Raw genomic sequence first — 72,089 nt, 5'->3', positions numbered from 1 at the left:
GTGCTTTCCTCTTCTGAACATTAATTGTACGGCCAAAGAATGTGCTAATTTGCAAAATCAGGGGAAAAAACACATTGACTTGAGCACATTATGTGCAGATGTTAATAGGAAACCTGAACGCTATTTAACAAGTGACTTCCCCCACTTTTCATTAGAGCCCCTTGTCACCATCCAATCTTGATTTCAGAAATTAAAGCTAACAGCCAGATTGAAAGAATCAGGGGAAGGACAGCATGGGGCCACATCGCAAAACCAAAACGAACAGCATGAGGCGGAGAGAACCTCAAGCTATTGCAGCTCTCAGAGAAAGAAAGGGGGAGGGTATTGGAGGAAGCATTTGTAGGGAAACTCAATTATAGCAAGACTCGGCTATCATAAAGTACTTCTCTGTGTTGACACAAGGCATCTTTCCTTCCCCTGCTTAATGTTTTAATTAAATACCTTGAAGCCAACTATGCTCCTCAGTCAGTGTCAGAGATGGTGCTTCTCTGTGGATAAATGTTTACAGCTGAAGCTCTGGTGAGGGCTTCAGCAAACAAGTCTCAGAGAACTGTGAAGGCTTTCAGCCGAGGCACTTGAGATCAAGAAAGCATGAGTGATTAGGAACTAGCAGTACAATAACAGGATGGTTTAATCCACCCCAAATGTCAGTCTCTGGTTTACAAGTTGGCAATCCCATCTTCATCTGCAGACAAAAGGGCATTGGTTAGTCATCTGTTTAATTCTCTCGCTGCAGCATGTCATTTGGATGTTGAAGGAAAATCCCTTGATTCAGGCTGCCATTTCTGACAGTCTCCCTCTAGACCACATTAATAAGCCTTTTTAGAGAGTTGAATGCAGACTCAGCAGCAGGGAACACACATTCAAAATGGAGACGGAATAAGGCAGCCAGAAATGCTTTTCCTTTGTAAGAATGCTGTGCCATTCTCCTTTCTTTCTTACTTTTTTTTTTTTTGAGGTGACCCTTTAACTGCAAAGCAAACGTTCTGAACTGAGACTTCTCCTTGAATGTATAACAGAATAAAAACATTTTAAGTATCCAAATGGCTTTGTAGCTTTAAACCGTAATGCTCTGCAATGAGAGGGAGAGGGAGAGATCAAGTGCGTTTGAGTTACCTTTATGAAGCGTACTAACAAAGGGGGGAGATAGATCGGAAATCTGCTTGGTGTTCAACATTACCTGGGGAATATCCCTCAGAAAACAAATGCACTATTCTTTATACACAGGCTGACATCTCATTGTAATATCACCAGAGACACAGTTCGGCTTTGTAACTCTGTTGCCAGGAGGCAGGTAAGTGCTGTGATACAGACAGTCCTGCTAAGATGGTGCATGATTTTAATGTCTTTTGAAAGCCTATTATTTGTTAGACAAGGGGGTCTTGTGGCTGCTATTTCCTGCTTCGACTCTATTAATAATGCCTTGCTAGTATATTGCGGCAGTGGATAGTTTGCTTAACCCCTTGCATACTGATGGATGAACATGATGGCTGCTTGCTGTCCTTGACGGCCACTTAAAGGCAATATGCGATGCCAGGGAAATGGTCCCAGCTTCTTTTGCTGCTGCTGTTTCAAAAAGGAGGCAAAAGCATCCCGGTTCAGGTTTGCTTCATCTGTAGGGGGAGTTGCTGAGTGCCTTTGGAAACCGAGAGGAAATGCAAAGGGTTAAGGAAGGGGAAGGAAAGAATGTAATCCTGCATGATGGGAAAAGATGTTGGTAAGACTGGGGAGGATTTTGTCAAGCAGAAAATTGACAAAATCTGCTATTAATTATTGTGCTGATGCTATCAGAGCCATTACCATATTCAAAGAGAGAGGAGTAAGCACAGTTTCATGAAATGCTGAGTAACTTTAGAACTAAATCCCTTTATTTTCAGGAGAGATTTAGAACATATAACTGAGTATTGAAGGCAAATCATGAGCTGTGGCAGGGAAGACTGGTTTAATTTTTCTGAACACCTTGAGATCTTCTGGGCTAGAGGCTTGCTGTTTGTGGTATGTGCATGCATTACAGGAAAAAAAGGTCGACTCTTAATTTAAGACTAGCACACAGAGTTAGGGTGGACCAAATGCCATCAGGTATTACTAAACAGAAATATGCATTTAAATGCAAATTAATTACAAGCTGGACCCAGTCACCTATAATACTTTGATCATGTTATCTGGGAAGACAGATATTATGTGCAGAGTCCCATGACTGTAGTCTTGCTCCTCAAACCTGTAATTCAGAATTACTGTGTAAACACCTGCAGGAGGACCATTTTCTTTAAGAAATTCCTGTCCGTTACCTCCATGTTTTGCATTTTTCTAATAACAATAGAAAGAAAAAAATGTGAACTCTCATGATAGTAACTGTGGCTGTTTTCAGTTCTGTATGTTCAATTCATAGGCTAGGGCAGTATCCACAGTCATTGTCTTGAATTGAATTGCACATGTGCTGTTCTACCAAAACAATTGGTGCTGCTCAAGCACTGACAAGATGCACAGGCAAAGCGTGTGCAAGCAGCAATGAGAGACACAGCTAGAACTGGTGTAAGCAGTGAACAAATGAAACATGATGCACTAATGGAGCACACTGTCATGCAAAGCTGTGCTAGTAGAGATTGTGCAAACAAAGCAGAGATCCATCCATCGGGAGGGTGGCTGTGCAAGCATAGCTTGAGCTGGATTTTCCCTTAGTGCATAGCTGTGAGCCTAGGTTCCGTTAGCACATTATCACTTGCACCACTGGATCCAGCTAATGTTGCATGAGCGCTGGCAGGATGCTGTTCACTACAGTTTAGGAAATTGAGTAAATTTGATAATGTAAACCTTGGAGGAATCATAAATAGATTAGATGACAGACAGAGCATTTGGAAACATCTGAATATAGTGATGTGCATTTGATGTAATAGAGAAAAGAAAAGGAAACTGACTCTCTTCAGTACATAAAATTAACTAGGCTTTATGACTAGTCAATAAATGGGCGATGATGATGATGGTGATGGTGATGATGGTGATGATGCATCCTATGGCAGCTTACATAGCCCCATTTTATCTTCCAACAACAACCCTGTGAGGTTGGTTATGCTGAGCAAGTGGCTGACACGCAGTCACCCAGTGAGCTGCATGGCCAAGTGGGGGAGAGAGCTGTCTTCTCCCAGGACTCCAGCTCGAAATCCTAACCAGCAGGCCACACAGGCAATCGGCTGAACACAGAGATGCATCCACTGCTGAAGGAAGCCTTCCTTCCTTGCAGGATCAGCTCCCACCAGTGCAGGAAGCTCCCTTCTGGAAGAAGCTCTTCTGCATCCATGCTGGATGCACATTCTTTTTCTGCAGTGTATCAGAAAAATCATGTATGTTGGAAGAATGTTAAAAAGAAAAGAATGTAATTTAATGCTATGAGGAAGTTTTGGTGAAGGTAGGGGAAAAATAAACTCTTCCCATCTGCACTATTGTACTGGCATTCTCACTTTTTATTTCTATTTTGTAGAATGGGCAGTGATGGAGAGAGTGATACTCTCTCTCATAAAGAGAGTAGGAATAACAAAAGTAATCATTGGTATCATCATCATCATCATCATCATCATCATCATCATCTATTAATTAATAATAATAACAGCAGCAATAGTTATGGTTCCCAAATAAAATGTAACCTCTGTACTATCCAATAACCCAAGCTTTCTGGGTCGTTTTCAGGAATACATAAAATAACGTAGTTCAACAAAACACCATAAAACTATCAAACTACCAATTAAAAACATTTTAAAAACTAAAATAATATATAATGCAGACTAGAGTTGATATGGATACACCATTTTTTAATTAAATGTCTTTAAATGGCTCCTCTTAGGGGGCTGTCCTAACATGGTGCCAATAGGATGACAAAGTTGGAGTCTGGCAGGACTCAGTAGAGAGGTCATTCCACAGTTGAGGGGCAGCCACCGAGAAGTTCCTCTTCCTTGTTGCCACTGTCCAAGTCTCAGCAGTTTTTTTTTTTTTTTTTTTTGGAGACGCTCTCTTTTGCTTGGTAATTCCATGTTCCCTCTGCAGAGCCTGCCTAGAGAATATCCAGATGTTATTTCATACCAAAACTTTCATCCAACTGGAATGTTGCTATTGTAGGTCTCACCCATTTATTTGGAATGACTGTGTGAGAGAGATTTGCAGCTGTCATGTCCTGCCTGGAGGAGGATTCCTCAGACAAGGAAAGCCAGAGTTGTGATACCCAGCCACAATCAGCCACAAGGATCATGGCTGCAGATGGCTGCCCCCCCGCCCCCACATTAGAAAAAGAGGAACCAGGGCCTTTAGGGGCAGCCCTGTGGTTGCCCATGAGTAGGAGACAGAGGGAACACATTCTGTGGAAAGAAAAAGGAGCGCACAACTTCTGCTTCCACAAAAATCCAAGCACTCTAAAAGGGGAGTTGTCCACGAAACAGCATGCTGACTTAATTAGCCGATGGTGCAGAGTTACTGCTGACTATAAATTTGTTCAGGCAGGGCTGGTCTGTGTTGCAGGCAACAAGTAGCATTATCTATGTTGCTAGACTTTGTTAACACTAACCAGCATCTAGAGTTCTAGCCTGTTTATGGAGCATTCTGTTGGACACCCCCACCAAACTTGAAGCTTTGGATACACAATCACCGTATGGCCTTGACTCCAGGACTGAAACAGATGATTAGTAAAAAGGTAACATGGAGACTGGGGTGTGTGGACTCAGGGCAGGCCAGCTTATCTGCAACCCATAATTCTCTCCCCTGCTCCTCATTCACTGACAGGATGTAGGGTTTGATGCGAGAAAACCAAATGCTTAGAGATCAGGTGGAACAGCTTCTTGCTGCACGAAAAACCTACAGACTCAATTAATCCAAATACAGACTCCATCCCACCCCCCGCCCTTCCTGCTGCTGCCCCTAAACAAAAGCATCCAGTGGCACCCCTAGAAAAGTTGGATGGAAAACCAGACCAGTTCCCCATTTTTTGCCACAGTGCCAGTTTTATATGCTGAGATCTTGTATAATAGGATGGCATACAAAAGCTTTTAATAAATAAATATGCAACTTCGCCCCGAGGATTTTTCAACTGATCAGGTAAAAGTGGCTTTTGTTGTCAGCTTCCTGCTTCCTGGGTTAGCAGCCAAGTGAGCCATGACCCTGGCTGACCACTGCATCTGACCCATCGCCCTGGCTTACCTTGCCTGAGGAATCCTCCTCCAGGTAGGACAGAACAGTAACCCAAGAATCACATTGAGAATTTTCATTGAAAGAGGAGTAATTCCACTGAAGTGAAAACTTAGTTCATTGTACATCCCAGAGAAATCACCCAGGACTATAAAACTGAATATTATGTTTGCCATGCCACACTATGCTAATCTCCTCTTCTGATTAGACCGGAGAAGCACTCTCTTCTCCTGCGACGCTTATCTTTTTCTTTATGTACCAGAATTAAATCAGACAAAATTCTCTCCTGAAATGAAACACAACACTTTTTCTGACTCTTTGTTGCAGCTTATATTGAATATTGCTTCTAGAATTAATGTTTGATAAACTGCTGTGACTATGGAATGGAGGAGAGTCTTACACAAATGGAATATGAAGTACATCAGGCTATGTGTTCATTTCAGAATTAGTCTTAGACCGTTTAGTTAGACAGGTCTACTCAATTGCAAGTTCTATTATGCTTAATGGGGTTTACTCCTACATAAGTGGATATACAATTGCAGCCAAAGGCTGCAAGGAAGTCCATTGAACTCAATTACTTATGAGTAGACATGTAGAAGAATGTACTGCTATACTGTACTTGCCTCAGTTTTATTACTGCTCTTAGAGGCATGATATCTATGCCATTTCTATGCCAGTATGCCAATAGGCCAAACCCTACTCATCAACATAAACTATGGCCCTTCTCCTACATCAACCTTGCTGTGTATCAAAGCCTGTCTCATGGGCCCTGCTTTCCTTAGCACTGGAGATAAGGCAAGCAGTGACCTGAATTAGATGGGTCCTTCTTTGTGGTGGCACCCTGGCCATGAAACTTTGTCCCCATGCACATTCATTGGGGATGCAGTTTGCTTTTTTTCAGGCTAGCTGATTTTTAAATTATTTCCCTAGGCTTTTAAATTGGTTACTGCTGGGTTTACTGTTTATGCTGTTCGCTATGCTATGACTTTATTGTTATTCATCTGTATTCTGAACAACTTTGAGAATCCCTGTGTTGAAGAGAAGGGCATCAAATGCTTCATATAAAAGAAAACAAATTACATTCACTGAATGGAAAAGTACATCACATGGCATGTTCAGCTAGTTGAATATAGTGCATTAGACACTGCAAAATATATATGGAATTGATACCTTTTCCAATATGTAAACAATTCAATTATAAGAAACATGCATGGGTAAAATACCCTGCAGGAGCTGGAACACACAGAAGTTGAAGAGGAAAGTTTTGGAAGAGATCACACAGCTGCCAATACCATTTTATTCCATTGATCTCGTCTTAATTGCTCATCCACATGTACATAAATACCTAGTGAGGGGAATGGAGGAAAGTTGCTCATTAAAAACCCAAACAAACCTAGCTACATACTGCTCGACTAATGAAACTAATGTACTGAGAACCATTCATGAAGATATAAGCATCCATGCAGATGGCGAAGTCTTCCAGGGGCTTCTCCTGCTGGCCCAACAAAGGAAGGGTTCCTTCAAAACTTAGCATGGATAAATACTAACAGAAATGTAAAAGTTTACTAGCATAACACCGATATTTATGATTCCGGGCTAGACACATGAGGTAAGGTTTCCATCCACATTGGACCTATGGAAGCAACTAAGAACAATGTGGGTTGTAGGAGTGGAAAGGTTTTGTTATCAGTCTTCTAATTCAGGGCACATTCTGGTGAGAATATTGTAATGATCTTAATGTAAGAGCCACTTCCTGGAGCCACCTGCACATAATAGCCCTTGGCCTATTTCTGTAACTGCAGCTATTCCCTCATTTCATGGAGACCTTAGTTGTCTTCACAAATCATGCCCATGGATAGGGCTCAATCAGCAGATTAGGTGTAACATTGATTCATCGAAAGTCAAGAAACCTGCAAATGATGATGGCTCTGTGGGTCCTTTTAAGTTCTAGCCAAACAAACAGAAAAGTCTTGGGAACCATGACTATATGTGTGTGAACCATTCAGGATCTTTCCTCACACCAGGTCCCAATGCCAATGCCCCAGGAACCTCCCTTTTGTCTTAGAGGTATCTTCAGGTGTTCACCAAGGTTTCATTCCCCAGGAGCCCTTCCCACACTGACCACATGCTAACAGTTACCCTTGCTGCCCATTTAAATGACCCCTTCTCATACTAGATGCTGATCACCTGCCAAAGTTCTCAAGACAGAATAGGTGATGATAGGGTGGATGAGCTCTCTGTGCCAATCTGGTGGTTGAGCAAAGCATTCCTATGTGGTCCACTATGACCAGGAAAGCCCCATGGCTTCTGCTTAAAACGCAGAATGATGCTTTAAGCATCATTAATGATGCCTACTCCTGGCCCCCATCTTCCAATGCAATATGCCCGCACTGTTGTACAGTTGCAAAGTCCTGTCTCACTCTTTGCAACCCCATGGACAACATTCCTCCAGGCCTTCCTGTCCTCCACCATCCATCGGAGTCCACCTAAGCTCACGCCGACTGCTTCAGTGACTCCATCTAGCCACCTCATTCTCTGCCGTCCCCTTCTTTTTTTCCATTCAATTGTTTGCAGCATCAGGGTCTTTTCCAATGAGTCCTTCCTTCTCATTAGGTGGCCCAAGTATTTGAGCTTCAATTTCAGTATCTGACCTTCTAAAGAACAGTCAGGGTTGATTTCTTTTAGGATTGACCAATTTGATCTCAGGAGTCTTCTCTAACACCACAATTCAAAGCGTCAGTTCTTCAGCACTCTGGCTTCCTTAAGGTTAAGTCACAGTCATACATTACAACTGAGAAAGCCATAACTTTGACCATATGAACCTTTGTCGGCAAGGTGATGTCTCTGCTTTTTAGTATGCTGTATAGATTTGCCATAGCTTTCCTCCCAAGGAGGAAAGGAGCAAATGTCTTTTAGTTTCATGCCAGCACTGTAGTGGGCCTTAAACTTTATAGCCAGATTTCTGTTCTGATGTGGTCTGAGAGGGCTTGGCCACATTCAGCCCGAGGAATTTCAGAATCAGTGTGACCTTATCTCTGTCAGATAAGCTCATAGAAAAGCAGGCAGGAATTATGTTACTCCCATCCAGCTGTTAGTTTTTAGCTTTGGCAGAGAAAGAATCTGACAAACTCTCTGTGAGAACCTAACAGAAGGGGGAGAGATTATTTTCAGAGATGCTACACAAGTTGAAGCATTGTGTAAGGAGAGCCAAAGGGAGATGCCCTGTTTGTATGATGATGGGCTAAAAAACTTGTCAGCTAATTGTTCACATTCAGGGCTATCACAGTGGCACCCTCACTTTTAAGCTGATGTCCAGGTCAGAAGTCTTGGCTAGGAACTTTGTCATTGTAGGCACTAGGTCCACTTTTCCCAAAATGCAGCAGTCCAAGGCTGTCAGCTCAGATGGGAAGAAGACTGTTCCAAGTGGCCATATACTGTAGTCAGCTGTCCCATGCGCACATACTAGGTTCCTTCTGTGAGATAAAGAGCACTGCTGGTGGAAGCTCCATCCACCGGAATTTGGGCTATAACATACCCCACAGTTCATTCCATTCAGCAACATCTCCTAACTTCTTATGTAATTGTTTTCCCAACAACAACCCAAACTTTGCCATGGGAAGGAGGTATCAGGAAATTTCATTTCCATCAGTACAGTCAATCTAACTTACACCTGATTCCATCCAATTTAATCCTTGTACAGACTCACTCTCTGACTCCCTCCTGCACACACACACACACACACACGCACAGGCACAGGCACAGGGAGGTGAGATCATCAGTATATACACTATAAAAAGTACAGAGAATCCATGATGTAGTAGCTGTAACAAATGTCTGTGTTATTACCCCATGTTCAGAATGCCATAAAATGCTCTTGATGAAGCCCGTATTTCCACTCTCCTTATGTCAGTTATGAAAGTGATATGCACACAGACTTTTAATATAAACTACCCTTTACATTTCAAAATGAGTACCATATGGGATGAGTGGCTGTTTGGCTTGATAGCTGAAGATTAAAATGCATATGAGGAGGAATGGTTTTGATCTAACTTTCCCATAGCATAACACAATGTAGATGGATAGTTGCAGATTACAAATTAATTCTGGATGCAAATGCACCATTTCCTGATGCTCTGTTTCCTAGGTCAAGTATGGTAGGTGCTGTATCCAGTGTTGGCAACTACATAGCAACACACCAACCAACAAGCAAGCCCAAGAGGAATGAAGAAGCTTTTAGCTGCTGGATCCATGAGGAACATTCGATAGCAAAGGAAATTTTAATTGCTCTGAAGAATCTGAACAAATGTTCATTGTGTTTGGCTGATCTAGCAACATTTGTTTTTGGCACAATTTTCAGTGATACAGGAAGCTTCCTTAGAGTGAACCAGGCTGTTGGTCTATCTAGCCCAGTACTGTCAGCACAGACTGGCAGTTGTGACCCTCCAAGTTTCAGGCATCAGTTCTATCTAGCCTTCCCTGGAGACTGAGCAAAGGACCGTCTGCGTGCCAAGCAGGGCCTCAATGACAGAGCCAGTTGCCCACTGTGAGAATACAGGCAATTAACTGATCAAAGAAAGAAAACAGATGAAGTGTGAATTTCTATTCTCATTGTTTGAGCTTTTCTCCTTAGGTGCCGTTTTGCCAAGGTGACGTTTGACATCAAAACACCAATGAATTACACTAGTAAATACAAAGCCTGATAGACAAATAGACTGATATTGTTCAATGAAGAAACTGATATTTCTTTCATCTTATTACAGATGTGGGTATATTTTGTTAGTGATTGAAATGTGCACTGCAATCATATTGTACTGGATTTAAATTCGTTTCTGCAGATGTTTGGTTTCATTTGTGTGTGCGCCCATGTGTTTATGTGTGCGTGTGTGTATATCTGCACATGCATGCACACACTCCCATGACGACATGTAGGACAAATGACAACATTAAAGTCTAAGAACAAGCCTGTTGGGCCAAATGGAAGGCATGTGGGACCAGAACAAACAGTTGTGGAAAAAGCATGAGCACGGCATATGTGAACCAGGCATATGTGGACTATCTCCCACTTGTAGTTTTTCATCAGTTGGCATCCAGAGGCATACTGCATACTGACCGTTGATGTCCTTATCCAACATGAATGTCTCTAATCCCTTTTAACGTTCCCCAGATCTAGAATTACAATTCCAGATCTGGGAGCACCTTCAAACTACTAACCTCGTCCTTTAGGGGGAATGGAACTCTGTCTAGAGCAGGTTGAATATCTCCCAGCTAGACAAACAATCCACCCATGAACTGCCCTTTATCTTCCACCAGTCATCTTTGTACAACATGGGCTTTGATAGACATTTGGAACTCCATCATGTAGTCTGCTTCCACAGTCGCATCAACACAAGAGGCAGGAAAGGGCATGAAATACAAAACTTTCCTCCAGTGATGTGGCATTGAAGTGAGTTGGGCAGAGTGTATTAAAATGCCATAGTACGATGCTTAACATGAAGGAGTGCTTAATACCAGTGTATGGATGGCAAAACTGGTGAAGGCATTTCACTGAATATGCCCCATCATGGTGGGGGACAGCATTCTCTAACTGTTAAAAAAGTAAAGTTCCTTGAGAGATATTCTGGTGCAATATATATTAAATAAAAGGATAAATAAAGGGCATTGGTGAATGAAATAAACATTGAGTGAAAAGAAGAGGGCAAGGAAGGATACAATCTAAGCCCAATGTTGCTTCCTTCAATAATACTGCTATAAAAGGAAAGAATATTAACACTGATCCATTGTTGTTGTTGTTAGTCACGAAGTCATGTCTGACCCATCATGACCCCATGGACAACTTTCCTCCAGGCTCTCCTGTCCACCATCCCCTGGAGTCCACGTAAGCTCACGCCGACTGCTTCAGTGACTCCATCCAGCCACCTCATTCTCTGCCGTCCCCTTCTTCTTTTGCCGTCAATTGTTCCCAGCATTAGGCTCTTCTCCAGTGAGTCCTTCCTTCTCATTAGGTGGCCAAAGCATTTGAGTTTCATCTTCAGTATCTGGCCTTCTAAAGAGCAGTCAGGGTTGATCTCCTCTAGGACTGACTGGCTTGATCATAGTTGAATCTAAAAATCTCCATCCTATTTGTAGGTGGAGACATTGTGAGGCATCTTGCCAAATATTTTAGGGAGTGTACTGAAATCCTCCAAAAGTCTGAAGTGGTGGGGAAGCTCTCAAAGCAAGCAAACAAAAATGCATCTGAGAAATTTCGATGGAGCTCCAATTTTGATCCAGTTAAACATGCTATGCAATCACCCTCCCTCCGTTTAATGGCTATGGGAGTCCAGGTGCCAGCAGAGGGCAGGTGCAATAAGAAATAACTGAAATGGTTGAGGTTCAAAAAAATGATGAAGCAGCACCTGTGTCTAGCAGTTATGCCTTTTAATGCTTACTCTAAATAGATAGAGGTGGCTGATCAGGCCCCTAGCAAAGGTGTAGGGGGGCATCACATTCTGGATTGGCCCCTTTCACCTATTCTAGATCAAAAATGAAAACAAACAGATCAAACAAAACAAAAGCATAGTTGCTAGACATAGCAGCGCCCGTTTTGGTCCTCGGGTGCAGTTCAACAACTTAGCTCTCAGGGTTCACCATGATCTTTCGCATGACTCAGATTCTGAATCTGATTCAAATCAGAGGAATCCCATGGAAAAGAGCACCCCAGATTATACCTCAAGTTCCCTTAAAATGTACATATGTTTGTTAGCAAAATAAATTTGAATGTTGCCTATCATCTGTTTTTAACTTTAAATATCACATAAATCAGCATGGAGCAGTGTGGACAATTGGTTATTCTTATTGGTTAAAGCTGTATACTCAAATATAATACTCGAGTCCACCCAAAAGATTATACACCAGCCTCACAGAATGTAAATCTAAGTTGCCAATTGGCACATTTTTTCATATTCTGTCCTCTTCCTTTTCCTCTTTCTTCTTCTTTTAATAGTTCTGTATCTGAATTAAAAGATATTTCCCCATTCAGTGGAAGGGAGACATGTATGTGCCTGTATTAATTTATGCAGATTACACATTTCTGCTGTCTTGCAAATGTCTGGATCTGAGATTACTTCTGAAAATATTTGGCCTGTACTCTGAAAGGGAATTTCTTAAAAAGAAATCAGTTGGAAAGTACCTAGTTGTAAGTGGCAGCTTAATGGTCAAGAGCTTGATTGTGAAGACTTTTTAGAGATAGCTAGGCTTGTGCTTTGAAATCACAAAGAATGAAGTACCCATTCTAATATATAGCAAGAACATGGGCCTAAAGTCTATGTCAGTCAAATTGAGATTTTCAACAATCAGAAGTGGAAAATACAATACTTCCAGCATTAAAAAGTCTTTGGTGCTGAGATATGAGAGTAAAAAATATATATACTATGTTGAAGTTTGGACTTTGGGCTGAATGGAGAAATTGGAAGAAGTCTAAATTCATTTCTCAGGGCTTTCTGTACATTTCCCCCAATGTGATGCATTTCATCTCAGAATAATAAAAAAAAAATAGCGCATACTAAATGGATCACCAGAAAAGGGAAGATCCATCACCACAAAAGTAGGCAAAAAGGAGTCCACTAATTTGCATCAAATTATATATGCTAATATATATATACATATAGGTAAATGCAGACATCATTAGAAAATATACCAGATCTCACCATAGTGCAGAAGACTGACCAGTTTACCTGAATGTCTGCATGTTCTGTCTGCTGCCCCAGGTGCTAACTCTTGATGGACTATGGTTCTTATGGCCTTTTAGCTTCAAACCGGAACTGAACAGGCCAAGTTTTCAATCTGAGGATGTCTTCAAATAAAGAGCCATCCTATAGCCACCTTCAAACAGAGCCTGTCCTGTGTAAAAGAGTACATCTGGCTACCCTAGCAGAATGACCCTTCCACTGACCACGGAAGTTTGTATCAGGGTCATCCGATACTGGGCACTAATAAGACAACTAGATTTGTCAAAGATCTGTCTTTGAAACAAAATCGTAGGTCCAACTTACTACAGAAAATGCCTTGACATTTTAACATCACTAATACTATCAATCATTATGGATTTTCCAAGATTTATTTAACTCAGTTGGGTTCTGAAGAAGCCAGATCTCAGATTAATAATAGGGTGACTGAGATAAATGCTCAACAGGATGTGGCAGAAGTGTTTTATCCAAGGTTTTCTCCCTCACTTAAGGACTGTAAATCCAGTTACATTCTGAATTGTCATTTACTGAATAAGATACACTCAGCCTTATGAAGATCTTCCACCCCTCTGGGCTTTCAAGTTGTGGGAAAAGGGGACTTGTAGGGTTGCTGTGCATCCAGAATTAATGGGGAGACAATGTGTGCCTGAAAATGGAGGAGCAATAATAGTGATAGCATTACTGTTTTGGGGTTTGTTGTGTTGTCTGGACCCATTTCCAGAGTTCCTATGTGACAGTATTAGTTATCTGAAGCCACAAAAAGACTCAATAGTCTGTTCCAAGGTTTGCATTTTCCACTAGTTGCCTGGACCTGGGATTGCCATTTTTCTATTTTGCCATTATTGGTATGAGGTCACCATGCAGTCCTGTATTCTCATGAGCATGTGATATGGAGCCAAAGGAGGTTGAAAACACAGAATAGGTACAGCAATATAGGAAATGAAAGGGAGAAATGTTTTCTCAGATTTTCAGAGGCATAACCACAGCAAGCATAAGCTTGCTAATCGACAGTACATCTCTACTCAGAATTAAGTTCCATGGTGATCAATGGAACTAACTTCCAGCTAAGTGCATATAGGACTTCAGCCTTTCAGAAACTGTGTTTTTGTAGTTATTTGGTATTTTAATTTTGTGCTTCTAAAATTCTAGAGCAAGTTGTCAGACACAAGATATAATCCATTACTTAGATAAATGCAACACTCAAATATTGTGAAAGGCTATATATCACACACTTTGTTTAGTAGCAGGTATCGCAGGAAATGGCAACAACAGCAGCATACACACACACGCGCACACAGACATAACTGAAAAGCCCCAAATGAACTGCAACTGCTTTTATAAGGACATGCTTGAATACCAGTTTTCCATTATCCTGATTTGGCACTGAACTGCGTAGCCGAGGACTGAGCTTATGCCCCTGAGCAAAGCATGGACAATGATTTTCCATAGCTCATATTGTTAAAATGGGAAGAAAGTAGGGATTGGCTCATTCAGTTTTCTGAACAGATGGAAGATACCAATCTGCGGGGGATTGTATGCTCCCCGAAGGGGTAGGTCAATAGCTCAGGGGTTCTTCTGGATTTATTTATGACACTTGAGGATCAGCTGGCCTCAATGACATAGAATGCTTTTTACAAGCTTTGACTGGCAGCCTTGCTACATCCGTATCTACACAGGGAAAACTTACTTTTTGAAGTCTGTGACCTGGTAACCCTCAAGTTAAATTACTGCCATGTGCACTATGTTTGGCTATTTTGGCTGTTTAATTTGTTTTTGAGATTTTATATCATATTTTTATTATTTTGTGTGGTGATGTGCAATTTTGTGAACCTTTCAATGTAGCTATGATGATGAAGATGAAAATTTAAAGTGAATAGAAATTTAATATAATTTTATTCATGTATACATTATGTTTATATTCTGGATTTTTTCTTGCAAGGAACCCAGGGAAGCTTGTATTATTCTTTCCTACTTCAGTTTATCTTGATAACAATCCCTTGAGGTTGGCTAGGATGAAAGTCAGCGACTGGGGCAGTCTCCTGAATCACACTCTAGCACTCTAACTACTATACCACACTGCTCCTACAGTAATTTAATCTTTCTTTTATATTGAAAAATGCAGGTGTAAAAACCAATCAATTCTTGTTTATTGTGTGGTCACAGAGCCATAAAAACGGTACAAACAAGACATTAAAGCATCCATAATCTTTAAAACATGCATATGATTAAAATACATTTTAAAGAAGCATAACAATTGCAGTGGAAATAAAAGAGTAATCTCATAATTTAATTATTACAAAAAAGAAAACTTAACCATACTTAGGCATTAACTTTGTATCTGGCTGAATCATGTTGGTCAGAAAACATTCCAAATACAATGTCAGTGACCTTCCAAGGCATTTGCTGTACACTACAGAGAGAGGGGAGGAGAGGGAGAGGGAGAGATGGAGGGAAGGAGAACATGCCCCAAAGATTCATCAGCATGAGTATAAAGTTGATGTTAATATGGACCACCCTCATACCCATGAAAGAATTGCAGAGAAGAGACAAATCATTCTGGCTCTGGAAAAAGCATGGTGCTACCTGGGGACAGGCAAATTGACATGTGCAGAAACAAAAATAATTACTGATGCAACTAAGGGTATTTAATTGTCTAAAACTTGAGGTGTGTGATATCAGGGGGGCAGGTGGAGGAGAGGTAGAATAATACCTGAACATGTATTGTCTGTTTGGTCGGACAATACTGAACATCAAGAACAAAAGATTAGAAGTTCTTCCCTGCATTTTAATTGACTCTAAAATGGGGAGCTTTGCTCAAATCTTGTAGACCCAATGCCCTGGGTAGACCCTGGTGGAAGAATGGTTGTCCATCTCATGTCAACTAGCTGGAAAACACCAATGTTGCACGCAACAGGAAAAGATGGAGTCCCACTGAAATCAATGGGGAGATGAAAAAGGAGGCAGTGAGAGTGAAGAAATGCTATTATTTATTGAGTATATATTTATGCTGCCCAACAAGAAAAGGTCAGCAATTATGGGAGTTGTCATCCAAAATATCAGGAATGCACTGGATTGCCCTCCTCTGAATTAGGGATTTGTCTGCTTGTCTCAGAGAGCCATTGCTTTGTTCATGGTACAGAATGCTTATGCTCAATCTGGAGCAACTTCATCCTTCTCCTTTGCACACAGCAATAATATCCTTAATTAGGTGCTTCAAAAGTTTTTCTTCTGACTCAAACCGTCGTATGTACAGGGCTTTGTGATTCCTCAGTGGTCAAGCAGCTCTGTAGAGTCTAGCAGAGAACTGGAGAACAGTAAAGACTAGAAGAGAAGGAACTGCCAATCACATTTGGGATATACCTTTTATTTTGTTTTATTGTCTCTTGTTGCCCTCGCTATCTCTTTTCAAACATATGAGCCAAACTTGATTCATTAAAAAAAAAAAAAAACATTTCTTTCCTTAAAAGGTTGTTTGAACTTGAATCTCAAGCATTGTTGGTATTCATACTGTACCTATTCTGCACATTATTTGGGGCCAGGCTTTGAAGTTTTCTATATCTCCTGGGTATTCCAGCTGATTCAATTCACTGTGGGAAGAGAGCACAGAAAAGGCGTGTGTGTGTGTGTGTGTGTGTGTGTGGTGGTGGGGCGGGGGGGGGCTTAGCATCATCATATAAGTTAGCTAAGGTTTAAAGAATGAGCAACTTCATGCTTTTTCATTTTAACAAAGGAAATTCCTCTGATTGCAAGTGAGACTGTGGGAGGTGAGGAAAGACATTGCTGATCACAACTGCCCCTTTCCTTTCCTTTCCTTTCCTTTCCTTTCCTTTCCTTTCCTTTCCTTTCCCAAATTTTGCCATATACCACTCATGCATTTGTGTGGAGCTAACATGGGCATTGTATCCCTCTTGCAAAGATCACTAGAGCCATCTAGAGCTAGTCTGAACATTAACCCTTTGCAGCAGAGAGATATTAAGACTAAGATTAATAAAAAGAGGGATTTTCCCCTTCATGCTGTTAGAGATAACAGGGCATGTGCCTGTGCCTGTGCATCACTTTCTTGGGACATGCTCATTTAACAAGTGACACAGTGCTTCTAGCCCATGGGACTAATCTGGCCTACAAAAGTTCCACATATGGCCAATGATTCTTTCTTGGGTTCCTCCCAGACCCATTTCTTAGACTGGAAAGCTGGATAGGCTGTGGACACTTGACTGGTGGCTGAATGAGTGAACCACTGGGGTTGGGAGAGAAGTCACTAATCCTGGTGCTGGCTGAATTCTTCCACATGCTGCAGAGCACCTTCTGGAGAATGGTGCATGTTGCAAGAAGCCAGAGACTCAGATACCCCTGGGAAGAGTTGCTGCTACTCTAGGTCCTCTCTGAATCTCCTTCTCCATGACTGTCCCAGCTCAAAGTCCAATGGCTGGGTCAAGATTTCATTGGGTATGGCTGCACCATTGGATTTTATCTGCCCTGTAAAGGACTTGGTGGGTGGACAATTATGTCCCAATAAAATTCTACATCTCTAATTTAGCTTGGTGAAATACAACTGTGTTGCCATTTTGCACTCACTGTGAGTGCTAACCAAGTAATGCAGTCCCTAACTGGTCTTGCATATTTCATGCTAGAACATAGTATGAGGACAGCGAGGTGCAATTGAGCTATGCCCTTCTTTTTGCATAGCTTGTGCAACCTTGCGCACCAATAGAAGCAAAGAGATCCTGTGGAATGCAGGTTCTCCTGAGGGCTCATGTGATAGGCTCACATCCTTGGGCAATGTTGGACTTCTTAACCACCTATTCCAAATCTTGCAGGGCCAGGGCCATGAAAAAACAATGAACCTTTGGATACATTCATTCAAGGTAGAGTTGCTTAACCATCTAATCAGCAGGAAACATTATCTTCCATCTCTTAATTGAGAGATGGGGCACTTTCACAGTTAAAAAGTTATATAGCAATGAGTAAGATCATGGTCTTATTTTAATCCACTCTGGCCTAGCATGCCTTCATCCTGAGTGTAGGGACAGACAAAAAGGAAAGGAATGATTTTAATGTTACTGTTACGGTTAGATGCCAACTTATTCTTTATGTGAATACTGAAGGGAAGCAATAGCTAGAACATCTATTTCTTAAGAAATGGTCTTCTGAAGTACCATGATTGCATTAGTAGTCATGAGCCCCAGATTTTTAAGCTCTGGTCCGAATGGTCTTGCTAGGGGGAGAGGTCTCTTTAGATGCTAATGATTCCCTCACTTCAAACCGTAGTTCATCTGGGCACATCCTGCCTTTTTTGCTGAGTGGAGCCAAAGTCCACCTTGATGGTACCACTAGATTCTCATGTATTTATGTATGTCTCATGTATGACAATACTCACCCCTCCTTCATAGTTTCTTAACCAATGAACAGTGGGATTCACATCTCAACTTTGCAAAATTGCAGTGTGTCTGTGCTTCTCTGTGTATGTGCCGGCTGGTCAGACTAGATGGCCTGGGAGTCCCCTTCTGACTCGCTCTGTTTCTATGTTCTATGTTTCTAGTTCGGTTTATTAAACCATGCATAGAACTTAAAGCAGTATATGAATGGAAAAACCATCTCCCGTCAGATGGAATTGCCACTCACTAGCTGTTTTTTTTTTTTGTTAAGGAAATCTGAAAGTTTTCTAGGTAATTATATTGTGCAGCACTGCATTTGCTGCCAAGCAACACAATTTTAAAGTAAACCTATGTTATTTCCTTCAGTTCAAGTGTCAGACCTTGGAATATTTGTTGCTGTTTTCTTTGGTCTCCCCTAAAGAGGCGGGATGATATAGGAAGCACTTGCATTAGTGTTTCATGCTGAAATCCCACATCTGAGCTATCAAGACCATGCAGTGGGCTTCAGGGTGGTGGATGCTGCTGTTTGGTATTATTATTAGCTAATATATTCTGATATTGCACTTTGAGGCACTTCATTTGTGTCATGATAAGTCTGACATCTGCCATAATGGCAGTGGCTGCTGTGGAGTGAGACAAGTGAAGACATAAATCATGAATATTTCCTGGATTCTGGCTTGAAACTTGAAGGTATCAACAATGCTTCATTGACTTGAATATTTCAGCCAGACAGGTTCATGCTAAACCAAGAAATATTCTGTTACGATTCCATAAAATGTTAGATTTAAAAATAAAATGAAAGACATAACACTGTATATGTGACGGCACACATGTATGTCATTTCAAAACAAGCCACAAGGGTGTTAGAATTATGAACAGAAAATCAATTTTAATAAGTATCTCTGGCTGTAAATACATGGAGAGACCAAGAGCCATGAGATATATTACAAAACATGAGATAGTGGGAGAATTCTGGGCTGCACCACTTCGCACAACAGGAGGCTAGGCTCCTATTTTTGAATATTTCCCAAAATAATAATGAAAAAGCTCTTTTTCTCTCTGCATGCTGTAAACTAGCACTCCAGAGAGAATGATGCAAACCCGTGCCCATGATGTGTTTGATTGTTATACAAATGATGCTCTTTATGTGGAAATGCATCTGAAAATATAATCTCACACCTGCAGCCTCACACCTGGTGGTGCAGTCCAAAATTCTACCAGCTCAGCATGCATCAATGTAGTGGGTTGTAGCCAGTGTTAGATTAAGTGGGAGTAGACCCAGTGAAGTGATTGGTAGTTAAATCAGGCTAACATAGAATAAAATCCATTGGATAAAACCTTTGTACATGCAGGATAAGGGGTCATTTTGAAGTAAAGCTTTGCAACTTCTTGCAAGAATATCTCTAAGATATTGGAGAAATAACATCATGACTGGCCAATTTCCTGAAAAGCTTGGGGTTTTTTACATGTAGGAAGGTCAATTTTTAGTTTGCATCTAGTTGTTGTTGTTGTTAGTTGCAAAGTCACGTCATGTCTGACCCATCATGACCCCATGGACCACATTCCTCCAGGCCTTCCTGTCCTCCACCATCCCCGGGAGTCCACCTAAGCTCACGCTGACTGCTTCAGTGACTCCATCTAGCCACCTCATCCTCTGCCACCCCCTTCTTCTTTTGCCATCAATTGTTCCCAGCAGGCTCTTCTCCAGTGAGTCCTTCCTTCTCATTAGGTGGCCATAGTATTTGAGTTTCATCTTCAGTATCTGGCCTTCTAAAGAACAGTCAGGGTTAATCTCCTCTAAGATTGACTGGTTTGATCACCTTGCATTTAAGGGAAGCATTCAAAATGTTACAGCGCACACATTCATGCCATAGGAACTGGTATAGTCCAGTCCATTCTGGCACCTTTGGAGGACTCTGTCACTCATTCTGTTGCTTGTATGGTCCAGACATCTAAGGCAGGAAGAATCATGAATGGAGAAAGAACAGCAAGAAGGAAAAGTTACAGCAACAGCAAAAAATCCATTTTCAGTGGGCATAAGCAAGATGCCAGGGAGAGTTTAATTATTTGTACAAACTGTTTACATGCAAATGGCACCTGTATTTCTACCCCTGCACCACTTTGGGAAGCACCCACATACTCACAGTGAGAGATCCTTCATGTTATCGGCAATCTATTTTAATTATCTATCCCATCTAATGGTTGAGGAAAAATACTTTGGATATTTGAACAAAAGACATCTTGGTGATTCAGAGGTGCTAAGCTCATATACCAAAACAGTTGTTTCCTTCATCAAGCAATCAAATGTGGATTATGGTACGACTCATACTGTTTTTAATTTTAGCTTATTTGCCTAATTGTCTTGTCTCAGCACATTTCATTAACTCGGGTCTCTCCTAATGATGGGCTACCCTCCAAAGGTTTGGAGGTTTCTTCTAGCACTCCTGGATTCTGATTTCAGCACTGCCGTTGCAATCTGATTTGACCTTGCAAACCGTTAAAGGCCAGATTTCCACAGTCCTATTTATATTTTCCTCCTCAGAAATCAAGAGCAGTTAATATTTAACAAAAAGAGTAATTAAGCCTGCAGCAATCAGAATAGAAGTTACATCTTCCAAATGGAAAGACATTATTATTATTATTATTATTATTATTATTATTATTATTATTATTACTACTACTACTACTACTACTACTGGTACTAATAATATTATTTCTATACTGTCCGATTGCCAAAGCTCTCTGGGTGGTTTACAACAGCACATAAAATGTAATAAGATACAATATAAATTACAGATAATGATAAAACTGCAATACAAAATTTAAAAGCCTAAATTTTATTTTATTTTATTTTATTTTATTTTATTTTATTTTATTTTATTTAGGGGACTTCTATGCCGCCCCATTCGCCGAAGCCTCGGGACAGCTCACAAACAATAAATAAATAGAATACAATAAAACTATATAAATTAACAATATAAATTAAGTCGCCCTGGCCAAAGAATAAAATGAATAAATAATATTAACAATTAAAATAACATTTGAATAAAAAGGTCTTCACCTAGAGCCGAAAAACAAATAACGACGGCGCCAGGCAGACCTCTCTGGGAAGCGCATTCCATAGATTTTAAATCAAATCTTAAAAGTATAATAACATACACAAATTAAATCATAAAGCCTGTTAAGCAACTGACACAATGCCCTAATATAACATTAAAAGTAATTCAATGCTGCATCATAAAACACAGTCTTAACCTGGCATGAAAAAGATGCTAGAGCCGGTGCCAGGTAGACCTTGAGGGGAGCGTGTTGCTTAACTTGGGTGCCACCACTGACAAGGCCCTCCTCCTTGTTGCTACCAACTGAGATACAGCAAGAGGCAGAAGTCAAAAGCAGGGGCCAGCTCTTAAGTGACATGCCTGTGTGCATCGTACTCGCACTGAGGACCCTGATGATGGGAGTCCCTGGTCTGCCCAGAGAAGATAGCCCACATTATTAGTACAACACCACCACTTTTTCTCTGAAACGGAACAGGAGAAACTGAGAGGGGAAGGAACAGGAGATAGGAACAGTAGAAGCTGAGAGGGGAAGTTTGCATTCAGACAGATTTGGCCCAGGAGGCTACAGTTACTAACCTCTATGCTTCATAACTGAATAAAAGACAGTGTGGTAGAGGGCCACAGTAATCAGTGGTTGGTGGATCCAATGTCCACCATCACCGTGCTTGTCAGTCTGACCTGCAAAGGAGCTATCCGTGGTGCTGAACCCACTTTAGGAGTAAGGTTCATCACCATCAGTATCCCCTTAAAGTTCAGCCTGAAATCTGGAGTGGATACACTGCTCACCAGCATTGGAGCCATCATCCTCTACATGCCACAGGGAGACCAGGGAGTTCTGTACTGGGATCTCTGCACAGCCACGGAGCTCACTGGGTGTCCTGGGCTACCCCCAATCACTCTGCCAGCAGGGAAAGAGCCATGTAGGCAGCTTTGTGCTCTCTGTCAGAAGAGAAGTTTCAAAAAGAAAGATGTAAAATGAGTGTCATTCTTTGCCTTAAAATTTCATCTAGTTCTGCCACTAAATTGGCAGTTGTGTTAAAACAAGTTGCATTAAAATTTACTTTCAGAGTAAGCCTTCATTTTCTCCAAAGTAATCCTGCCTGCAGTTTTCATGCAATTCTGCCAAAGAGCAAAAAGTGTGTCCGTGTGAGGAACTGATTTCGACATGAGTTGAATTGAATGGCTTCAGAGTACTCCAAGCCCAATTATGTTGTTTTCTGGGTGGCAGAAACGTACTGGAGTGGTTGGTGCATAGCTCCAGTTTATCCAATACATTTTAAAAAGTATAAATACATTGTGTCCCATTGAGAAGTAAAACAGTCTGAAAAAGGAGTTCCAAATAAATGCCATGCACATCTTTCCTTCCCCACATCCAAATATGAAAATGTTTAATCCAATTCAAAGTTTTTCTATGTCCTTCCCAAATTTGCAAGTAAGATTGGCTTGATAATCCAGCCATGTTTTATGATTTCATGGTGGCTGATAGAAGTGAGATGCCTTTATCCCCAGGAAATGTCCATGTATTAAACAGCTTTGAAGAACTATGTACATTTCTTCTCTTTAAGAAATCTTATGCTAGTTCACAGCTTTCTGCTGGTGAAATGATAGCATAAAGCAGCACTTAATGTTCAATGAGAAATACAAAGGAATTCAAATGATGTGCCATATAGGAAAATTCTGACAATATCCCTGTGCTATTGATGTGTAAGTAGGCTTCATGACATTTCCATTTGTTAAGACAAGCTGTAGTAGAGATATACTTTGTCATTTTGTCCCTTTGGATCGGAAGCAAAATGCTCACTTATTTAAAAGGAAATGAATTAAGGATAAGGAAATATCTGCAGGGGGTCAAAACTGATACAATCCTGACTGCCACCACATTTGAGCTTCACAGCCACTTGCAAATATTTATTTAACCATGAGTTTGATCAGAAACTGTAAATTTGGGGAAATTTGATGGCTTCTCTCCTCCTTTTGTTCTTCCTTCTCCCTAAAACATCTATCTCCAGAAGTCTTTGCAAGTCTGGTTTATCTACAGTTCAGAAGAAGAAAACATATAATGTTCTAAGGAGTGATGGGAGGACAAGTGATGTCCAAGATTGCTAGGATTCTCCAAACGTCATTTCACACCATTTCCATGCCAGATTCCCATTCAAATCTGCAACTGCTGCTCACTTTGCACAAAGGGGAAACTCATGCAACCTGAGCAGTGATTGAGAAGTGGGACACATGCCCAAATTTCTCCAAATTTGTGCAAATCTCCTGAAAATTTTCAAGTTTTCTCCATAAATCGAAAAGGTTTTGATTCAGAGGACATTTGAACAAAATAGGGAACTTGTGCAAATTGAACTGGGAATCAGTAACAGGACAAATGCAAGCATGTGCTCAACATTCTGTTCCGTTTTTCTCATGCGCCAGGTGCTTGCATTTGTGCTGACATTCAGCTTTCAAAGGGTGCATGTTTCCAACATTTGTGAGCAAAAATAAAATTTGCATGTATCTATAGCTCTAAGCCTTTTTGGTTTAATCTGGTAATTACTCAAGTAATTAATTAATGCTGTTTGTAAAACTGTTATTTAAAGATTGTGGACTTTGAAGGCCCCGTGTGAAGGTGGGCAGGTGAATGGAAATGGCTGTTTCTACTACAGCAGTCCAGGCCTGTGGTGGAAGACCTATTCCAAAATAATTGTCATCTAATACTAAACTCAGATGGTCAAGTGCAGAATATGAACATTTTGTTATGGGGGGAGGGTGTTGGTGGTGGGTGCAAGTGAGGAATGGAGTACCCTGAAAGAGGGTAAGGATGGTTGGCTGTAGCAATGAATGGGATAACCTCATATTAAAGGATTTCATCTTGAATTGTGCTGGTATTATAGTAATTGGGTTGAGTGATCTGCTTATATGGCAGTGAAATTCTAAATCCAATTTAAAGTGCTGCTTTTAATTTTAAAATCCTTAAATGGATTGAGTCCAGGTTACTTGAATTGCTCCCTCCTCTTACATCAACCAGCCTGTGTTTCAAGGTCATCAGCAGAGATCCTTCTAATTTCAAGGGCAATTAGGCTGTCAAGTACATGGAAGAAGCCTTTTTCATTGGTGGCCTCATACCTTGAGAATCTGCTTTCCAGACTCTGTCTTCAAAGGTCTTTAGCAAAGCTGTGAAGACCCAGCTGTTGGCCTTTTCACAATCTGCAGGCTGCTACTTTCATTGGTACCTCTGTTTTAACAGCACTTTAAAACATTTAGTTCAATTTTCTATAGTGTTTTTCTCCTCCACCTTGAGGGCAGCCAGACACACACATACACATATCCTTTAGAATTATTAATCTTAGTACAGCTAACACAGTGTTTCCAACCCATCTCTTGGCATGATTTTACCAATATTTGCATTCCTGCATGAACTTTATTTAAAAAGAAATAATCTCAAAATAATGATTAATTATTCATTTACATCTTCACTTTTCCTCAAAATACTTTCTTTAACTGGACAATTTAATATCGCTAAGAACTTCCTTGCATCATTTGGAGAAGTGTTAAATCTGTCTAATAGCTTAGTTCCAATCCACATTTTGGTCTCAGGTGAGATTCAGGATGTTTCATACAGGAATCTGTAAATATTGAATTCTTGAAACTTCTCGATTTAACATAAATACTGCAACAAGCACAAGGATAGGTATTTAAAATTTCATTGCTACTTGATGGTATGAAAGTCATCCTGCATCTGACCTACAAACCAACTTCTCTCACCTGCTCCTCTTTCTTAAATGCAAACAGAGGTATACATCTGCATTGCCGGATATTTTCCAGAATAAGCCAATATCCAGTACTGTGGCATACATATCACATTTTTAAACCAGATGTTATTAAGCCATGTTCTTGCTATTTCCTCAGGGCAAAACATTTTCAGAAACCCTCATATCATGTCTTTATTAGCTTGTTCATTAAAATCATTCTTTCTTATAGTTTCTGCATAACCTAATCAATTGATTATACATTTGATTGATTTGTTGACAGCTATCCTGTATCAATTAAACTTAGCAGGTTCCTTGATATCATCTGTAATCCACTTGCCATCCCCAATTCTTAAATCAACATCCAATAGGAAAATGATGATCTTATACAGAGAGTTAAGCAAAATTGCATATATTTTCAGGGGATCCTCTGTTTCCTCCCATAATAAACTGAACAATTTAAGCATTGCTTATACATAGATAATTACATTCCCTATGGCTTTATAAAATTATTTTTCTACTACATACCTTTGCAGATTTGTCCATAAATAATTTAGCGAGTTCAGCTATTTGGTTGACCAATGAACAAATCAAACAGTCTCATAGTCATATGGAGTTCCCAAATATCTGACAAACCAGAACACGGTTATATGCTCATATGGAACATTTTGCAATGCAGTATACAAATAATGCATATGCTAAAATGCATTTTTACATACAACTGCAGAAAACACATCGGTTAGGGGAAAGTCCATGCTAAAAATGCTTTACTTTAGGGAAATATCACTTAAGGAAATGAAAATGTGTACAAATGTGTACAAATGTATGCATATTTTGCGAAATGCACACAAATATTTGTACACATTTGTACACATACATACTTTCATATATATAAAGTAATGCAAAAATGGGATAGAATGAACATAAGACTGAAAAGAGAGAAATTGAGGAAAAACAAGCTTGAAAGATTTATCAGTATTATATCTTATTGAAATAAATAGAACCAATAATACAATGGGGAGTTTTCAGTTACAACTCACACAGTGCAGTGCTAGAACACCTATATGGCCAGAGGATTTTTTCGATTCCCAGCTGCAAGCCTAGAAAATTACTCCCACCTTGTAGCTAGGGATCTGTCCTCAGAGGAACCGTGCCTCTCTTGTCGCTGGTACAGAAAGGACTGCACCAGCTGTATTTCCAGGAATGCATGAGTGACCTCAGTGAGGGACTATAGAGGCTGGATGGAAAGTGGGAAAAGTTACCTGCCAGTACCTGATCATTCTTGCCTTCTACTCCAAAATGCTACATGCAGATGTATGATCAACTAACCTCTTTGCAGAATAATTTAAGTTTTGCATTTCTTCTGCCCTCCGTAGTGTTCCCATAAACATTCAGGTTCAGAGGGCTACAGGTATTCCCATAGGATTGCAAGCTTGGCAGCTTAGTAAGCTACTGAGACATGATTTTATCCAAATTATTTGTTGGAAATGATAAACAAGCAGCCTTTTTGTACTGCTGAAGCACTGTTTCAGAGCAAGGAATGGAATCAAAAACTAATTCTATTGTATAATGCAAGGATCTATAATATTTAACATGCTTGCTCTTCTTTTTCACTTCAGGCTAGTACAGCCCAAGTAGCTACAAAATTAGAATCTTAAAAGTAATGAAACCAATTTTACTGGTGAATCAAGAGTGCTCTCTCTTACTCAGTATGGAACTGCTGTCACCTGAATCTATTCAAAAGTGCCATTTTCACTTATGATTATGATTTTACTCAGGAGAATTGAGGACTAAATTTCAACTTTTCATGTTTTATAAATCATCATAATATCCTCTACTATTTTAACCTTTTCATTATGCCTTTGCTTGATTGGCTGCTTTGGCTACATATTCCATATCCCTTCCTTTTTTATAGCCTCTCTAACCTATAGGAGAAGTGAATGGAAATGAGCCACCAATGGAGATGAAAGAGGCTGTAAAGGTTAAAAGACTAATATTTTCTCAAAATATTTCACAAAATGCATGGTATGACAATTCTGACAGCAAATATTTATAATGAATTTCCTTGAATAAGAGGGCATTGTGAAGACTTCATTCAGTGCCTGCCCAAGGCAAATACTAAAATCACGGGTCACACACCAGCCAAATGAAGCACTTATGACTCCTATTGATTTCAATGGGAGAGTTCAACATGTGCTTCAATCCAATGGTTGAAATCAATGAGACTGAACATTGCTTAAGGGTGCAATCTTATGAAGAAAAAGTCCTATGCCTTGGTGTTGGTAATTGGAGCTCTGACACCCCAAAGGAAGCAGGAAGCATGGAAAAAACATATGGGTTTTCTCCAAGGGTGGGAAAGTGACCTTGAAGAGGGTAAAAAGGAGAATTTTGATGGATGAAGGGGCAGGGAGACTGGAAAAGTCTGCATATGAGATATCCTGAAGCAGATTGTGCCTTATTCCTGCCCTTCTAAGATGTTCCAACTAGACAGTTAAAAAAGACCATCTAGCAAAAATGCCAGTTGTGTGAACAACTATCCCTAATTGGGGGCTATGCTATCCGAGAGTGAGTAGTTGTAGAATTCTTAAGTAAAGCCCCACATGGGTTTAAGTTGTGGACTTTGCTTTATGATTAAATTAAGAAATTGTGGTCTTAGTTTATCTGTTCTGTAGATTGTCTGTGTTTGTGCAATAGTTAATATGAGTATGTGCTTGCATGAAACAATCTTAAAGAATTTAAATTTTAGAACTGGCTTAGGCATGAGTTTAAGGGCATACATTTTGATCTAGAAGTTGCGATGGTGTCCCTTTGAATGTAACACCTTTACTGTTCCATTTGCTGCTTTTACGAGATGCTAAATATATGTGAATAAGCATAACTTTATAATTAGGTGGATTGTTATGCCTGCAATCTATATAATAGATGCCGTTTTCCAGGTTGTGGTGCCCTTTTAATTCTCTGCATGATATTCTGGTCTGAAAGGCACTAATAGAGATGTTCCAGTGCTGAAAAGAAAAGTGATGGAAATCAGCATCTAAAACTTGGTAAAGTCCTCCTGGGTAGTAAAAGGTTTTTGTTCTGCAGATTGTTTTCCCACAGAGAGCCCGGATTTCTTCTAGCCTTTGCCGTCGATTCTCATGCTGCTGAAATATTATAATCAAAAGCTCTTTACCACCTTGTGTTGAATCCACTGCAGTCAAAATCTTTATATATATATATATATATTATTTAGCATGAAACTCTTGCTATCCAAAATTAGAGATGAAAGTATTCCAAATGTCAAATGAACATTCTGCAGTGTGTGTGTTTTTCCCCTTTCTCTCTTATCATTACGACAGTGGAGGGAACTGTGGACTCAATGATTAAAGAGGAACAGAGAAAATGGTGTCTGCTCTCTGTGAGTTATTTGAGGATGCATCATATGCTATCAAGGATTTCTGATCATTTTGTTCGCATCCCTACCTCTGTATGCAGATTGCTGCTGTAGGTCTTTTTTAAAGTACAGGTTTGTATAACTGGAGAATACAAAATCACGAGAATATCAGAAATCATTGGTTTCATTTTTTTAAAATTGAGATTTAGGCTTTCAGCCTGTTGTAGACTCAGTGATATGGCCAGGACCTAAACTTATATAGGCACACTGAATGACTGGGCATGCTCCATGGGATATTTAGACTTCCTCTCTTGAACTGCAAACTCCCTGCATCCCCCTTTCCATGTCTCCTCAGGCTATGTGTGATAAGGGATGTGTGTGTATAATAGCATGTGCTGCATGTACAAGTGTGCATCTGTGTTGTGTGTGTATGTTTATGAACACACAAGAGTTGGTGGGGCTTAGCTTTGACGCCACATGCTTCTTTTATACACCCGTCCACCTCTGGCATGTGCTCCCAGGAAGTTCTTTGAACAGAGTGTGTCTCCAGGCGACAACAGACCTCCCAGACTACCCTGATGCTAGAGATGGGAGAGAGAAGCAATGACTGCAGCTGAAGTGCTTCAAATAGCAGCTTTCTGCATCCTGCAAATGTTTTTAATCAATAAGAGAGGCCAAAGAATATGTATTCCACATCTGGCGTCTATTCGTCAGTGCACCACCAACATCCTCTTCCTTTCATCTCTAAAAAGCTGTGACGTTCAGAGCCAGGTTCGAGGTGCCACATAAAATTAAAGACTTCTCAGAGGAGTCTGCCTTTGAAGTGGCAGACACTAAATGGTTCTTATCAAGCACAAGTGTGTGAGTGTCATTGCTTTCATAGCTTTGGTGTGTCTCTCGTTAGGATCCCTTACTTCTGCATGCCAATTCTATTTAGCAGGGTGTAATCCGTCAGAGTTTTGACAGCAGAGAAGTTCACCACCCATCACTGATGGATCATGGTGACTTTACTATGGAAGAATAAAATATCATTCAGTTCTGGGAGGACAATATGTCCCCTTTTAAGTCTGCCGGTTTTCTGCATTATGGATTGGTATTTGTATTTTAATTATCTGTGTGCTGTGCTCTGTAATGTAAGTAGTGATTTCAGTGACCTGTCTCAGATTGATGTGATTCAAAAAGGGGTCCATTCCATTAACATTTATTTCTCAGAATAAAACTATTCTTTGAATGGATAATGACTTCAGACATTTTAGCACCTTTTGGAAAGTATATTTTTCCACACTAGTGCAATTAGTTTATAAATGGTGACAAAAACAGGTTGCCCCCTTTTTAACACTTTTTTTCTCATTATGGTCTCTTTCTCTCATTCATACATGCATGGATGCATGTGCATGCATGCACGCGCACACACACACACACACACACTTTTACATTACTAGCAAATATTTTATGTATTGTTATTCAGCACGCATGATACTTAGCTCTGTTTGTAAGTAGTAGCAACTTCCTTTTGCCATATCTCAGGTCAAGTAGTCTTTCAGGGGTTTTTTTCTAAAGGTTTTCTTCTTCGGACCATCCATAAAATAAATCACACTTCTAAGGACCACCTGTCTCCTTGTCATGCTTTGATTCCTTGTGAACCCAGACCAACCCTGTCTTTGCATGGTCATTGTTTTGTTAACTTCTCCCGTCTTGATGCATTTCAAGGAGGTCACTTAAGGATCAAACCAAGTAACTCTTGGCCTGGTTACAAATATCTTGGTTTAACTGAATTCCAGATGGAAATGTTTCATCTTAGAACTGGCAAGCACTTAGAGCTTTTCTTAAAAAGAAAAAAACACACATAAAACTGCCCCATGATGAATTCTCTATTAATTGCCGACTGGGAGCCGTAATGCTGAACATCACTACAGTATGATTGATTAACCTAAATTTTAGCAGTGGAGTCTAGTCTTAGTACAAAATAAAGCCATTAATGACAGATATGAAGAACATCAGATGCAAATGAAGTCAGCATATGCAGTTGAGTTATACATGAAACCATATCGGCACTCAGCTATTTGAAAACTGAAATTCACTTCCAAATTTTCACATTTGCTTTGACTGCATTATGCTTTTCTCATCAACCATGCTGCTACCAATAAGGATTTATAGATTTTGTTAATCTATAAGTCACAACTTGTCACGCATCTTTCCTTCTGTCATCTACTCACTGATAGAATTGATCCCCAGCCCCTCGCCCCAAGTTTGGAAAACTCCACAAAAATCCACCACAATTTACTTAACTTTCACTGACATACAACTTTTAGGAACAGGTAATGGGTGATGTTCAAGATCACTGGGATTCTCCAAACATCATCTTACCCCTCATTTACTACCTGATTCCCATTCCCATTTGCAATCACTGCTTGTTCTGTGCAAATGGAAAACTTGCACAAATTGAGCAGTGACTGAATGGAAGTTTTTGCAAATGTCCACAACTTTTCTTCAGAGAGTAAAGTAGGATTGTTTCAGTCTACACGGGAGATTTTCAGACACTTGGAGATATCTGCAAATCAAACTGAGAATCGGGAATTAAATGAATGCAAACTGCTATCTGGATATTTACAAATATCAGTGGACCAGTATTTGTGCTCACATTTGGAGCTTCAAGTGGGGTATAAAGTGGGATATATCTATACATGCTTTTCTTAGTTCATCATAATCAATGAAAACAGCACAAAAATAGAGGGCTGTACATTGGAGGCTGAAGAGACATGAGGGATATACAAGATGCCATTTTGAAATGGCATCCATATCAATGAATTTCCCAGTAAAATTCATACTTTAATATGACTAACTTTGCAGAATTTAACTTTAATCTGGGAAATTAAAAAAGTCCATGGAATTCATGTGATTCAGAAGTAGAGATGTACAAACGATGTAAAATGCATTCCATCTGCATTTCATATGTTGTCAGGTGTATTTATTTGATTATATCCTGCCTTTTTTTTTTCTTTTTTAATAAACTCAGATTGGCTTACATCATTCTCCTTCTCCCGCTCCCAATCTTATCCCCATAACAACAACCCTGTGAGTAGGTTGGGCTGAGGGTCTGTGGTTGGTCCAAAGTCACCCAGTTGGCTCCATGATTGAGTGGTGACTACAACCCAGATTTTCTGACTCCCAGGTCCCAAACCTGTGCTCTTAACCACTACAGCACACAAGCACTCATTCATTCACAAGCTGTCATTTGCTCATTGAAACAGATTTTGGGCACTTTGCATTTGTATGCATTTGTGCTAATTCATGCCCCTGAAAAGTATTCCCCCAAAAGTAAGCAAATTCCAACACGTGTGCTTTCAGGCTTAGACTATGGGGAAAATGTATATTTTTGGTGTGTGTATAGTCATATTTATTTATGAATAAAATTGCAGACTATAAAAGTGGTCTGCAAATCTGCAGAATCCAAGTGATTCAGGAAAAGCCAGTCCATGGCACAATCCACACGTTAGGTTCTCAGAAATGCAAATGTGGAGTCTGTTGTAGATTTCTTTGACTTTTGACATTTTTTGAAGATACTGGTCTCCTATGTACCGTACACCAAATTTCTCTGACTTCCTTAGCTAAGGGGTGGCATTTAGCCATCTGATACATAAAGGGGTTTTCATGTGTGTCCTCAAAGCAATAGGTGGCCTTTTAAAGAAACTGGTTGTTGATGTTCTTGATACAAGAAGATTAGAACTGGTATGCCATACATCTGAAGAGAGGAAAAGCAACACCCAGAAATACATTCTGAATGCAAGTGGGGAACCCAGCTTGTATTTGGGACATGATTAGCTGGTAATCAGTAAAGAACTAACTGATTATTAGCTGTTCAATTCTTGTCAGTCTTGGGGGATTCCTCTCAGTGGCCTAATTAAACTGAGCTTGAAGCCCTCACATCTCCATTCAGTGGCAATTTCATTAAAATATTTCATTCTTTTCTTGAGATTTGCCTTTCCCCCAGTTTAATCATATGTTTTGCATTTGTGTAACACCTTCCTTGATTAGTTTTTCAACAGGATTAGCTTCTGACAATCATGTGACTCATGGAAGCAAATGTCACACATACGACAATCCGGATATTACACTGCCTTGTAATATCATACTCTCGAGTAAACATTTGTAAATTATTGGGATATTTCTTCTTCCAATGCAGAGTGAATTTGTTTTGATGGAAATGCTATCCTGTATGTCCAGGTAATATATAAACACAGAAAGCAGGAACACAGCATTGAGATGATTAGACCAGAATCAGAAAGATCCTCCTATCAACAGACTTGAAACGAGGAATATAATCCATGCCTTTGATACTATATCCTGGACTACATCAATAAGGTGGACTTGCAGGTGCATAGACAGTTCTTAGAGGGATGAAATTATGGTGATGAGGACAATTTTTAAAAAAATCCAACCCTTCTGTACAACTCAAGAAATGTTCAGCAGCACTTGCTTTGCACGCAGAAAGTTCCAGGTTCAATATGCGGAATCTCCAGGTAGGGATGGGAAATGCTTAAATGTCCACACCAAACAATCTCTGACAATCCCTCTGTTCTTGCAACAACAGGTCCAAAACAGAAGCATATACAGAGGTTGTACACAATGCATTCCAAGAATGTGGTGAGGGGGTGGGGGCACAGGTGCTAGCGCACTCCCGAACAATCACATCACCAGACCTTTGTGCATCAGACAGAAGGTCTTAAGAAAGTGCCAAGAAGTGACAAACTTTTTAAAATTTTCCACCTCCACTCCCTTCTTTTAAATATTGGTTCAAACTTCTGAAATTAGTTAAATTCTCATTAAAATGCACACTTAATGAATTGATCCTTTCTTCCAGGGATGGAAATGCAACAGGACAAGGGAAACAAAAAATTGTGGCTAATTCTGTGGAATGCTTGGATTTGCAACTTGGAACATGGCATAGGAGCTACACTTTTTCCTACAGTTTCCTCTAACACCCATATACAATGAGCCCAGGGAATAATGTTGTTGAAGTAGAGACAGGAATATGAGTCGGAAACAAAACTTTAAAAGTGTCGGCTCTAATGCTGCCATTTCACTGACTGGGAAGGACATCCTCCCCATACGTCCTCAAAATCTGCTTCAGAAAACTTAGAACCCCTTCTCTTCCCACTTCTGGTAGAATGATATCAGATTTAACAGAGTTTATTAAAAAGTTTGGAAGCTGCTAAAAAGTCTGAATGAACAAATATTTGTTTATGACAAACAAATACTATAGGAAAGCAACCCAATTCACAATACTTGCATGATTTAATTATGTGATTTTATTTCTAGCCTCCCTTTCTCCCAAAAGATGTCACTCACAGTGTCTCCAACAGAATGCTGCAAGTTCATATTTTGAATCCCAATATTTGTTGACAAATGCAGTTACAACATGTTGTCCATTTCATGTGGGATGACCTTTGCCAGGAGAGAGACGGGAGGAGTACAACGTGTTGATCTCCCTGGACCTCCCAGTGGCTTTTGATACCATCAACCATGGTATCCTTCTGTAGAAGTTGGCCATTGGGGAGTTGGAGGCATTGCTTTGCAGTGGTTCTGCTCCTATCTGGACACCTGTCTCCACATGGTGGTGCTGGGGGAACTATTGCTTTACATCATGGCCTTAGTGCCATGGAGTTCTGCAAGGCTCCATTTTGTCACTCATGCTCTTTAACATCTACATGAAACTTCTGGATTGGTCATCCAGAGGTCTGGGCTGAAGTGTCATCAGCCCCACATAGAGTGGGTTGTAATAGTCCAGACAAGAGCTTAGCAGAGCATGAACAGTTGTGGCTGGGCTCTGTCTGTCTAGATAAGGCTGCAGCTGTTGAATCAGACATAGATGATAAAAGGTGCTCCTAGCCACTTGTGGCTCCAGATATAGTTCTGGGTCTAGGAGTACTTGCAAACTATGGATCTTGTCCTTTAGGGTGAGTGTGGCCCCATCCAAGGTAGGTTAAGAAACTTCCCACTGGGAAGATGATCTGCCTACCAAGAACACCTCCATCTTGTCTGGATTGAGTCTCAGTTTGTTGGCCCTCATCCAGCCCATTACTAAGCTCAGGCACTGATTCAGAATGGCCACTGCCTCATCTGGGTTTGATTAAAAAGAGAGGTAGAGCTGAGTGTCATCTGCATATTGATAACATCTCAGTCTATACCTACAGATGACCTCTCCCAGCAGTTTCATGTAGATGCTTTAAAGCATGGGGGATAGGATTGAGCCCTGAGGAGCCCAGTGGAATAACTGCCAAGGTACAGAGCAAAAATCCATCAGCACCACTTTCTGGAAATGCTCAGCCAGGTAGGAGTGGAATGATTGCTTTTCCTCCCAACCCAGTCAACCTATTCAGCAAGACACTTTGGTTGATTGTGTCAAAAGCTTCTGAAAGGTCCAGGAGAATCAATAGAGTTGTATGTCCCTGTCTCTCTTTTGGTAAAGGTCATCCTACAGTTGACCTTTACCAAAACAGGGCAGTTTCATCCTACAGGGCAGTTTCAAGCCCTGAAACCCGATTGAATTGAATCTAGAAAATCCATTTTATCGAAGAGTGTTTGGAGCTGACCAGTCACCACCCTCTCAAATGCCTTGCCTGGGAAGTGGATATTTGCAACAGGTCTATAATTATTCACATCCTCTGGGTCCAGATTTGTCTTTTTAAGGAGTGGTTTAATCACAGCCTCCTTGGTACCACTTTCCCTCTCAAGGAGGCACTGACAGTCTCCTGGACCTGGGTGCAAATTTCCTCCTTAGTTCCACATGTACATTTTAAATGAAATATAGGAATAATAAACTTGACAAAAAAGGGGTGAAAGCAGTTTGGAACATTATTGTGATAACAATGATTTTGTGTGCCAGTTACTCATAAACAAATATGGGGTTGCCCTCATCTTATTTGAACTTTCACCCTGCATAGCAATATGTTTACTAGTCATACTACTAAAAACAGCCAGCTGGGGTGCACGCACGCGCATATATATATATATATATATATATATATATATATATATGAAAGAAGAACAATATTCAGTCATCACAATGATCCCTTTGAAACCATTTAAACAACTTTATTGATTTTTCCTTGCTTGCCAATGTTTAATTCAAGCAACTTCTAAAAAGTGTAAGCATGAGTGCACATAAATTACCAAGTGTTATGGCTCCTTTCTCAATCTTTGACAACAAATGATTCAATTTCCAGAGGCAAAATATAGCTTTCCCTTCCATGTGTGAATATGAAGTGCAATTGTAATATCAAGGGTCTTTAGTTTGTGTATGTAGTATCAGCATGAAGAAAGGAATTCCCATAGCTAGCATGTAGCTAACATCTAAACCAGCTTTAAGGCAGAGGTAAGTGTTTCCTTTTGGAACATGGGAAAGTTGTGTGTGTATGATTCAGTATGAAGTGGGTCACACAGGGCTATCATGACCATGCCCACCTGGCAGCCTACTTCCAATCTCCTCTTGCTTCTTGGTTCCAGGAATGCTGGCTCCAGGTTCTGGGTTGTCTGTAGGTGAGACAACCTCAATGCTTCCCCTTGCTCCTTGGGTCTACCTTCTTACCACCATGGTCATCAGCTGCTATCATTGCTCTTCTTCTTCTGCATTATTGTGAAATTTTGCTATCTTAATTGGCAGAGCCATCAGGCATGTGGGCAGTGGCATCTACTGATCCTTCTTCTTACCATCACCATTGTCTGGGCCAGAACAAGAGGCAAGCTGAACCATGAATAGAATGAATGAGTGCATGGTCTTAGGTCAGTGACCTGCCAGGGTGTGGGTCCTCAGTAGGTGCCCAGACAGGGCTACACTCAACACTAGTCTTGCCTCCCTCCTGTGTACAGTGTAGGATTACCAATCCCTTATGGGTTAGGTGGGAAGGTTTTGCTTGTGGTTCAGGTAGCCGTTTCGTAAAATGCAGATTCTGGAGGCAGACACTGATGCCTTCAAGCCTACATGAAGCTAAAGTCATAGAAGAAGGAGAAGTAAGGGTAATCAGAAATATATTTAAGAGCTTCTGGATAGAGGAAACAGGAGGTCTCAGAAACCTTAGCTATGATCTTTCAGCATTTGATTGCCAACTATTACCTTCAAACGTTTTGGAATTGGCAAATCCACATAGACTCTGGTGGGAGCTAAGCTACCTGTGAAAGCTTTCCACTTTCTTCTCAGCTGCTGGTAGATAGCAGAGGGCTGAGTGAAGAAGTAGCTGTGAGGGCAGCCTTTACAGCTGCTCCTGCTAGTGAGTCTACCTTCTTACCACATGGCTTTACTGTCTCCTATTCTCTTGGTTGTGACTGAACTGTGTGTGGTATTGGTGGCGGGAGCTCACAACAAACTCTCATGCAAGAACACATAACATGGTGACTTGGAGCTGAGGAGCATGACTTCTAATCCACATGAAGCACACTAAGGCAAGCATGGCTCTTCAGAAAAGAAAAAAAACACTGCTCAAAAAATACTGACAGCCAGCCAGCCAAAATCCCCTCTTTTGTACCAAAATGTCACAGCAATTCTTCAAGTGATACCCTTTCCCAGTCAGCCAGAGTCTTTTCATTTTAGTTGCCAACTCTACTCATTCCACCAACACCCAAGGATAAATCTAATTATATTTACTTACCTTATTATAATCGTATTTGTTGTGGTGTATTCCATTAAATAATATGGATGTAACTTAAAGGAATAATTCCTCCATTTTAGTGTTTTTTGGGTGGTGGTGCTGGAGGACAGAGCTAGGGAGTATATGTGTGTGCATGTGAAGTTAGGTCTTGTGCTGTTTGTTCTAGTCTCCTTAAACATGTATCCACTGATTTTCAAATATTATTAGTTTTGACCTCACATTGTCTTTGGAATGAAGCCTGTCCTTGGTCATCCATCAATAGGAATGCTGAACCATTGGAGGGTTTCTTCCATAATAGCTAAACCAACATTTAGACCAGTTGCAGAAATATCCTGTGAACTCAGAAATAGTGCTCAAATGTTTTTATTATTGTCACTTTTCTAGTGCTGCATTAAGGGCTGCTGTCGTGTGTAGACTACTTAATAAGCATCTGGCCATTTTTTACAGGTTGCTTCCAAGCTAAATTACTCCAATGAACTTGGTGTGGCGTTATCCTTGAAAGTCACTTACAGGTTCCAAGTAATGGAGAAGGTGGAAGCATGACTGCTCCGGGGCCTTTTCCCGCAAGAGTCATGCAAAGTGCACTCACTGTCGATTATGTAGTTCGCATGCCTCCAGGTCTTCATAACAGGCATAGCGAAATGCTCTTTTCCTTGACCTTCACTTTGCAAACAAGCAAAGGCTGGAAGTGTATAGTGCCCCAAAGTAAAATTGTTTTTGCTTCCAGAAGTGGATTCTAATGGGGACCTCATTAGGTAGTAAAACTCAGGCTTGACAAAGTTCTCCAGATTCCACCTCAAAGCTCATTTCATTTTGTGTCCATATCAGATTGTGACCATTGTATTTTTTCCGTCTCTTCATGGAAATTAGTTTGTATTTTTGTGCATATTTTTTCAAATGCAGGCATCAACTGTGCATACATTTGAAATCAAACCTGTTGATTAAAGCATATTTGTGTGCATTTTTTTAAAAGTACAAATGTTTACAGTCTCAATTTTCAAATATACTCACACTTCCCAAAATCAAATGCAGACCTTGGATCTGAAGAGATGCACATTTCCAAATTTGCCCTGTGATTCATAGACAAAATATGTTTGTTCATAAAGCTCATTCATTTGAAATACCTACATAGCTTTTAAGAAACACTCACACACAGAGTGTTAGAGCAGTGCAGATGAGATGCAACTAATACACATAGGAATGTAGTGAGATCTCAGTATGCCAGGAATGGGCAAATGGGGTAAACAAGTCAAAGCTGGGTGAGAGCAGCTGGTCACAGCTGACACTTGGCCACAACTGATGCATACAAGTATAGGAATGATCCCAGACTGTAAACCTGATCTTTTCAGGTAACTGCAACCCTGTCTAGAACAAGTTGCAATCTTTTGTATGGATCGATAGTTGAATGGTCAAATCAATTTTTATTTTCAGCTTCACATACTTACAAACACACTCAAAGAATACAGTTGGTCTGTCACTAGTCCATCCATTTATATCCATTTCCATTTAGATATCCCATTTTGCAGATCTATGGAATGCGCTCCCCGGAGAAGTCCGCCTGGCGCCGTCGTTATTTGTTTTTTATTTGTTTTTCGGCACCAGGTTAAGACCTTTTTATTCCAGTGGTATTTTAATAAGTTTTAATATTGTCCTTCTATATTTTTAATTGCAGCCAGTGTGGGTCGGAAATTTTATTTATGTTATTTATGTTGTTTATGTTATATTTTGCGTTGTGAGCCATCCTGAGGCTTTTTTGCAAATAGGACAGCATATAAATATTTTAAATAGACAGACAGACAGATTGTGGACATTTCGAATATGCCAGTAAGGAAAAGAGTTACTCTGTTTTGCAGACAACACTTAAATCTGAATTAAATCAACTTTTTCCTTTCTTGTGCTCCTAGCGATTGCAAAATTTGGAGAAGTGACTCCTAAGTGAAAGGCAAGAAAGCTTCCCCAAACTCAGTCTCCTACCTCCCAATTTATCTTGGTTTTCACATGATTCCTTTTTGGCTAATGCCAGTAAAGTGGTTCAGCAAACAGGCACTGGCAGACAGATGTGGCAGCTCATGGACATCAGGATCATTCTTACATGTAATGTGCCAGATTGCGGCTGGAATATAACCTGGTTGCTATGATCTAATACAGTCTCTGTGAATAATGCAATGTGAAGCAGACAATGAGAGCACTTTTGGAAATCACCATATTCATATCCCATTTTGCAGATTGAGTAGTTATTCAATAAGATCACATTGCTTTAGAAATATGTCCCAAAAGAAACAACAGCCAGAGGTGATAAAGACCCCCTGTTTATGTAACATTTTCAAGTGTGTGTTTGTGGGTGTATGTACAGGTGTGCATGTAGTCAAAATGTTCCTGAAGCTTTGCAGGAATGGTAAAATGTCTTTGTTGGTCTTTTCTTCCATAGTTAAGCAGCTATAATTTTATACTGATAATGATTTGATGGTCAATTAAGGAGCCATTGCTACTGGACATCCAGATAGTTGGAGTCAATGAATCCTGTATATCTCTGTATGGAAACAGAGTTCTACTCCAGTGACCTTTGTTTTCTAGGTGACTTCTAAGTCAATTTAAATAGACCACATCCTTCATTTAAGGTCTGTCATGGAGTATCAGAACATGCAAGTTTTCAAAATGAATTTGTAAAACCAAGGAGTGTTACCAGAAGGAGCTTTGGTGTTGGGGTGCCATGATGCTGCCCAGATTCATTGATCCAGTGTTTGGGGGAATGACTCAAGTGAATACTCCTATTGTCTTCATCCTTAGAGAAACTTCTAGTTTCACCATGCATAGAAACTGCCTGTCATGAATATGGATGCAGGGGTGTACAATTTCAAAGAATGCAACATTATGACCTACTCATAATGCTCCATGTTCTATAAGACATAAGTTGCACTAGGAAGAGTAATGAAGGGTCAAGTAGGTTCATGTTGCCCCAATAAGCTGTTACTAAATTGGAGCTACATCCACTACAGTCTGCGAGTTGGTATTATATTATTAGAAATACAGAAATATCAGGCACAAGATTTTGGCTCCAGAAATGCAGCCAAAACCTATTCCAAATGTAGAAGGGCTTTGTTTTAAATCTTATTTTGTGACTGGCTATTTTATCAGTACAGGGAACCTGCCAAATTGTGTTGCCAACCTTACTAGCAGCTAAGTGGCAAACCTAGGCAGTCACACACTAAACATTTTGTTTTGTTTAGATGGCCAGAGTCTCTCAGACTTGTGAAGCTAAATCTGAAGTGTCACCTGAAAATCATTTTCTCATTAGAGGAAGCTTCTTGTCAAGACAAAAGGTTCTATAAACAAAGGTGCTGTAATATTGATCATGCTTCTCAACAAGGATATGCTGTCCTGCTCTTGACCCAGTGTGTGTTTTTTATGGGGTCATTAATATCTTTCAGTTCATTTGTCCTTTTGTCTTGTTGTAGAATTTGAAACATGGGTATCAAAAAAGAAGCACTCGTGTGATGCCATCAAAACATAAATGCCTTATCTGCTTTTCCAGGGGTTCCTCTTGATGTGATGAAGATGTTCAGGTTGTTTTATCTTTGACTTTACAAAGGTGAATATATTGTTTGAAGGCAATTTACTTTTTAAAAAATGACCTTATTGATGTTTTGTCATGATGTCTTATGCTTGCCAGATTGAGGTGCCTGTACATTAATTGTCCAAAAAACAAACAAATAAACAGAAATGAGCATGGCACATTATGGTAATCATTTAATACCATGTCCACTGGGGAAAATGTGTTTATCTAACACAAGAATTTTGTTGGTTTTAGTTGGGTTACTGACTATAATAAACAGCTTTCAGTTTTTGTATTGCATATCTGATACACACACAAATATATACAGGAACAAGCTATAATATCATGACTGCATAACATTTTGCTTCATTTTTTTCCTGATGGAAAGAAATGCTTAGTGCAAAGAATAAATTATCTTTCCAAGATTTCCATGCCTGGACTAAATGACTTGAATGCAATAATTTCAAATCCTTAAGTCCACTGTGAAAGAGACATGTCTCAATGCAGAAGTTGAGGTTGTACATAGGTGGGAACTTTCATGAGGTATAGCTAGATAAATATTTGAGTGAACATATGAATTCAGACAAAGCAAAATGAAAACAATGATGAATATCAGTCAAGGTATAGGTAACGTTCTACTTAAATTGAAGTTGAAGTCCTGAATATAGGATGATCTGGGAGAGGATTCATGTGGAATGAAACTTGCTCCATTAAGATATCATAGAAGGATTTTTGAGGATGTGGCAGGTGCGCTTGGGAGACAACATCACTGTCATATTGAATAAAAGTGTACTGTGTTGGATAAATTGATTCTTTTGCTTTAAAAGGGCTGATGCGTTAACTTTCCTAACAGGATTATATGCTACAATCTTTGATTCCAAAGTCTGACATGGTATGGGGGAGGGTTCCAATACTAAATTGCCATCACATATCTGCAGTGCTGTTACTCACTTATGGGGAAAGCTTCTTTATGAGGCAATCTCATCTCTATAGTTTCTTATTGCCAGTAAAGGCTTTTTTTTTGCGGGGGGGGGTGCTAAGGAACTATCTGCCACCATAACTTAGAATCGTCCGAGTCTACCCCTTTCTGTTTGCAGAAGTTCTCTTAGGACACTTTACAAAATTCTAGCAGCTAGGTAGAAGAGACTTAGGCATGAGATAGGCACCAATTTATTAAAGGGATTTAAAACATAAGGGGATACTAATATTTACACTGGGTTTTTCAAGAGAAAGCTTGCTGATCCTTCTTAAGGACTCAAGAGACACTGTTGCTATTACCTGCTTCTTGAGGACTTCTTAAACCTCAGATCACATTTCCTAAGCTTCCCAACCCCAGCCAAATACAGGTCCAGTTCTTGAGTTCAGGCTCGCTCTAACATCCCAAATTCCTCCTGTTGGGTGACCATCTTATAGCAATGTATTAGGGTAATCTCCTGACATAAGTCAGTCTCCTGGTCCCTAGTTCTGATAGTTGTTATCCCACAGATATGAAAGAGCTTAATATCCTTAGCCAATCATTGCTTTCTCAGTTTTCTCCTTGTACTTCTATAACACTACGCATCAATCAGAAGACCTTTTCCATCACTCTCCACACTGTTCCTCTCCCAATGAGCAACTGACCTTTTATAATTGCTCTTTTATTCTAAATAGATTCCCCAACCAATCAGAAGCAAATTGACACAATCAATGCCCTAGCTATAAATAATAAAATAATATCTCTGTCCCTCTTCAGAACTATCTGCAAACTACTTCTACATAGGCCTTTAAGTAAATGTTACAGAATAACAACAGTGATCTACATGGCATTTCCACTTTCCAGTTAAATTTTGTTGTTAATAAGAATATGATGAGTTCTTTGTGGATCAGATCCTTACATAGACTACCAAACAGTAATAGCACTATTGCAGCATAAGGGTTTTTTTAAATGACCCTGGAAGTGCTTATATTTTCCTATACAAGGCTCAGTCTGTTAGAAAAGACTGCACAGAGTTAGGATAAAGTTGGATTAAAAAAACTCAAATAATGGATGTGTTCCAGCCATGGTTAAGCATTCTCAATTCCAATGACTTTTAAAAGAAGCAGTAAAATGCTTGCGTCCTTCATTCCCAAATAGAAAACAGACAGTGCTTAACTTTCCTGGAATTATACCTTTTGGTTTATGGTTGTGCTTGACAACTCTCAGGGATATACCTTAAGTCAGTGGTTGTATGGGGGACTATACCCTGCATTCAGTAAAAACAATTTAAGCAAATCTGTAAGCTGAGTCTGGAAATAGTAACTAAGTATTAGCTATTCAATTAGAGTACACCATGCGAGTAGAGCATGCCATTTCCATTACTTTTTATGCATTGAGCCTCCTCTCTTCATGGACCTCTTGAAATGCAGGATATTCCTGATTCTGGATACACACAGAAGGCTAAAGACCATCAAAGTGTGTTCTGTTATTTTCTGCCTGCCAACCTGCTACTGGGTGGTAGTGCTACAGAGTGAAACCACAGCTGCCTGGGGAGTCTTACTTTCAGAATGTCCACCAGTAATTCCTCATCAAGCTGGAGGGAAGTATTGGGTGTGGAGCCAGAGGGCTGGCTCCTTAGTCCTGCACTCTTCAATGAATTTGCATTAATTCATTGGAAGAAGATATGGGGAACGCATATCAAATCTGCAAATGAAACAGCATTGGGTAGGCTAATCAATACCTTTGAGGATGGAAACGAAATTCAGATTGATCTTGTTAGGTTAGCAAACTAGGCATAAAATAACCAATGACATTTAGCAGTCATTAGTCAAAGTACTACATATAGGAGAAAGAAATCCAGTGCACATGTATAGGGTGGAGGATAGTGGGCTTGAGATTAAGTTTGGAACAATATTCAGCAGAATCCTTCTCTCTAGCATTCATGAACTTTCTCTTGTGCTCAGCCCGGTCTTGGAATGTTTGTGGAAAGGCACCTTCTTCTGTATCAGGTACACCAGCACAAGGAAAGGCTACTGCACAGGGCACAGAAGAGGGACACTGCTTACACAACAGTTGCAAGTGGCTTGATTCCAGGTGAGTGCCCAAAAATGCTGAGCACATTTGCCAGGAACTTGGACTCCGATCTACAACAAACCAGATCAGAGTCTAGGGAGTCAAGCCTAGCGGGATTCCTAGCCCCAAAATAGATTCTTTGTACATCCCCTCTTCACATTAGTATGTATGAAAAAGTTGATCATTAGCTGAATATGGGTTAACAATGTGATGTGTCTGTAAAATGTAAGTAATGTAAAATGTAATGTGGGGCATTAATAGAAGTATAGTTTCTAAATTATGGAAGTAGTAGGTTCAATCGTATTTTGCTTTGGCCAGTCCCAAACTAAATACACTGTCCAGTTTTGGGCCCCACAATTTAAGATTCAAATAAATTGGAATGTGTTCAGGTGATCAGAGGACTGGAAACAATTCAGGGCTGCAGGAAATGGACATTTCTATGAGAGGAGAAGAGTGAAAGGAAATGTGATAATACTTCTCGAGAACCTACAAAGTTTTCACACGGAGGAAGGCTACCACCTCTTTTGTATCATCAAGATTGTAGGATATGAGTTCTGAGTTGGAGGAAGGCAGATTTTGTTGAACATCAGGAAAAAAATTCCTAGTAGTCAAAGCAGTTGATGGAAGCAACTGCCTGCAGAGATGGTGGACTCTTTTATGCTGCAAATACTCAGATCGACATTGTACTGCCATCAGAGATGCTTTAAATTGGATTTCTGTACTGAGCAAGGGGCTGGGTTCAATAACATAAATTGCCCTCTCTAACTCGATGATTTTATAATACTATAGACACAAGGAATGTCTTCAGAGACACCTAGGGTAGCATCTATTACGACTGCCTACAACTCAGAAGATTATGGCTATCCAAAGGTGGGTAGAAGAGGGCACAGATGTGAGGATTGTTTCACCTTCCAAAACACATAGATGGATGATATCATCATCATCATCATCTAAGCATTTGACCCTGCTTACAAAGAGGAGGATCTGATGCTCAGCTGGAGTTCCTCATACCTGGGAGAGTCTCACCCCTGCCTTCCCTGTTCCACTGCTGGCCCTGTGGCTTTTGACTTTGGAAACTCAGCTGGTGCAAGAAGAACTGGGACTACTGTGAGGGTGAAGGGAAGGCACTTTAAATTTGTGTTCCAACCTTGGAGAGCTTTTTCACAGTTAGGACTGGGGCTCTGAATTTTCTTGGAGCTGACTAGATAGCATCTACTGGCTATAGGGGGATATGCATATGCATTCATGGACACAAATATGGACACTCACACACACACACACACACACACACACACACACACACACACACATTTAGGAGGATAACAATATGGTCCTGAAGTCCATGTAAGTAAGATAGTTTGGGTTTTCTTCGAAAGATTTCATATGCCCTCTATTAAAAACTGGACTATATGAGCTCCCTCTCTTTGATAATGTGGCAAAGGTAGCCTCTCTTCCATCTATTAATATCATCTCTTGTGTGCCTGCAAAATTTGCCAGAACTGATTAGAGCAGATATTAAATGATAATTGGACATTTAGTGCTCATCAAACAGAAAGTGACAGATGGGCCACTAATTAAATTATAGTTCTGACATTATTCACAATGGTTTATGAATCTTTACTGATGACCTTCATGCATCTCCTCTCTCATACTTTTTTTAAAAAAAATATATGAGGTTAGGATATGAGAAAAGGGAGCTATTAAAATATTAACAAATAAGCAAATATATGGGTCCTAGCTAGCCAAAATGTGGTTTATTTTTTCACCATTAGTGAAGAAAATTGTCATGCTTGTTTAGTTTTTTAATGGTAAAATGCAGGCAGTTGAATTCTAAACACTCAAAATGGCTTAGACACTATAGTAAAGGATATATTAAATAAGCCATCAGGTAAAATGTTATGACCATAGTAAACTTGATGTAAAAACAATATTTATGCTCACAAATGGAAATGAATCACTTCTTGTCCCACACTTTCTTACTTACAAGTCAGCCTTATACTACTTTTTTCTCTTGATCAGCTAAAAGCAGAGTCTTTCTTGCAAAAATAAACTGAGAATACAGAATCATGGCTACTGAACCAGAACTACATTTTCTTTTTCAATTAAGAAGGAAAACACAGTGTTAATTACTTTCCAACTTTGATCTCCCTTTTCTTCATTTTTGGTTTCATTACTGCCCTTAAGAATGACAATTTGGAACATTGCACAGGAAAAAAACATCTAAAAGAAAGCTCGTACATGTGATGATCATTTTGAAGATTGCATTAGAATCAGAAATGAACCTCAGTATATGGACTACTATTGCCTACGGATTGTCCACTGTCAATACTAAATGGCACATCTATATTGCTGATATTGCATGGTATTCTGTAGAATTTGTGTTCTCTTCTATAGACTTATATGCACCAAAATTCTATATGGTTGTGATATACTATGATATATGAAACATGTTATATGGCAAGGCCATCAGCTTTTCAAAAAAGTAAATATTTCTACTGGTCTGATCCCAGAGAATATTTGATCTTCTATGAATATTAGCCCAAACAGTCAAAGAATTAAAACCTGATAGTATTTCCTAAGCTTCTCGTTTCCACCAGAGGGAATATTTCACAAATGACTTTAAAAAAGCTGTCTAAACATCCCCTATGAATTAACCCTATCTAATAAACTAACTCTACAATGCCTTTGTTTACATTTGTTTTGTAACCAAAAGTGTAATTATTTTATTTATTTTTATTTTATTTAAAACACTGCTATGCCACCCCATCACAACAAAGCCTCGGGGCAGCTCACAACACATAAATAAATACAATAAATTACCCTGAGATCATATGTTATCTCTTTAATCAAGAACTGTGGGTATCAGATAATACAATGATAAAAGCAGTCCTGACTAAGGTGGACTATTCCATTCTTTTTGTAAATACACTCCTGCAGGGGCAAATTCATGGAGGAGAAGGCTGTCCATGGCTATTAGTCCCGATGACTATGTGCTACTTCCAGTATCAGAGACAGTATGCCCTGGAGTTGCTGGAGCACGTGGGCAGGTGGGAACTGTTGTACTCATCCTGCCTGAGGGATCCTTTGGGCAACTGGTTTGCCACCATGTGAACAGAATGTTGGACTAAGTGGACCATTGGTCTGATCCAGCATAGCTTTTCTTTGGTTCTTATGTTCTTATGCACCCTTCCACTCATGTATTTTTGAATCCTTTTGACAATGTTAGTAAATGTCCATCCATTCTAGAAGCATCTAACTGTGAATTGAATGCACTTGCCTTCAGTGACATCAACACTGGCTGCATTGTCATATGATTCTCTTCGCTACATGTTCACTCATTAATTGAGATTGGCTAAGTGACCCAGTTAAGAAGTTTATCTTCCCTTCCCTCATTCATTTTCTTTGTTTGTTTCCCTGTGACTTCCTTAGATAGCCAGATCTGATTGGCTACATAGTGCTTCAGTGTTGCATCTTCTGCTACCTGATCCCAGATTGGTTAGGATAGTCTAGAAGATGATGAGTAATTGGAGTAATCAGGACCTCATGCTGAAGCAGCAGCAAACAGCTGAGCAATGATAGCAAACAGAATAAGGAAAAGTTAACATGTTCACAAGTAAATGGGTCTTTCAGGAAAGGTTCTTGCCTTCCCTCCCACATGCTAACACTGCTTTCAGATTGAAACCCAACCTGGGAAGATCTTTAGGTCCAGATTAATTGTATGGTTAGCTCTAGCCAGAATTATTTAATGCTATATCATCACTGCAGTTCTGCACAGATTAGCTCTTTGACTGTCCATACCACTCAGAATAGGAAGACACTCCTACAGACAGGCAAGCGGGATGAGATAAGTGGTTCCAATCTGGCCTACAGCAGGGGAAAGAGATGAATCCCTTCTACAAGTCCAATCCAATTTTCACACTGTATTTTTGTTAAATAAAGCTCTTGCACAACAGATACCAAATAGGTTCCTCAGGGTCTCCAATATTTGACAATTCAATACTCCTTCTGACACAGGAGGAACCTACACAGCTGTCACCCATTCTATTCAATATGTCTGATGGAAACATAGGACTATAAAATATTCCATTTACTGATACCATCAGTTCACCTGGCTCAGTATTTTTAACACTGACCAGCTATAGCTCCCTAGAATTGCAGGTAAGATTGCCAGCCTTCCCCAGAGATGTTGAGGATTGAATCTGGGATTTCCTGTGACAAAGAGGAGTTCTGCCACTGAAATATGGACACTCCTTTTCAAACTTAGATGCCTCCAATTGATCTAGAACCTAATTCTAGGCTACAGATAATCACTTCCCCAGCATGTGAGTCAAATGGCCTCAAGGCTAACTTATTAAAGTCAGATATATGGATGCTAAGAGAGGTTTCTTTCAGAGTGAAGGAAAGTACTCTTTTATTATTTGCCCATATATTCTAGGGTTCACCTGACCATTAAATGAAGTCATAAAACCTGGCAAGACCTTTTTTTCTGAAGTTTCTGCCTATGCTGATATTATCCCAAAAATATTATGGTTGAGAGAAACAGGTGCATATTATCCACACAATTCATACCTTTGCTCCATTCTAATACAGCCTCACATATTCCTTCCATGAATACCCCAAATGAAATGAAAGAAAAGCTGAAGAGCAGACTCAATTGGACAGTGGGATTCTTATGGGTTATGCCAGTTCCTAGAGCAAGGGTATGATCACTTGCCACTTTCAAACACCAGATCTGATGTGACCTTTGGCAGAACACAAGCACAAGGAAAATGAAAGAACCATTTTTCCTATGAGAAAATTAACTGAACTTTCTGAATGAACTGCAAAATAGTAAAGTTTAAATGATGCAGGGAAGCCGAACACTAGAATTTTAAAAGGTATGGGTATCTCTAGTGTTCTCAAACACAACATGTTCCTGCTGTGAAAGTCATTTGAATATAATGGAAAATCCTTGATTCAATTATACGCAATGGACCTTGCTTGTTTTCTTTTGTTGAGCTGGTAGTATAAACTTAGTTTAATTCCATAGACTATCACTACTGTGACTTTGTAGTTTAATGCCCCTTTTCAGTGCTTTTTGGAAGACATGGTTGGAAGGCCAGCTGATGCAAAGGCAGGTCATTGTATGGATGTTGTGGTTGTTCCTTCTCATTAGGTGGCCAAAGCATTTGAGTTTCTTAAACATCATTTAAAAAAAAGACCAAAAAGAACATCAAATTGGATACGACCTCTCCATGCACACTTATATGTATGTACACACATTTAGAAAACACAATTAAGCTCGAAATAGGAATAAGGGACATATCATACCAGAACAACTGGGAGAGGGAGGGACACCTAGATTCTTCACAGTCCTGCCATCTGTGACCTCAGAGCTGCAGCGCTGTGGCTCTGAATGGCAAGCCCACACCTGGACCTTCCAAACCAGTGCTGGAAGTTTCTCTGAGGCCAGAAATCAGGCTCAGAGAGGAGCACAAGGAGTGTGTTGGAGGTGGCCTGCAGTGGAGGAGCTGGCCCTGATGGCTTGCACAGATCCTGGCAGCCCCCAGCCTCCTGTCAAGACAGATGCCAGAAAAAAGGGGTGGTGCATGGAGAGAGCTGCCTCTGCCTCCCGTACCCAGAAAGAGTGGACATAGAGCACAGAGCATTCCTGCTTGTGCCTGAGGTGATCTCTGTGTTTGCTGCTCAGTCTGCTGTCCAGGCCCTGAATGCAGAGGGCCTTGCTTGGGTCCTTCGCCTGTAAACCAGACGGACTGCATGGGTCATCAAGGAGAGGGCTTCTTTAGATAGAAGACTGTCCTCTGATAGCTCAGCCAAAGGACTGTCCTTGGTAAAGCTGGACATTTAGCCATCCTATCTGCAGCCCTAACTGTTGGGTCAGAGAGGAGCAACCATCACACAATTGGATCTCCATTCAGCTAGAGATGGTGTACAGTGCACCTAGCAGGCACATGAACACACCATCCTATTTCTTAACATTCTTTGCCCTACACAGAAACCAGTGCTTCAAAATGAGAAGTGGAGTACGGTGATTAAGAACGTGGGCCTGGGAATCAGGGAATCTGGTTTCTAGTCTCCAGTCAGCCGAGGAGCCAACTGGGTGACTTTGGGCCAGTCACAGACTCTCATCACAACTTATGGCACAGGGTTGTTGTTGTAGTGAAAAGACTGAGAGCAGGAGAAGGAGAATGATGCAAGCTGTTTCGAGTTCAGAATAAGAAAAAGCTGATAAAAATCCAATAAATAAACACATACATAAATGACATGGTAGAACAGAAGGTTTATGAAGGTAACCATGCACAAGTGCCATCTAGCTACAAGATTCTGCAGTGTATTCAGCACTCTGGCATCTGTATTTCTCTGGTGCAATGACTGAATTGGATTGTGGACATAATCCCTGTATTGCAGCATAGTGTTCTTATTCCTTGTCTGGTTTGTTTGGTTTCTTCAGCTGTTTTGGGGGAAATGACAGCATTAGTATTGTCATCCTCATACTGCATTCCATTTATACTCCCTTTTGTGAGGAGCTCAAGGTGGATTACGACATTCTTCTCTCTATTTTACTCTCACAGCAACCCTGCGAGGTACGTTGGGCTGAGAGTCTGGCCCAAAATCACCATGGCTGAGTAGGAACTAGAACCTGCATCTCCTAAATCCCAGTCCTTTTCTCTAACCGCTGCAGTACATTGGCTCTAATCAATAGAGAAGAATGGAGACTTTAGAAAGCTACTTCCCCCCTCCCCTTGACTTTCCACAATTTCTATTTTATCTTGCCAACTTTTCAAACATCTATCACCTACTTCTTTCCTTTCACTCACTTCTGCAGAGTTAGAGGCAGCACTTTTCCTCCAGACCTTTAATAATTGCATATGTCTAGATCGGGCCACTTGTTAAATGCTGTGCATGATTTTTAGAGAGTGCCTTCAATCACAGAAGTGGTTTGTGATTATGCAAAATAATGATTCAAAATTAGGGAAGATGCATTTTTAAGCTCCTTTCCCATTCTCACTGCATTTCATAATTAATTTTTATAGTCTTCACTTACAATATTTTCAATTTGTTGAACCAGACAGATTCATTTGATTAATTTCTTCAAAAATTAGAAGGAATTCAGGAGAGAAGTTGTACTGCATATCTGAATGCTCAAGACAAATTACCATTTTCCCCCTGGTCCACATGCTAAAAGGATTTAACAGCTGTACAAAAGATTCACATCTAAAAGAGAGGTTTCTACTTTAGCCTGTCATCACTTAATGCTGTATCTTCTTGGGAAAAGAGTCATAGAGAAAAGCTGCCTTAGCAGAAACATTTGTCCAGATACCCTAGTGGTAGAACTGTTAATAATACATAACTGATACAAACCAGAGAGGCAGCCAATACGCCTCTCAACCAACAAAAAGGAACCCAAGGGACCTCACTCAAGCATGGTTTATGATTGTTTTATCAGCCTATGTTGCATTGGATATATGCTCACTGGAAAGCAAGTTGATTATGGGCAGACAGCATTGAGACACATCCATCACCTGGGTTCTGGGTAGAGTAAACTAAAATATGTGAATGAGACATACATCAATATAAATGCATGCTTATCTAAAATTATACTCTTCAGAAGAGAAGGTTAAATGAAAGAAGAGATTTATTCCAAAGGGAAGCAAGGCCTTTTCTTTCCAGTGTTATCCATAGTAGAATATGTAGAAAGAAATAAAAGTATTTCGGTAACCCAGGGTGGTTAAAAACTAATGAGAGTTATAACTCTTAGAAGCAGGTCTCCAGAAACAAATACTGCTTATAGCAAGGTTCCATGGTTGGGTGTATCCTGACTGCTCTTTAGAAGGCCAGATACTGAAGATGAAACTCAAATACTTGGCCACCTAATGAGAAGGAAGGACTCCCTAGAGAACAGCCTAATGCTGGGAACGGTTGATGTAAAAGGAGAAGGGGACAGCAGAGGTTGAGGTGGCTAGATGGGGTCACTGGGACAATGGATGTGAGCTTAGATGGACTCCGGGGGGGGGGGGGTGGAGCGCAGGAATGCCTGCAGGAATGTTGTCCATGGGGTTGTGATGGATCAGACACAACTTTGTGACTGAACAGAACAGATAGTTGGGTGTAAAACTGCTATAAATTATCAAACAACCCATAAAGCTACTTCCTGTTCTGCAATTCAGCAACAACATTTTCCTCACATTATCATAAGGGAAAAAAACTACTTTGGTAAATTTTTATACCAAGCTGTAGACATCTTTGTGTCCAGTATCCGCACACTGGCAGAGAAACTTGGTTGTGCTGCAAAATTTTGCAACATGGAGGCTACTGTTCTGATATAATTTAATATCATGAATACCCAACACTGATCTGTAGCTTCCAACAGAAGCTTGAAACAGGAAAACTACCTTTGAATGATTTCTGTTTCAGGGTTTTAATTAATTATTTGTCCATTTGTGCATGAAAATAATAACTCATTCCATATTTAGGCCCATGGCAGACTGAGGGAATGATGTTTTGTCTGATCTGTCCCGAGCTCCACCCCTCAGCATGGTAATTTGGCCACACAATTGGTTTACGATTGTTCCCCAGCACTATGCCTCCTTCTAGAGTCTTGGTGATCTTGTTGCTCCAGGCCCTAAGCCCAACCCAACACAGGGTTGTTGTTGTGAGGGTAAGATTGAGAGGAGGAGCAGAATTGTGTGAGCTTCCTTGAATTCCTTGGAAGAATAAAGGGTGTGATATAAATATAATCAAAAATGAAAATAACAAACTCTTATTTTTTGCCTTAGGAAAAACACGGGGTACAATTTAAGCTCTTTAGCCCTTAAAGACTTACCTAATGGTTATGTTTCTTTTGCCTGTCTGGATGCATAATTATAATTCTACAGCTTTGTTTTCCTGTGTTCAGTTCAAGAACCAGCTAATATATGGTCTTTTACAAGTTAATTTATCACCTGTTTCATTGCATCTCCTGGGACTTTTCATCATTTGTATGAAGATTTTCAGGCAAAAACTGGCTCTTTGAATATCACATTTATAATGTTCATTACAGAAGATCATTATTACAGATTTTATATAAAAAGGGGAATGCACAATATATATTACATTTTCAAACTAATTTATTATTTTGTTTCCAGGAATGACCTTTGGCACATTGATATGGATTCATGTGAACACTTCTCTCAGATAAAATGATTTACTGTCATTTTAACAAATGAAAGGTATCTTAGAAAAATGTAATTGTTCCATCTTCCCCCTACCCAAATGGACACAACTTTTTGAATAGGAATATGATGGTGCTCTTATTCTAAAGTTTGATGAGACTGAACATGCATATAAATTGAAGTGAGTCAAACCTAGATGGACTAGGACCCAAGCTTCATAGTATATCTCAGGCTTCGCCAAACTAGTACACTCCAAGTGTTTTGGAATTCAATTCCTATCTGGTCCAGACAGCATAGCCAATGCTCAGGAAAGCTGGGACGTGTAGTTGTAACAGACCTGAACCCTAAAAAGCTGGGCCTGGTCTCTAGCTCTTTAAAATGCTTTCTCCACTTGGCATTGCTGTCTAGTAGCTTACAATAGTACAAAAATGCTTGATCAGAGTTCCTCTGACAGTCTGTTTTCATGGAACTAAGGAGCTTCCCTTTCTGATATTAAGATGGCACAAGGAAAACACATAATGCACATCTGTAGCTTTGAATGTTCCTTATCATCCATTGCTTCTGCAGGCAAAAGGCAGTCATGAACCTATGTTTAATATCAGACAGAGAGGGAACCTTGGCCATTCAGACAGGAATGCTCCTGACTAACTCACTGTACTTCCTAATCTTTTAACACCTGTGTAAATAGTAGTATCAGAACTATTCCATTAATAATATATTTTCTTGTAAATGTGTAGAATGCTGTATGCATGCACTGAGTATCATAAATCTACAATCTAGAAAAGCTAGCCACCTTCTTTGTTCTCTGGTTCAGATTACTTTCAAGGGAAATTCTGCTAAACTCACCTGATTGGAATCCTACATTCCAGAGATCCCCACTGCACAGTGTAAGGGGATTCCTGTTAAATGGAATGGAAGTCTAGCTAATGTTTTGATATTATTACAGTAATAAATAATCTCCTTCTTAGGAAACTTGGAATTGGTGTATCACCTCCTGGGAATCCCAAAAAACCTACTGCCCACGGCCAGGGCAACACAGTAGCCCAAAATGTCTCAAGGTATGAGCTTGGGAAAACAGCTATAGTCTCACAGTTACCAATTATCTCTTGACTCTTGGAGGGTAATGGGAAAACTCAGAGGTTTGGTGATATGTCTGAGCTTAGTACAAGCCCAAGTATGTCTCTGTCCCCAACCATGATGGCTACTTGGTGTTCAAGGTCTCCATGCTGGTATATTAATGAGTGATACCTAGTCTTGCACATCATTTCCAGAATTTTATGGACTTCTATACCTTTGTAGCTCAAGCCATGGAATGATAGCTTTCCTTGCAGAACAGAACAGAAAGTGCAGAACAGTTGACTAGTGTGATAAATAATGTGGACTTTTTAGATTCAGCAATTTGGTTTTTTGGAGAAGGGTGATATATTCATCTGGAAATGGGACCAGTTAGGCCTTCAACAGTTTTGCAAAGAATTTTGAAGGCAAAATGATTTGTAGTCCTGCTAAACTGGACTTGTTGCAGATCCTGTTGGAGGATTCAGATCATCATCTGCTCATGGGTTGTACTGCAACCCTGCATTTGTTTGAACAACTATGTTTACTTCATTTTCATTTTCATATACCATTTAACTGGTGTTCTGGTTTTGGGGTATTTGAAAGCACTAGAAATACTGACCATCTAAGTACTTATAGTAACTGATATTGCAGTGCTAGGTTGCAGCATCTCACAAAGCCTAAGAAATAGAGAAAGTTTAAACAGACACCAAAATCCACCCAGAAAATTAAAAGGATTGAAATATAAACTGGATATTGAAGGTCTGCTGGGTGGAGAATATGTTAACACAGTTTGAATCCATTCACCTGCCCAAAGCAGGATCCATTGCTCCCAAAAACTTGTATATTTTTGTAGCTTATTCCTAAGGGTCTTCTATCATGTCACAGCTGATATGAGAATTTAGAATATAAATTACTACTTTACATGTAGTCCTCTTGGAACATTGAAGCAGAATGGGAAGTTGTTTTGTTGAGTCTCATCTCTCACTCCTCCATTTTGGCCATCCTTCCATGTAGCTGGTAGAAAAGTACTGCTGCATCTTCAGCCTGGAGAAGTTGCACTGGCTTGTCTACCTGCTGTGTACTTGTTGATAAAACCTCTGTCAGGAAAGGAAGGCAGAAGCAGCCCAGAATATGCTTGCCCCGACAAAAACAAAATCTAGCTTGGCAGAAGTATGTTCGGTGGTCCTGGAGCCATTTACAAAACAATTTTTATTTTATTTTATTTTTTATTTTATTTTAAAGCTTTTATAAACCATCCCGAAACTAGTGTCTTGGGATGGTTTACAACAAACAACAAGTAAAATAGAAATTAAAAATAGCACAACATGCAGTATAAACAGTTAAAATAATGGGAGAATAAAAAAATAAAAAAATACTTTCTCAATAGAAGATTGTTGAGATCCCGCCATGGCTGAAACAATGCAACAGATTAAAAAAAAAGGAGGGGGAACTGTTGGCAGGTTTCGACCCTAAGATGACTTCTGTGCCATTAAGAAATGAATGCAAAACAGAATTCCTTCAACAGATGCTCCATCAGACACAGCAGAACAGGGACTGGAATGGTCACAGTCAATAAACTTGACTGCTTCTTAAAAGTGCAGGAAATCTCTCAGGGTTTTGACAGGCATACCCATACAAAAGGGAAGATGGCGTGTGACATTCAAAGCCTGGTTCAATATTAGCAAGCCCTTTATAATTCCAAAAAACTAATTGCTTTTCCAGCATGTGAGCAACCTCCATACATGCCTTAAACTCTGATTTTTTTTTCCATGAAGGCCAATTCCAATGTTAGAGCTAAACTTGCTGTATTGCACAGTTCTATGCACAGACAGGTATGCTTGCTCTGTTGATTAGACTAACAAGGCAGTCCTGTTCACATTCACTCAAAATGAGACCCACTGTATTCAGTGGGTCTTATTCCCATAAATTTTGCTCAAGATTGTAGCTTTACACTTTCATTTAACCTTTAAGGGTTCAAATGAAATTTGCCTTACTGTTTGAAAGCAATCTTCCTTAATCTAGTGGTATCCATATATTTTTGACTATGACTCCCAGTATTCCTGGTCATTGGCCATGTTGACTATGGCAAATGGAATTTGAAGTCCAGCTAACAGAAGGTCACCTGGTTGGGGAAGGTTGCTATGAAACAACTTGACAAGATGTCCGTGGGAGTGAAAAATTAGTCAATCCATGGTGGTTAGTCAATCCATTCTGAAGCCACCATGTGACTTGCATAATTAGCAAATAATATGCATAATATGCAAATGAGGGTGACCAGATTTGGGGATTGGAACAAGGTAAGCCTAGTTATAGGTGTCACACAAACGCAAGATGCATTTTTTAATGTGACATTCCCCTCACAAATATATTCACAGATGTGCAACTACATTTTTTTCCAGACCACGATTTTTTTTTCTTTGACGAGGACATTTTGTGTAAGAGAAATAGAGCAACCATTGATAGTATATTTTATCTCATTTTTCATTTAAAAACACTGTTATTGCTAAACAAAAATATCTCCCTCAAAAAATTAAAAATGACTCAGATGCATTTATTAATTTATTTATCGCCCTTTTCATGCAATGGACCTCAAGGCAGCTTGCAAAATCATCCTCTTTTGCCCATTTTATCTTCACAACAGACCTGTGAGGTAGGGTAGGTTGAGAGTCTGTGATTGGGCCCAGTTTACCCAATGAGCTTCATGGCTGAGTGGAAATGTAAACCCAGGTCTCCAGAGTCCCAGTTCCACACTCTTAACTCTAACCACTAGACCACAGTGACATTCTTTCTCCCCAAAGTATGGGACAGAAATATAGGGGAAAATTTTATTTCAGCCTGAAAGCCAACCACATAACCCTTGCATTTATATGATGCCTTTATCCCAGGAAGTTACTGATACACCAAAATCTCCATATTTTTGAGGCCCATTTGAAGACAGCCTCAATGAACTGAGCCTAGATTTCATAGTGGAGAATACAAGGGACATTATGAGATGAAAATGAACCTAAGCTGAACATACAACTCTTTGAGGGCTGAGATAGGCCTTGCATGGTTTTCCCTCAGGGTCTTTTTTCCTTTTTTTCTATTGCATGCTACATATTCTTGGCCCTTTAGATAGCCCCCCATCTTTATCTAAAACAGAGAGAAATTGAATCTTTTTCTCCCTGAGGGATAGCTTGTAAAATGTATATGAATAGATTTCAAGTCACACACTGCTTCCTTGAGAGACAGTCTGTTTTGACATTTGTGTTTGAATTTTAAGAGAGCTTAGAAAGAGCCATTACCTCCTTAGGCAGAGAGTGCTGTTTATTTCTGTGCTAATGAGATACCCAGTGTTTTTTCACACTCATGGTCGAGATCTTGCTGAGAGATGTCTTATTTGTATTCATTTCCATTGTGTCTTCCTCTCTCCTTGGCATACATAACATTTACAAAACTTAATTTCTTTTATCATTTATGCACAGGAAAAGAAAAGAAAAAAAAAAACAGTGCAAAGGAAAATGAAGAGTTCTCTTTGTCTGAATGAGAATTTACTTTAGCAACTGAGCCATCTCTAGATTACAGGCTTTCAGCTTCTGTTGTTATTCTGCTAGAAATCTGGCATCATATATAGTATATAAGAATCAAGGCAAAGGCAGAAAGCAGGGTTTGCATTCATAAGGTGGACCAACATGGTCTAACAAACATTCCTATCCATGCCTGCTTCGAACTAAGTGGAGCCTTACTGTTCCTTGAAAATACTATTCTTCAGGGTTACTTAATATACTTAATAATATTCTTCAGGGTACTTAGGCTTTCTGCCACATAATTCATGATAATATCACCAACAGGCTGGTCCTACCAAGTCCAATCATCATTCAAATTTCTGTTGTTGTAGTAGTTGTTGCTCTGGTTGGAGCATATACATAACCTCTCCTCAAGCAGCTCTTAAGAGAGTTCTTGGCAATAAGGATCATTCAGAGGTTTGAAAACAGACAGAATGAACCTGAGTTCATCTAAGATTTCTATATAGAAATATATGATATGCAGAGAGATGGGAAAAATAGACCAAGGCTTAAAGACTTACTTTTAGGCACATGCAAAGATAAGGGTTTTTGTTTGAACATCAGACTTCTTTGACTGCCGATCTGTAAAATGAATTCTGAAAAGTCCACGCAGTGCTGCCATGTAATATGGGGTGATGGGGATGTTGTTGCTGGTGTTAACATACAAGTCCAAGGCTCCTATGCATGTGGTGAAATAGCTCTCCAGGTGAACCATGGACAGAATGTATGTTTCCAGATACTTTCAACTTCAGTCCCTAGAAGCCCTTGCCTCATGGTCAATGGTCAGGTACACTGGGAGTTCAAGTCCAGAACATCCTGTCCATGCCTGCTCTACAATGAGTGGCAACAACTCTAAGTTTTCATGCAGGAGTCTTACCCAGACCTACCTGGAGTTAGGGATGAAACTTCGAGACCTTCACTATGGAAAACATGTGCTTTTCCATTAAACAATGGTCCTTCTCATAAGATAGATATTAGAGGGCTGACAATATAAAATCTTTTAATTCACCAAAGAGCATAGATACTCATTTTTCAGTCATCCATAGGTGAATTGGGTCCTAATGTCATCCATAGAATAAAGGCAGAAAAGACTGGCCTTGCTTTCTTTAAAAAAATATTTTTTAAACAAATACAAAAATCATGTAATAAGAAGAGTTCTCAAAACACAAAATCAAGTGTAAAAAATACAGAAATCATCCTTAGTGCACCCCTCCACTGGGACCATGGCTGCCTATTTGTTTTTTCATTTTTCTGTTCTTTCCAAGATACCCCTTTCCAATTAAAACTGCAATACCATCCCCTTTTGTTAATACATATTCAATAAACCTATCCTATATAGTATTAAATTCATTCTTCTTTACCAATCCTTGTTTGGCCTTGCCTTCCTAATATTCAAAGTTACCTCTGCCAGCATTGCAAAGTCTCTGCTGGGGCTTTACAGATCTAATATATGAAATATGTAATTTCCAGTACTTCTAACATTAACTAAATTAAAGCAAATGTTATTTCATGTGACTGGTCATGTCAAGTTCTAAACTTTGTTGTGCACATAAATAACTCTAACACTGGGTAAAAGAAGGCAGGGTATGATTTCTTGATCAAGAATACTTTATCAAAATAGATGCTATCACAACATGAAGAATCAATGCGATGCCATTAATTGTAATGTTGGTATCAACATAACCCCTGTTTTGTTGAGGTTAATTAACAGGCCGAATACTGCCACAACAGAAAAGAAAATGATTATGAATCCCAGGGAGGTTGTGATCTGTCTACAGAACTAGGGTACCACATCTGTGTAGGGGGAAAAATGACTGAAATAATTCCTCTTAAGCATGGGTGTTTCCTTGAAGCCAGTCTAAATAAAATATACAGTGCATGGATAGAATCAGAATTTATGGAATGTCAAGAGCAATCCTCCTACCATCCACATATATTCTCAGGAGATCCATCTATTCTTATCAAATATCCAGTTCTGATCCAATTAAAATATCAGAGTAGTGTGTGTGTCGGGGAAGGGGGTGTGTGGCAGCACATTAAGAAAATGTCACATGGACACATCTGAAAGGAGCAGCGCAATTAAATGGCCTGTTGACATGCCCTGATTCACCATAATTTTGTCTGTTCACATTAATTTTGAGCATCTCTGACCTCGTGCCTCTTGATCCTGGGTGGCAGTGTGTGTATAGCAAAAGGAGCACACTAATGTTTAAAAAGAGTTAGAAGTGTTAGGGGAGATAAATAATAACTCCTTTTGCAACATTCAATGACATGTAAAAAAGTTAAAGCAGATGGCTCCAGTGTATTTTCTCTGATAAAATAATGATACAGCTGTGGTCACTGTAGCAAAGAAACAGAATGTGTAAAGATATTTGTGCATTCATACATAGCGTGGTTTAAAGTAATGCTCCAAATAAGGGAACAAATAGGCAGACCAGTCTTTGATAGAAACCAGACACTCCACCTCTGATGTTTCTTGCCTTGGACAAATTGTGACCTGTAGAGTTCAAAACAAAAACAAAAACCCAGTAGCTAAGGAGGACAGAAGAAAAGGAAAGGGGCCAGTCCCCCTCTATCTTAGATCATGTTCTGCTGGAGCTTGGGACTCAAAGAGGGATGTACTGACAGATTTACTAGAATGCTGTATTTATTTATTTTTGTTACAAAATATCCTGCATTTTCTCCAAGAAGTTCCAGAGAGTGCACAGGATCGTTCCCCCCACCAGCCCATTTTATCCTCACACCAGCCCAGGCTAAGTGCCTGGCTCAAAGACAGCCAGAGAGCATCATAGATGAGAAGCAGCTAAGAGCCTGGATCTCCCAATTCTCTGTCCAACACTAGAAGACCGCACTGGCATCAGGCCACATATTCTCTTAAGGTCACATTGAGAAACAACAAGTCAGGTGAATGTAGTTGGGTTTGAGCAGATAATTGCTGATAGATGCACAAGATGAAAAAAGAACTGGTAGCATATAATACAGAAGACCACTTCCTGAGATCTTACAGTAGCATTTATTCTGAGCTGGTCTCCTACCCTCCCATTTCTCCTTCCAAGTAGAAGAAGTCACCAGACAAGTGACTTCTAACTATAGTATTATGTTCAATGGACAAGCTGTCCTGGCTCTGTGGGGCATAACCAAAAGGAATTAATTCCATGCCTAGGGAGGTTCCTGTGGCTTGTGGGTCAGATGGCAGGAACACCAGGAGCCAATCCATTGACCTGCTCTCTAGAGCTGGTGTCATACAACGGAATATATGCCATTCAATGCTACATTCTCCCCTTCCCTGGCCCTGCCTCCCCTAGAACCAGAGATGATCTGGTTCTCACCAGCTGCTGGGTTTATGTCAGGATTTCCTGGCCTTGCCAGTTCACCCAAGAATTCCAACACTCCCTCTTCTTCCATTTCAGCCTCAGCCTCAGCAGTAACCAGCCTGGAACACTGTATTTTGGGAATACACTATTATTGCTCAGTATAAAATACTGAGCTAGATGGAGAAAAGGACTCATAAGGCAGTTTCCTAGACTTACATTTCATAAGGCAACTTATTTTATATTTTATATTGTTATATTTTATATTGTTATTTTTTGTATTTTAACTTTATGTCGTGAGCCACCCCGAGGCTTCGGCGAATGGGGCGGCATAGAAATGTTTTAATAAATAAATAAATAAATAAATGTGGAAAATCAATTCAATTTCAATTCCTAATCGCAGGAGACAATGTGGGAAGGCACATGTGCATTATTTGCATGCTTTTCTCAACATTAATGTTCCTAAGAATTATTGGAGAGGCAGAGCAATCCTCTGAATCTTTATTCAGAAGTTTGCATCATGTTTCATGAGTCTTACTCCCTTGTTAGTGGGTATATGATAGGAGTTTGCCATTACTTTAGCTGTTTCATGAAAACAACTTAAGTATAAATGGACATACACTAGTCACATCTCTATTCTTTACAACATCTGTTCCAGCTGTTACCATTAAGGCTATTGGTGCAACTCCTAGATATAATGCCGGAAATTATATGAGTAAGAGTTTATATGATTTTCTAATTCTTTATTTATTGAACCTATTTTTCCTTGAGTTAGATGATGACTTCATGATTATATAGAACATAGAATTCCTCTGCATTCTATTTCTTAATAAGTTCCTCATTAGATGGAATGAAAAGATACTGTTTTTATGTTTGCACACACAGATTTTTCCCCTAGGTAGTGTCAGATTAGATACATGACCAGAAGGATACGGAGAATATGGTATCTCTGTATTGTTCAAGAATTCCAGGAATATATGAATATTGCAGATTAACCAATCTGAAATTCATCATATAATAGCTAAAATGAAATTTATATAGCAGCTGAGTTCAATTGACTTCTCTTGGGTTAGAATTCTTTTTAAGCCATCACCTTTTCGTAGATCAAGTTTTGGTAAGAAGCATTTTCTTAAGCTAGTGTGAATGTACTCTCTAGCTCATCAATATTAGTATTATGCAGACAAATATGTAATTACTTTTTCTGCTACTCATTAAATCTCATATTAAAATGGGATTCAAAGGATATTTTAATTTTCATGTCAGCTATACTCAGGTTATTTGCAACAACAACCATGACAATAAAATAAGTCTTGATGCTTTCAATAATAAAAAAATGTTAAAATCTTGGCTTACTCATTGAACACTGAAAATCTCTTGAAGAAGAGAGTTCTGGATTAATTTTTAAATCAGTTTTAATCTGCTTATTTGGTTTTCATTACTATGCTGTGCATATTTATAGTAAAAAAACTACAGTACTTAACATTTAATAATTTTCCTGTTTTCAATATATTTAATCTGAAAAAGTCAGAAGTCATGATGTACTAGGACATAAATAGGTCATCAGTTCTAGGAAAGGTAATAGTTCTCCACAACATTATATGTACTTTAGTTGTATTAATTCCAGGAACATTAGTATAGCATTTTAAGTGTGCAATAAAAGATTTGTATGAACAGATCTAGAACAGGATATTGTATAATGGGAAGCATCCAACAGTGTTCTGATAGCACTAATGACTTTGTAGTAGCAGGAAAAAAAACCACCTCTACTGAGTACAAACCACCAATCACTGACGTTATGCAAGCGGAACTGGTCCAGCACATTTTTCTGCCTGTGGCAAAGGACAAGTTCCAGTGAGCTTCCATGCGCAGAAGTCAGCCAATGAGGTCCTTAGATCTTGCTGCAACACTGGTGGCAAGAAAGCATCTGTACCTCAGGGCAGCAGGCTAGCTGGGAAGGGTCAGATCAGGCACATGGGCCATACAGCTCCGACCTCAAACACCTTGCCACTATTTTCTTATTGCTCCAGCAGACATTTGCTTACTGTCAAGGAAAAGCTTCTGTGAAGCAGTGGTACTTCTGGGGCACCACGTGCCATCTGGCTACCAATTTGCTGCAGGTCAAGATTAAGGTTTTTTGTTCTAATGTACTTGCTTAACAGCCCTGTCAATGTTGTTTTGTTTTTAATGTGCTGCTGTTGATTTTTTTAAATTATTTCTTTAAGCTCATGAAGCAAATGAGCTTGTTTTGGAGTTCTGGAGTTTGGATTCTGGAGTTCACTGCTCCAGAATCTGTTTGGATTTTGAGAGCTATAGAAATAGCATAAATACAGAAAAAAAAATGTGAGCAGAGCAACGGATATAGTCTATTCACTGGATGCCTGTACCTGTTTGCTTGGTGCAGGATCTTTTCCAGGTGGCTTCTCTGTGATACATTTGGAAAATGTGGTTAAGTAAGACTGGAAGGAAACATCTTTACCAGGATATTGGCTAATGGAGACTGGAACATCCAGGGAAGTTGTGAGCAGGGTCAGTATCAAGAGTATGTTTGGCTGAGCATCTGCTTGAGGATCCGTGGCCCTTCCTTCCTCCTGGAAGTGCTCCTCTTCCTCACCATTGCAATTTGTCCATTCACCTGGCTCCCCCAGCCTGGCTCAGATAATGGGGCAGGTAATAAGGAGGAACAGGAGGTGCCACTGCCTACTTCTTCCTGGCTCTCTGCCTGACAAGCAAGCAAATGGTAGAAATCATGAGGAAGAAGAGGAGGAGGCAGTGAGGAAGCAGACGTACTGAAGGAAGACTTGTCCAAATTCATCTGGAAAGAAGTTGAGATTTAGAAACTTCACATGTGGGGCAAACCAAAACTGACAGTGCAGTTTGCCTAGCCCATAGCTTTGACTGCTTGGCTCTCATATGCCTGGCTTCGAATCTGTGCATTTAAACATGCCTGTGGTGCTGAATTAATGTTGCCACCACCTTTTTCTGATAGGCTGCTTCTCTTTAAGAGCTACATGGCAGGCAGACACATCATGGCCTTCTCTGTGCTGTGGAACCTGTTGAATTGGGCTGGTACAGATATGAGTGTCACACATATTCACACATTGCTTCATATACTGGATAGAAATACAGAGAGAGAGAGAGAGAGAGAGAGAGAGAGAGAGAGAGAGAGAGAGAGACTGAAAGATTTGTTCAGGCGTGACTTGGTGACTAAAAAACAAATTCCCCCACATTGTCTGACCTGGGATGAAGGCTGTGGACAGCTACACTGGGTCCAGGGGACTGGGGTAAGGAAGAGCTTTTCCACAGAGGACCAGAGGCAGAAGCTGAGTCTACAAAAAACCCCAGCAAGGGCACAGAAGCACAGGCCAAGAGCAGGCCCAGGGCCAATAAGACAAGCACTGTCAGGATCACAGCAGGTTCAGGAAGGATGGGGTGCAGGTATCTGACAGGGCAGGATCAGGCTGGAGGCAAGGAACAAGCTGGAGCTACTCGTAGGTGCCAGGCAGGCAGGGTGCAAACACTACATTCAAAGACGCAAGAGCACAGAGTAGCCATCACAACCATTCGTGTTGCTGTGGCAAAAAGGAGCCGTACAGGGAAGGCTTTAATGGGGCTTTCCAGGGCTTCCACCTGCATGCCTGATCGTCAAGTGCCTATTCCATGCACGCACCCACAGCAATGTTTCTGGTTCTACAGGTATTTGCACAGTGAATCAAGCTCTGGTCCTGGGACACAATGTCTGTGGGTGCAACAAACCTATTGTCTGCAGAAAGAATGAGTTCTCAGCAAAATTCAGGTGACATTTGCACAATAAAGATAATTCACATTATGTTGTTTAGTTAAATTATTGGAAAGGATTCTTCAGCAAAAGGTTGATTCTGTAGTTTCCTCTGTTCAGACAAATGCTACTGCAAAAAAGCATCATACAACAAAAGAAGCCTGAACAGATAAATGATTTTCCAAGCAACTTTGTTTAACAATCTTGCACTTCATTATTAAATGCAATTTTATAAGTGAGAAAATTTTCACCTCATTGGAAATCCCAAATGAAATGCTTCAGAAGAACATTGATGAACATTCACAAAGATGTAAAAGAAAATGAAGGAAATGAAGCAATTATTGATTTCCAGCACTACTCTCATCTTACTGAAAATCCAAAATAAAAATAACACTTCCACTCCATTAATAGGGGGAAAATGAACAATCAAAGCAAAACACTCTCTGCACAAGTAAAATAGGGTTGATATTGGTAATCCTGGGAGTTTGCAGATGTGGCAACTTGTTTGGAACATGATATTGCAGAAATCAGATTAATTATAGGAATATCTCAAATAGTAGTTCTTTGTAGACTTAGCTTGTAAAGCAGGGATGAAAAGCAACAAAATGATACTGAGTATGAAATAATAGAGGAACAAGAAATCAAACATGAATAGGCTCATCTGTGTGCATAACCCTCAGAATGTGGAAGATTAGAGGCATCCCTTCAGGGCAAAAGCAGCATGGCAGTGAAGTTGGCCTCCAGGCTCCTCTCAGTCTGCAAAACCATTAGATGGTCACTTTGAGTCAAATGCAGCATTTCAGGCTGGGAGGGAAGAGGCTGAGGTTCCATCAGGATACTTTTTGTAAAGATGGGACCCAGTCTCTGAAGTTTCAGTCTCCCAGATAGATTCTTCAGATTTGGAAGAAGAGGCAGAAAGACAGAGGAGAGTTGAAGGATATAAAGTGAAGATGCTCAGACACCACATGAAAATCAGCAAATGAAGACCTTTCAGAACTGGCAGGAGAGCCAGTTCTTTTACCCCATAAAAAGGCAATAGGCAAAGTGAGCAGACCAATTAAAAAGTGCTAAATGTTCGTACCATCTAGCCCTCAAGCAGCAGGAGCCACAATGAAGATGGAGTCCAAATCTTTCTGAAAGGGCTGGAAGGAGGGATCTTTCAGTTTGGATTCAACTCTTCACATGGGGAGATGCTTCTCTCGCATGGTAAGGAGAACACTACTTTGATTTTTGCTGTTTTGTAACATGGAAAGGCTCTAACAAGAGCCTTTCCTTCTAAAGTTTGTTTAAATCTGCTAGAGAAAGAAAACAAAAACAAAAACAAATGGAGTGGGGTGGAAGGCAATCATATCATGGTGACACAGGCTTCTCCCATTCCTTCACCTGGAATGCCCCCAAAAGCCCTTCCCCATGGTTACTTTTGCAGCTTGGAGAGGTAGCCAGCTGGTCCATTCTGTGCTGGATGAGAAGGGTGAAACTTCTAAGGTCAGAGCCATGTTTTTACTTCATAGCTTGGGGTCCAGGGACCAGATGCTGCTTCATCCTATAAATAAGAGAGTAGAGAATATTGAGGATATCTTGAAATTACATAGTGACTCACAAAAAGAAATGATAAAAGGAAAGGAACAGCTGAGACAGAAAGCAAACAGGGACTAAAGTAAAGCAGGACAACAAGGTGAGGGTACAAACCCTGAAGGGAAGGAGCATCACTCAATCATAGAAAGTCCTGAAATCTTTGCTGGGGGAGTGCCATGAGATCAATCCCTTGCACCCCTAGTGAAAGGAACTGGATATCTGCTAATGAAAAGATCCTTTCCACTTGTGACAGTCAAATATGGATCAATTACTCTATAGGGCAAAAGGGCAGTCATTATCAGCTGGAGTGGAGAGCAATGGTTTTTGTGATTAGTAGAAACACTGGGGAAAACACTGAGCTCCAACATTTTCATTTTAGTGGATTTGGGAACAGTGGTGTATGATTATGCCAGTATTTATTGAAGTGCCTGTGGTACTTAAATGCCGTTCCGTACATTAACTTATCTGTAAGTGCCATCCCCTCAGTAGCTGTCAGTAGCCCTCTGAACCTGAAGGATGACAGGCTTGCAATGAAGGTGGCAAGAGCACAGAAGTGAGGACTGCCTTGGTGTTCCTCCTACCCACCAAAGCCCTAAGCTGATTCATCCGCCTAACTATTTTGCACCTGCTGGTGAGGACATGCTGAAGCACCACCAGAGACATTGCATTCTGGGTGATCCTCACTCCTCCTACCATGCACTCCATACTGGTTTTGTCGCCTCAAAATCACAGCTGATGTGAAAAGCGCCTCAGCAGCTGCAACGGCACAAGGAGAATGCTTCAACTCTGGAGTCCTGGCTGCAACCTTGGAGCCTTTTTCCATGGTCAGAACTGGGACTCCAGATTATCCAATGGCCTCTAGACAGTACCTTGCATCCATAGGAGTGTGCCTTAGGTCAAGGTGATATATAAATATAAAAACAGTGCCTAATTTTATCCATCAAAATTACTGTTGCATTCGTTTACAGCCCACACTTTTCCTGTTGCAAGAATCCCAGGGTGGCTTATATAACTTCCTTACAACCTCACAACTACCCTGTGAAGTAGGTTAGGCTGAGAGTGGGTGACTAGTTCAAAGTCACTCAGTGAGCTTCATGGTTGGATGAGTATTAGAGCCCGGATCTCCCAGATCCCCAGTCCAACACTCTAACTACCACATCACATTGGATTGTAGTGATCCCCCCATTTTAAAGATCCCTGCATTTCAAAGGAACTCTATTAACAGATGAAGTGGGGTAGGGATATTGCTACATACCAGGAATTCTACCTACATTGATATAAGATCAGTAATTAACAATGGCATAAATTTTGGCTCTGAAGCTTAGGTAGGTCAACAATGATGACAGATAATCATGTAAGTGATGGCTTGGATAGCAATGAGATGGCCTCCTAGACCTTCATTTCTGTTTTGCTTGCCAAGCTTCCTTAGACCCACATGTTTAAGATCCAAATATTGAGTTTTCAGAACTCAGAATGAAAGAGGGATATTGACTATTTGAGTAGCACACATTTCTTTAATATATTTCTTAAAGGTAATGATGAACCATCTCCCCTTGAATTGGGTTGGGATTTGCAATTGTATCGACCAGAGGTATATTATCTTCCAGAAAATGTATCACTGAAACTTTTAAAAGAAAGACGACAACACAGTTCATGCTCTAGAGCATTGTCTTTGTAATTACATTTTCAGCCATTCCCTCAATAGCAGACAAGCTCAATTCACTTTACTAATGCACTGGCTTCTACCTGCTTTCACCATAGCTGCTTCCACACATCCTACCATTCCTGAAGCTGATGTTACTCCTGTCTTCTCAGAGGTATTACCATGACAGATAATAACTAATACTGATGGATTGCAACATCTCCTTTGAGTTTTGTAGTCCATATTATCTCCTTTTCTGATTTAAAAAAACCATCAAGCTTTACACAGGTTCAGCTGAATCCATGGTTTTCCATCCATGAAAAGAAGGAAATTTCTATAACAGGCTGCACTTGTGAAAGTCAATCTTCCTCCTCCTCCTCCTCTTCTTCTTGAGATCTTCTCCTTCCTCACATACCACATCTCATTTGTATTTCCAGATGTATACATCAATTGTGCACATCTTTGCAATGGATGCTTTCTTCTCCCATTGATGAAAGTGATTTTGTGTGCATTTTTCAAAAGTACACCTATGTTCATGCACATTTTTCAAATGTACACATGCTGTTGAATGTATTTTTTCAGAATATGAATTACACTGCAGACTTGGAATTGAATGGACTTTGATTGAATGGACTGGAACCTTATTCACTCAGGAAGAAGCATGTTCAATAAATTCTGATAGAAGGTCAACTGAAATGCATTTCTCATATATCCCTAGCGGAATCAGGACTTTCCCACCTTTTCCTTCCCAGAGCAGGCCCTGCATTCCCCTGAAAATGTTGCACAAGAACATATTCCTATCTCTGAAACCCTAGTAACTAGAAGTCCTATTCAGCTATAGAAACAGAGGAAAAATTGTTCAGTCCAAACATTTCTATGAATGTAGCCAATTCATGCCACCTGAATCTATATGAGAATGGGAATAAGCTCATATACCAAAATTAATACAAAAATAAATATATTATGTGAAAGTGCATCAAAAAGATTCATATTAGGGAAAGTACACATGGTGCATTATGTGCATATGCACATGAATTTTCATGCAGAGTTTTTGGGCAAATTTAAAAAATGACACTAATCTATGGCAAAATGAAGCTGAAAATGTGAAACAGAGCCAAATTGAAACGGCAGATTTATCCATCCTTGCTGATCCCACCTGAACTTCCTTCTTGCTTCCTGCCCCTGAATGCCCACTAAACTACCATGCGTTTTTTGGGGTGTTTGGTTGGGACAGTTGAATCAGGCCAATTTATTCTGCAGGCACATACCTAATCTCTGTGCTACATAAATGAGAGGCATTCATTCTGCACTAGGTTCCATGGCTGATAGGTAGTGTCAGAACATTCAAATCTACTGTCTATTTCCTTGAAGGCATATGACACTGTCTGGAGAGAACATATTTACAGCAAAGTAAAATACATTCTCAAGGATTTGTTCATGATCAACTTATTTTAAAAATGAGTGTATTTGAAAAGCATTTGTTTGGCTTACTTATTATACTTCATAACTAGAGAAATACTATCATAGAGGGTATGATGAAGCATAAAGGGGAAACTGCCTTCCACCTTTGACTCATAATGATGTCCCAGCTGTAGAGACAGGGAAAAAAGAACAATTTTCTTGGTATTGTATTGATTTATCTGGAAAACTTATGTTCTACCCTTCCAATGCATTTGGATTTCTCAGATTGACTTACAATAAACCCATAAAATAAAAACAACAACAGACAAGAGGAAAAGGCTCAGATTTCTTTTTAAAGTTCTAAAACAAGGCTCTGTCACATCAAAATTGTGAGCTCAGAAAGACAAATGCCTGCCAATATTGGAAAATTTCGTACAGCTGGTGAAATACAATAAGGAAAGAAGCCAGCCGATTCTCACAAGGGAAAATATTTTGCAAGCTGGGCACAGACACTGAGAAGGCCCTACCCCTTGTCCCAACCAATCATGCCTCAGTGACATATTGGACTAGGAGAAAAGCATCTCTGATAGTTGTTAAGGAGTGGACAGGTATCCTGCACGGAAGCCTTTTGGGGCTTTGAAGGCCTTGGACTCAGTGCTTTAGGACTTGGCACTGAATTATGAAACAGATTGGCAACCAGTGTAGCTGTTATAGAACATATGTATTAGGGAAATGCTGACTAGCATCCTTGTATATTTCATTTGAAAAATGCCTGTGATCTATTAAGCATCAGAAGGCTTCCTCCAGATGCCACTTCCAGATGAAGTTTGGCAAAAATCTACTAGGAACTGGACCTTTGCAGTGGTTGCACCAACTTTGTGCAATGGTTTCCCCACAGAACTCCATCGGGTCTCAACACTGTATTTTTAAAAGATATTACTCAGATATTCTATGGGCTAAATTGTTTTTATTCTGTTTGAATCCTTCCTTTGTATTGAAAAATGCTTTGTGCACAGACCTGCCTTGGTACTTTCCTATGGTTCTAATCAAGCACCACACTTTCTAATATGGGAAGCAGTCATATTGTTCTCAGCAAAATATCTAAGATCTGCAAAGACAAATGACTGTTTAAAATAGCAATTTGCAAGTAGAAAGAATGGCTTAGCAAATCTAGATTGTTGCAACTGTGTTAAAAGGGAGAAAAAACCTCTTGTTTTCAGTGAGGCCTTTCCACATGAGACGGCCCTACAAGACCAACTATGGTAAATTTGCCCAGGAGTGCACTAATTAACTCCAATTGGTCTCATAGGCTGTCTAGTTAATGCCTTCGCTCGGGCTCTTCACTGGCCATCATGTATCATTGTTCAGCGAATGACAGCAGTCAGGTTATTAAAGGTGTAGATATTAAATTAACAACAGTAGTAAACATTGTAGCTGTACTTCACATCTCAGCAGAGCCAATGAAGTGGATGACACCGAATTCATGCTGATATGCTGGAATGACAGATGGGCGTCATTTAACACAATACATCAGTGGGCAACCCACGTACCACAGCTGTCCTCCACTAAATGAATTAGATCAGGGTAATTAATCTCAGGCAGAAAGTATTGCTAAAGTGGGTCCTAAGCAGAATTAGAGACGAATAAAATACCCTGCTTTAAAGAGAGCAAGAAGGCCGCGTGAAGATTGAGTCTAAAACTCATTGCAAAGTGGTTTAATTCCATTAAAAATATATACATCTTATAGGAAATTTGGGAAAATAAACTGTGTTGCACATGCACATACTTATACCCACACAATATTTATTTCATGATCCTTAGCAAAAGATGCAGCCATTTTCCATAGCAGGGGATAAAATTCTGGATAGAGATTTGGCATCTGATAAATTCTCCCTTTGCCCACCTTTGTTATCTGCAAGTATTATAGATACCATTATTCCTTGCTCTGTTCTGCAGATTAAGAGTATTTTAAGTGATTTCTCTTTTCATTTTTCTACTCTCACTCCTTTCCCATCCTGCAAGAGAACAACTGCATTGTGTTCACAACATGGTTGTCCAAAGAATCACAGAGAAGGATCACATGTTTGCCAGGATCCAAAACCTTGTGAGAGTTTGATCAGCACAAGGACCTCTGAGAAGAGGCTGGGGTACCACATGGACAGTGCAGGGGCTTCAGCATCCTCCATTGTTATACTGGTGCCCTGATACATACATACACAGCAAGCACTGGATTCAGAGCTTTTATGCCATAGTTACAGGACTGGCTTCAGATTGGGACTGGCAAAGTATCGCAAAAGGTGCCTGGGAATACACAAGATTTTTGTTCATGTCATTGACAATTCTGACTAGAAACATGAGTGGGTACATTTTTTCACAAGAAATTCCCAGATTTGTGATTATGTTTGAAAAATACATATGTTTACACTTTAGCCAGTGGAGGGATAGGGATTGAATAATTTGAAAATCACACACCAAAATGTCTACCTTCCCCATTCAAATGAGTCAAAAAGCATGCCAGAAATCAGAAAGAATCTTCAGGGTTGTTTTCTGACTTCTTTGGCAAGCTCAAAAATCATTACTTTGCTTGTCCCTGCATTTCCCCAAACTGTGTATTTATCTTCAGACAGTGGTCTTTCGAATTTTCCATTAACCCAACAATGTTTCTCTGGGCACAGAGTCATTCATGGAAGCATTGACATTTGTGGGTGGCTCTAGATTAAGACAGGCTTATAAGGTATCCCTTTGATCTGTATCCATTCCAGGCTGTTTATGATCAGGATAGACACAATTTGTTTAGTAATTATTATATTTCTGCTCTCTGGGCAGTTCAGAACAATTAAAACCATAACATACAACTTATGATAGACTATAAAAGTTTAAAACTATTAAACTACGGTATAAAATTGAATTTAAAAACAACGTTCACATGAACTTGGCCATGCAATCAAAGTCCATTTATTTCCAAGCTTGCAATATGA

Source organism: Varanus komodoensis, unplaced genomic scaffold (assembly GCF_004798865.1).
Source record: "Varanus komodoensis strain SLA01 unplaced genomic scaffold, ASM479886v1 scaffold2, whole genome shotgun sequence".
Classification (NCBI taxonomy): Eukaryota; Metazoa; Chordata; class Lepidosauria; order Squamata; family Varanidae; genus Varanus; species Varanus komodoensis.
This window is presented reverse-complemented; position numbering follows the sequence as displayed.